Source organism: Neltuma alba, unplaced genomic scaffold (assembly GCF_004799145.2).
Source record: "Neltuma alba isolate B1F8T4 unplaced genomic scaffold, ASM479914v2 tig00010747_pilon, whole genome shotgun sequence".
NCBI lineage: Eukaryota > Viridiplantae > Streptophyta > Magnoliopsida > Fabales > Fabaceae > Neltuma > Neltuma alba.
The window spans coordinates 75,326-141,868 of NW_021635574.1; the positions used below are offsets into that span (position 1 = coordinate 75,326).

General features: G+C 33.8%; 4 protein-coding genes, 1 non-coding gene and 1 pseudogene across 6 annotated transcripts; 4 read left to right on the forward strand and 2 right to left on the reverse strand.

Moving 5' to 3' along the window:
* Positions 1–1,678: 1,678 nt before the first annotated feature.
* LOC114758803 (G-type lectin S-receptor-like serine/threonine-protein kinase LECRK1) lies at positions 1,679–4,012 on the reverse strand. Its single transcript, XM_028947890.1, has one exon. It carries the CDS (start codon positions 4,010–4,012, stop codon positions 1,679–1,681), a length of 2,334 nt encoding a protein of 777 aa, XP_028803723.1.
* A 3,951-nt stretch (positions 4,013–7,963) lies between these two features.
* LOC114758804 (G-type lectin S-receptor-like serine/threonine-protein kinase LECRK3) lies at positions 7,964–10,393 on the forward strand. The gene has a single exon (XM_028947892.1). It carries the CDS (start codon positions 7,964–7,966, stop codon positions 10,379–10,381), a length of 2,418 nt encoding a protein of 805 aa, XP_028803725.1. The 3' UTR covers positions 10,382–10,393.
* Positions 10,394–17,532: 7,139 nt separating this feature from the next.
* LOC114758796 (peroxidase 25-like) lies at positions 17,533–19,630 on the forward strand. The gene is made up of 4 exons (XM_028947884.1): positions 17,533–17,772; positions 17,887–18,066; positions 18,850–19,012; positions 19,102–19,630. Exons 1-4 carry the CDS (start codon positions 17,557–17,559, stop codon positions 19,521–19,523), a joined length of 981 nt encoding a protein of 326 aa, XP_028803717.1. The 5' UTR covers positions 17,533–17,556; the 3' UTR covers positions 19,524–19,630.
* A 217-nt stretch (positions 19,631–19,847) lies between these two features.
* TRNAS-GCU (transfer RNA serine (anticodon GCU)) lies at positions 19,848–19,929 on the reverse strand. Its single transcript has one exon. It is a non-coding gene; the product is annotated as a tRNA-Ser (tRNA).
* Positions 19,930–29,777: 9,848 nt separating this feature from the next.
* LOC114758797 (heme oxygenase 1, chloroplastic-like) lies at positions 29,778–36,020 on the forward strand. 2 transcript variants are annotated; one of them, XM_028947886.1, is made up of 5 exons: positions 29,778–29,923; positions 30,119–30,651; positions 30,894–31,117; positions 31,805–31,912; positions 35,945–36,020. In XM_028947886.1, exons 2-5 carry the CDS (start codon positions 30,207–30,209, stop codon positions 35,993–35,995), a joined length of 828 nt encoding a protein of 275 aa, XP_028803719.1. In that variant the 5' UTR covers positions 29,778–29,923; positions 30,119–30,206; the 3' UTR covers positions 35,996–36,020. The 2 variants fall into 2 exon arrangements, with proteins under 2 accessions (XP_028803719.1, XP_028803718.1); XM_028947885.1 differs by lacking the exon at positions 35,945–36,020 and adding an exon at positions 32,569–32,828 and having other exon boundaries at positions 29,781–29,923.
* A 5,381-nt stretch (positions 36,021–41,401) lies between these two features.
* LOC114758805 (7-deoxyloganetin glucosyltransferase-like) lies at positions 41,402–45,345 on the forward strand (annotated as a pseudogene).
* Positions 45,346–66,543: the final 21,198 nt, after the last annotated feature.

A 66,543-nucleotide genomic window follows, 5' to 3' on the forward strand; every position in this document is an offset into this window, starting at 1 on the left:
TATTAAGGCCGGAGGCGTCTAGGTATTTACATGTGATTTTTGATATGAGTTGTAGATCCACAATAATCTTTGACACTAGATGACTTTTGGTTTTGGAAAGTTATGACAGATGTTATTTAGTAATATTGTGTTATGGGTTTATGGTTGAAGATGACATTTTGGGTTTCATAATGCCTAAAGACCCATTTATTGTGAATCTTTATTTGCATGCAGTTAATTTAAAAAGACTCTTTTAACCATGGTAGACATATTTATGAATTGGTTTAATTCTTTTCTATCATGATAAATTTTCATGTGATTTAGGTTGTTTATATAACCATGGTAGGATTTTTTTTAAAAACATTTTGCAAAGTTCCTTTTTCTATCATGGTTAACTCTTTAATATTAATTAATTTGAAGGTGTAGTAGCCTCGTTGTTACAACAGGAGCTCCGGCAACCACCCAACCGATGAGAGTGCTTGATTTTTTTCCCCTTAAATTAAGTATAATATGATCATTTTAGCAAATTTAAAAATCCCAATTTGGTCAGCTTTATAAGCTGAAATTTTACTTATTTGAGTGATTATTTGAGAATTTTCAAATTCAAGAATTATTTTTCTGTTATTTTCTTCTTCTTTTTTTCCCCTGATTGTAACACATCAAAGACAAGAGGGTGTACTGGAGAGAAACTTATAAGGCGTTGGTTATGATAACTATGTCCTCCTTCGTTGGCCCAAAAGACATTATGTCCTCCTTTTCTCTCTCTCTCACATTATGTTATAATAATTATTATTTATTTAATTTTTTTACTTTTATTATTGAAATTTATTTTGTGCATTTCATGGGTTCCTAAGTAAACAACTACTTTCTCCTCGCTTCCTACACTTGGTGCTGCGGCGCTGCCTCCATCAACAATCGTTGTTCTATTTTTCCTCTTTAATATCATTATGAATTAATTGGTTGAAAATGTACATGTATTCATATTACTATGATAATGAGAAATTTAAATTAGCAAAAGTTATTCAAGCTCTTTAAGCTAGACTTTAGAAAATGTCTAAATATTTAGGATAGAAAGGTGTATAGGCCTAAGTTTATAGGAAAACTTGGTAAAAAAAATTCTTATTTGAAAATTTAATTAGCTAAAAAAACCTGAATTTGAACAAGTGCAACTATGATACATGAATGTAACATATCTTCCGTTGCATGTAACATATCTTTTGCTTTCTGCAAATGATTTTTGTATTGATGATTGTTACGCATAATTGATATATCTTGTACACAATGAAAGATATGTTGTACTTATATATCATAGTTACACTCACTCAAATTCAGGTTCTTTTAGCTAATTAAAATTTCAAACAGAGATTTTTTTTCTATCAATTTTTTCAAGTTTATATTGACCCAGAAAACTCATGTCAGCCTATTTTGTCAACTCTAATTTTGACAGACAACTTAAACTTTTTTTTTTTGCAAAATCAATAACACTATATTTTTCATCATAAAGTACAGCATTATCAAATGAACAAAATTGCATTACAATGCCAGAGACACACCTAATATGACACGCACACAAGTAATCCAATTCTTAACATAGCTTCGAAGATCATATGCAAAATTGAAATTAAAGCCTAAAGTACATACTACATGCTTACAAACATAATAATCAGAATAAACACATCAAAAACACAGAATCAGATTCCTATTCACAAACCATAGGAGGCATTGGAGATGGAGGAATTGGAATATGTTTCAACCCTTCCAACATCAATATCACATTCTTCATGGAAGGACGTAGAGATGAGTCCTCTTGGACGCACCATAAGGCCACCTTCACCATTCTCTCCAATGTAATCCATTCCACATCTTCATCTACTACCAATTTATTCAATTCCCCTCTCACAAAGCAATTATATACCCAACTAGAAAGCATTATTTCCTCTTCTGAAGGAGCATTCACGTCTATATTCCTTCTGCAACATATGATCTCCAACAGCACCACGCCATAGCTGTAGATGTCAACTTTAACAGACGCCAATGCATCTTTTTGTCGTTCAGGTGCCACATAGCCACTTGTTGATTCATTGCTACTTCTGGTTCTTGACTGTTCTGGCATTGATAGCCTTGCAAGTCCAAAATCAGATACCTTTGCTGTCCACATTTCATCCAAGAGAATGTCACGAGGCTTGATATTGCAATGGATGATACAAACTTCACATTCTTCGTGTAGATATAAGATACCTCTTGCGACATCCAATGCAATCTTGACTCTTTGTTTCCAAGATAGATGCATCTGAGCCTTGAACAGAAAATCCGCTAGGGACCCATTGCTCATGTATTCATAAACAAGAAGCTTTCTTGAACCATTAATGCAATAACCAATAAGCTGAACAAGATTTCTGTGATGAGTTTGGGCAATTGCAGTGATTTCAGCTTGAAATTCTCTTTCTCCTTCGTCAACAACATTGTCTAATTTCTTCACAGCTATCCTTTGATGATTTCCTTGAATTGTTCCGTTGTAAACCACTCCAAAAGATCCTCTACCGATCTCTTCTTTGAAGTTTCTAGTTGCATTCACCAACTCATCAAAGGTAAATGTTCGTAAACTACAATCCTCAACAAACCCCAAATTTTCGCTACTAGCAGCGAGCTTTGTGTATGAATAGACTTTATGCATGTAGATGAAGAAAATAGATATTGCAAAGACTAAGCAAAGGAATAAAATCGAGCCTAGAACGATGAGCAGAGTAAAAATTAGATTTTTCTTGTGGTCAACAACAACCTCTGGCTTTTTTGGATGAATGGCATTCATTGAAGGCAACTTGAAGAGGGCTGTGGTTGATACAGTATTATTAATTCTGCCAAAAGCAAGCGGAAGCTTATACTTCTTGCAGCTGCCATCTTCATGTAACACTGCCCCACAATCACAGTCTTCCTGGCAAGACTTCCCACAAGCTTCCATTTCCAATTGCATGTTCCAATAAGGAATAAGGCTCCATTGCATATGTTGCAATGGGCTACTAATATTGTATAGCATCCTCGGATCTCTACTGGTGATACAATCATTTTTCATGGTCTGATCACAAACCAAGAACATGCTGTTGTTTCCACTTATTGGGCTGAATCCGGGATAACACTTGCATTCAGCTTTGCCAGCCACGATGAAACAATAACTATTCAAGCCACAAAAGCCCTTGACTTGACAATGATCAGAAATAGCCTCCCACAAAATCTGGCTGGTGAAGCCAGTATTCTTCTCAAAAGTGTGAACATACAATCTAAATATGCCATCCAAATCCAATGTTGCACAATAGATTAAGCTTGTGTTCCTCCCGCGATTGCTGCGACTGGCCAGAACTTTGATGGTATCCCCATCATCATCGCTGAGGCAAAGAAAGCCTGTAAGATTAAGAGTAAGTTGTGAGACAAGTAGTTGAGAAGTATTTGAGTGCCAGTAAGCATCGTCTTCTCTTTCATTATTCACAGGGTAGGCAACAAGATTTCCATCACTCTGCATGTTGAGAGTAAAATGTCCATTTGCAGAAGTCAAATTTTGTCCCTCAGATAAATTCTGACCTCCTAATATGGTGTCCGTGGGAGAATCAAAGCTTTGCCAGACGACACTATGATTCTTACTATAAAGCACAAAATTCCCAGAATCAAGCATAGATGCTGAAACCGCAGGCTCAGACGCGTTAGCAATGACTACTTCCATCTGTTTCTCGTTTCTGAGCAGAAGCTGACCCTCTTTGGTTAATTCAATTACTGAATCAGAGGAAGCAGATAGATTTTTTAAGTTTGGTGTCCAAACGATGGTTCCTTCTGGTTCACCCATTAGCCATATTCCAACAGCAAAGCCATTATCTTGCGGATAAAAGCCGAAGGAAAAATGACCCGACAGTGAAACCCATGAAGTAGAATTCGTTTTTGGGGAGAGAGAAGAACCCAAATTTATGACGTTGGAATCATTGTTTTGAGCCCTAACTTGGTTTGCAGATAGAACTACAGACAATAAGAACAGAGGAATGGGGGACATGGATGATATGGTGTGGCGGGAGAATGGACGAGGAGGAAGAGAAGATTGGTTAGCAGAACTCCGAAGAAATCAAGAAGGATATGAAATTGGGAAAATGCAGGTGCTATCCAACCTATATAAATTGGCATTTTTGGGACTGATTTTGAGGGAAATATTCAAAAAAAAAAAAAAAAAAAAAGCGGGTTAAGACGTGAACATGAACTATGGGAAAGTTAGAAACGAGCGAAGACTCTTGACTTGTTTCAATCATTTTCGTGTAATTTCCTTGAAGAAGGGCGATGGGCCGACAATCGGTAGCTAGGGAATCTCACGGAGCAGAAAATGTGAAATTTGCACTTTGCAAAGCAAGCACAAAAATATGATGATTAAAATATTTGATTATGCGCTTGATTTTGTTGACCAAAAGGCAAATCAATATAATTGGAACGATTTATTTTAACCCACGTGGGTTAAGGATTAAACAAACTATTTTGGTTTCAACTTTCATAATTAAATGGATTAAAAATGTAAACTTGATTTATCTCTGCTAAGTTAAATTGATTGTATATTTAAAAAAAAATCTAATTATTACATATATAATATTTGACTCTTAACTCTCAAAAAATATTTGCTATCTCTATAAAAAAAAATTATATGACTTACAAAATAGCTAAATTGAGTTATTATTATTCTATCAAAATCTTGTCAAGTGATTTGCAATCTAATTCTGAAATTCAAAATATGTTTGAATTTTCTTCGCACAAAAAAAAAAGGTGAGTTTGGTTCACTTGAACCAAATACACCTCCTGGCTCAAAAAACACATATATAAAAATTTATAAATTACCTAGTAATAAAATTCTCATATTAATAATAGAATTTAAACTCACAAATAAAATTCTCATATTAATAATAGAATTTAAACTCACAATTTTACAGATTATAAGTTATAAGTTAACTCCTTCCTATCAACCTTTTGCCATCCTTATATTTCCCAAACCCAATCGTGATCCATGATGTGCATTCAATCAAAGAAACAGCTATTGATCTTGTGAGCCCAATACAAATTCCAAACCAAACAAAGCTCATCGAAAAGCCAAAATACGCCCATCAATAAACCAACCGCATGTTATATAAAGTGAGAATAAGGGGGTGTTTGGATATAACCAAACTATGGTTTGGAGAATAGCTTTTGGAGAATAGATTTTTTGAAGAATAGATTTTGTGAAAAAGTGATTCTGAGAAGTGAGAGTGTTTGGATAGTTGTTACCAGAAGCACTTTTTACATGTACAAATTACTAAAAAAAGGCATAAATTAATATGATAATTACAGAAAAAATATATTTTATGATATATTTTAATTTGAAGGAATAAAATTGTGAATAATATATTTTTTATTAACATAATTAATAATACATAAAATAATATAATTAATAAATAATTAATATGTATATATATTTATAAGATATAAGATTAAATATATTTATAAAAAAATATGTTTATAAAAAAAACACAAGATACATATCCTATAGGCTTTCACACTCTCCCTTTTTTTTCCAAAAGCAAAAATTTTTTGCTTTTTCCAAAACCATGGTTTTGATTTTTTTAAGGGTGTTTGTGCAATTTTTTCCCAAACCATGGTTTGGGTTGGAACCCAAACACCCCCTAAGAGAGATCTTTGGGAATTTACGAGGAGTTTTTTTTAAGAAAAAGGAAAAGATAATTGATAATTATTTTGCTATTAATTTAAACTACAGACACATCTATTCGTTGAAACTTTATTAAAGGACTTTTGGGAAACAACCTTATCTCTCGGATGAATCATTCTCTTGGATCTTTTTATAAGATTCTAACAACCAAATTACGTTATTTAAAAAAAATTGTTAAATTGGTAAGAGTAATAAATACATAAGAAATGTATTTTTTGTCAAATATAGGTATTTTTTAATTGAAAGCAATCCTATTTAAAACACTATCGGGTACTAAGGTGAGCAGCTATCTTGATGAGGATTCAAATGTTGATTCACCAAATTGTGAAAGGTTAGCTTCTCTTACCAGACTCAACTCCTGTTACCGACTTATACGGCAATTTTAAATAATAAGAAGGGTACTCTATCAGCTTATGAATAAATGGTTCAGGGAGAGGTACAACAACCTTCTTATTAAAGTATAATTTCCTAATAAGTTTCATAAAGAGAGAACTTTTTTTCCCCAAAAAAAATAAAATAATAGCTATTAGAAAACATAATATATACACATATAAGTTAATAGATACTAGCTTCAACCCTTAATATAATTCAATAATAAATTAAATCTTATATCAAAAATCAAAAGTATTATATATATGTGTATATATTTACTTGTCTCCATCTCAAATTTATTACTTTATTATATTAGATTTATTTTTGTCAAAAAATTTTATTAACCTAATTCAACCATGTCAGTTGAGTTTCATACTAACATAACATTTGGCATTGTAGATAGAAATTAACTTTAAAAAAGAAAAAAGGAACTTTAATTATTAAAAAAAAAAGTCATGGTCATCCCATGATTGTTCCGACAATATGATGCATTTTGGATGTCCATATCCATTATGAAAGCAATTTTTTCCCTCTTTAATTCATAAAGAAGCCTTTAGCTGGAAAAGGAAACAAAAGTTAACCCATTGCATTCAGTCAATCATGTTCCAGCATTGACCAAGTCTATTTGTTAAAATATTAAAATTAAATAGCAAAATACAACAACTATCTGTATATGAAGGAAGGAAGAATTGCTATGAAATAGAAAGTAAGGAATATAATTACTAAAAAATTTTAATAAAAATAGAGCAGTTTACAGTGACAACTTGGAGGATAATAAATAATAATTGCTCACTTATATTAAGACTTGTTGATCATAATTTTTTCTCCTTGAGACGTCATTCTAATTCTCCTCTAAAGTAATAAAATCCGCGTTTGTAATGCATTAAATAAAATTTATTTAAAAGGTAATTAAAATATAAATAAGTATTAATTTGGAGGTCAAATACATAAAGTAATTATTTCAAACTTATTTTTAAGTATCAGAAATTTAAGTGGGTTAAGAATTACCATACAAGATTTTAAATTAAAAATTCATCTCTGGTCATTCTATAATTAGGATAAATTTAAAAAATTCGTAAAATAAATATTCTTAATTTGGAATTTCATGTGTAGGTTATTCTCGCAGCCTGTTTGTTACAGAGAAAATTTACGAAAAGGAAAAGGAAGATTGCACATTTTTCATCATCAGGCGCGTTTGTTATGAAGAGATTAATGCCCTTGTATGAGACCCACTTTCTTTTAAAAGATGAAGGGAAAAAAATAGCTTCCTTCCGCCTTAGGTGGCAACATATTTTTCCATGTGAGAGAAGAGTTAATCATTCCAATCCATGCCTATGAAATTAGTTACTAAAATTGTTTCTCTTTAAAATAAATAAATTATGGGTATAAAATTAATATATATAATTGATAAAATTATAAACACTCAGTAAAAAAAATATCTAGAAAGACCTAATTAAAAATGAAATGAATTATGATAAGTCTGATATTTTAAATGGCAAAAAAAAGGCAATTTTATATTTATTTGTGTTTAATGTGACTTATTAATTATGTCATGAGACACGTTTTGGGTTAATTTGTGTGTTTTTTAATTTTTTTAATTCATTATTTTTCTTTTCCTTCCTTCGCATGCCCAATGTTCCGGCGGCCAGAAATTTTGTCCTCCCCTTCCGTTCCCTTACGTCAAAGTCAATTCTTCCTACCAAACGCGCCTTAGCCAATTTCTTCCATTGAAAAAAGCCACGATCAATAAACAAGGAAATTTCTCATCACTTCTGGGGAGGACATGGAAGAGAACTTTGAGATTCTGCAATATAATTTCAGCCGTAGGTCTTTCATCGCACCAATCCCTTTTGTTCATTGGCGATTCCTCAATTCTGTGAGATTTTCTTGGCCATGGCTACCACTCCACTAAACATCTACTTTCTCCTTTTGGTATATTTTCTATGCGAAACAGTGGTATTCGCAGAACCCATACCCCTCCGCTCGTCACTTTCCCCCCTTGGTCCTAACTCTTCATGGTCTTCAAATTCTGGTCGATTTAAATTTGGATTTTACAATCCAAGCGACGGCTTCAAAGTTGGAATCTGGTTACTTGATGGGACTAATAAAACAATCGTCTGGACTGCAAATCGCGATGACCCTCCTGTCTTCTCAAATGCAAAGCTTGTTCTAACCGAGAGAGGTCAGCTTTCTCTACGAACAGATCAAGGGCAACCGAAGGTTATTGCTCATAGTAACAAAGGAAATGTTTCCTCTGCTTCCATGCTTGATTCTGGAAACTTTGTTCTGCAAAACGAAAGTTTACACATCCTTTGGCAGAGTTTCGATTACCCAACTGATACCATGTTAGGGGGTCAAAAACTACATTCTGGGAGTCAATTGGTGTCTAGTTCATCAGACACCAACCAATCTTCTGGAAGGTTTCAACTCTCTATGCAGGCTGATGGAAACCTTGTTCTGTACCCACGATATTCTGGTCGTACAGCTTATGATGCTTACTGGGCCTCTGACACCACTTATCATGGCACAAGTTTCAAATATTATCTTTTCCTCAACAACACAGATCCTCAGCCTCTGTGCATTGTAAATGCTAGTAGTTCCAACTCAGAAATACTTTGGTGGAGGGGTGATAGCAGCTTCAAAGGAAACAAAACTATTTATCGCGCAACTATTCATTCTGATGGAGTTTTACGACTCTATGCTCATTTTGACAACGCAGATGGGAAACACCAAGTTATGAAGTTATGGTCACCACCAGATTTGGACAACCTTTGTAATGTGAATTCTTTTTGCGGGTTCAACAGCTATTGTACCGTCAATGACAACCAACCTTATTGTAATTGTCTTCCCGGAACTGATTTTACAGACCCAAGTGATCATAATCTGGGATGCAAAAGGAACTTCTCAGAAGCAGAATGTAAGGGTGGGAAAGACAATGCAACTTCTTATTTCATGTACCCCATGGAACATATGAGAGTAGGTGATCTCGATCTTCCTTATACAGAGGAAGACATTTTAGAGGGGGAATGCCCGTTTTCTTGTTTGCAAGACTGTTTCTGTGGGGCTGCATTTTATGAAAACAATCGCTGCAAGAAACAAGAACTTCCATTAAGATATATTGGCAGAGAAACACAAGTGTCCTCCTCCTCCTATACAATATACTTCAAGGTGGGAAATCAGAGCCTCAGAAGCAACAATGCTTCATTTTCCATATCTGAGCCTGACCAACCACCTCCCATCAAGACTACCAGTAAGAAAGCAATTAAGGTGATCATTCTCATTGTTTTGAGTTTCGTTATTCTTTTGTGTTCTGCTGTTGCAATCTCTAGCCGATTTATATACAAGATTGGAGTTTTAAGTTACAAGAGGTTGCTGGAGACTGGAGATTTAGGCTTGAGCGAAGGTACTACTCTGAGGGTATTTTCATACAATGAGCTCAAGAAAGCAACACATGGCTTCAAACAAGAGGTGGGTAAGGGTTCTTTCGGATCAGTTTACAGAGGAACTTTACATAAAGGAAGAAAACTGATTGCCGTAAAAAGGCTACACAGGTTTATTGAAGAAGGAGAGAGAGAATTCCAAGCTGAAATGCGAGCCATTGGGAAAACACACCACAAAAACTTAGTTCGCTTACTGGGATATTGTGCTGAGGGATCTAAAAGGCTTCTGGTTTATGAGTACATGAGTAATGGCTCCCTTGAGAAGCTCATCTTTGGTGACAGTACTGTACGTCCAGATTGGGATGAGAGAAGAAGAATAGCACTGGACATTGCAAGAGGCTTGTTGTATCTGCATGAACAATGCAAGGCTCCCATCATTCACTGTGACATAAAGCCTCAAAACATATTGATGGATGAGTTTTTCAGAGCTAAAATATCAGACTTTGGGTTAGCCAAACTTCTAATGCCGGATCAAACAAGAACCTTCACTCAAGTTAGGGGCACGAGAGGCTATTTGGCTCCAGAGTGGAATAAGAACACTCCAATAACAGTGAAAGCAGATGTTTATAGCTATGGAATAATGCTTTTGGAGATTGTATTTTGCAGAAAAAGCTTAGTGGTCAATATGTTGAATCCAGAGCAAATTGTTCTGTCCAATTGGGTGTACAAGTGTTTTGCTCGGAGGGAGCTAAACAAGCTGGTTGCTGGGGAAGAAGTGGATAATAGCTTACTGGAGAATATGGTGAAAGTGGGGTTATGGTGTATTCAAGACGAGCCTTTTCTTCGGCCATCAATGAAGAGTGTGGTATTGATGCTTGAGGGAGTTACGGAAGTGGCTGTTCCTCCTTGTCCGTCTCCTGATTCTACTTGACATTAATTTCTCCGCTGGAAAAAAAGGAGTGAATTTCGTGTTATTAAGATTTTCTTCGTTTTGTTATTGTGTTTGTGCAATTTGATTTTCTAAGCTTTTGGTTTCCTTCTTGTCACCAAAATGATATTTGCACTGTTCTGTAACGCATATGGAGGTCGTATGTAGGGGTGTTCATGGGACGGATCGGGACCGGGACAGGCCCGTCCCGGTTCCGTCCCAATGAACAGTAACGGGACAGATTTTCTGTCCCGTGTCTCGACCCGTCCCGGGGTTGTCCCGGTCCCGGTTGAGACGGGACGGATCCGGGACGAGACCGGGACGTCCTGAAATTAATTTTTTTAATTTTTTTTAAAATTTTTTTTAATTTTTTTAAAAAATCTGATTTTTTTAATTATATTTTTTTGAGCTTAAATCTTATAAAAACATCTTTTTTATTTGTTTGGGCACTCTTAAACAAAAGCTCAAAATATTACATATAATAGTCATTAAAAACTCTAAACAAAAGCTTTTAACACAATAAAACTTGCTAAAAATTCTAATCATCAATAATCTCAAATCATTAACAAATATAAAAACTCTAAATAAATATATCCATAGTTTCATACAATAGTCTCAAATCTTAAAAAAATATGAAAAAAAATGATATTATATAAAAAATAAAAAAATTAAAAAAAAAAAGGAACCGGACGGGACCGGGATGGGACGACCCCGTCCCGTGTCCCGTCCCGTCCCGGTCCCTTTTTTGTCCCGTCCCGGTTTGCCCCGTCCCGAAATTCCATCCCGTCCCAATAAGACCGGGACTGGAACGGGCCGACCGGGACGGGCCGGCCTTGAACACCCCTAGTCGTATGTTTGTTATTGTTATATTTATCGTTTTTTGGAAAAAAAATTCACATGAGTGCAATCTTTTAAGTTACGGAATAAAATAAAAAATCATTTATTAGAGAAATTATGAAATATTCGGTATGAAAGGCCAAGAGCTTGGGAGATGTTATGAATATCTATATAATTTAATATTTATGACAGTTCCTGTAATTAATGAAATAGTTTTCCTGTTACCTAAAAAGTGCATAATTTTATCCTATAAAAATGGATAGAGGGAGTAACTATTTTAGTACTTTTTAATATATGTTAATTTTAATTGTTTCGTCAAAAAATTAGTTACTTTAATAAAATTGTCAAAAAATTAATTAATTAACTTAATTTTTTATCTGTGTCTAGAATAAATATTATGGATTTCGTTGTATTTACAACTATAAACTTCACATTGTGTCATTCAACAGTGATGAATCTCATTTCGACCTGTTGACTCAAGAATAAGGACCCAATGTTCCGAGGATTATTATCAATATTAAGAAAGAATATAAACATCTCTAATTTTAAAATTGAATTTTTTTAAATATTACTTCCAAAAAAATTTTTTTAACTATTTTAATACCATGTTTGGCATTTAACTTTGATATAATTAATTTTCTAAATTTTGTAAATTAAAAATTTCATCTCATTTAATTGGTAATAGGCCTGTTTATGGGACGACATTTCTAGAGACTGTGAGACTGGTACAGGGTATCTCATTCTATTTTTTTTTTCAAAGCTATTACAATTCTGGGTCTAGATTTTTTTGTGTTACAATGTTTGTTTTTCATTGTACTTATGAAGTAAAAAAATAAAAAAATTGTTATGTATAAAGCCTAATTATATAATGTAAAAAGAAACAATACTACAAAGAAATACCATGAAAAATATTGTATAATAGATTTATAAATTATTTTATTGAGAAAGAAGATTTTGTTGAGATACATCGCAACTGAAGAGCTGAAAATCACCGTAAAAACTATTATTGACGAATAAATTGAATAATATAATAATAATTATTAATAAGAAAATTTATTTAAAAGGAAATACTTAAGATGGGACGTCTTCTTGTCCTATCTTTGTCCCATAAAAAAAAATTTTTTTCCCCTTCCCGTTCCTAATTGGTAATACGAGGAGAGGTTAGACAACTTCATATTTTATTCTTTATAATTGGAAAAGAAATTTCCTATTTTGTTAAAGAATGATAATTAAGTACCTCATATAAGAAAGTTAATACCAAATCAAGACGTGGATCAAAACTCAGTTTCTAAACAAAGTACTCATTTTCTTATATCTCCGCACCAAAAATATTTAAGAAATTTTAATTTGGGACTAACCTTATATTTTGAGATTTTCAATAATCATTTTTCCTATTTTTTGGGTTAAAACTTAAAAAAGTTCATATAAAAAACTAAAACAGGTCATGAAGCGACAAGACATTATTCGAGCGCATAGCTTGGGTAATGACAATGATTGAGTACTATAAGGTATAAACAAGAACGTTTACCTTTAAAAAAAAAAAGTATAACCCAGAGATAGCTTTAATTGCCAAAAAAAAAAAAAGTATAAACAAGAACTTTATGGGTGTTTTAATATCAAAATTCCTCGTTTAACTTCTATTGGTTTCAAGGAATGGCTTAAGGTTGTATCACTGAGTCTCCAAAAGAACAGTCTTATGCAATTGGGTTAACATTATTTTTTATCCTTACATTTTATTTTCAGTTTGATATTGGTGTTTAAGGTTTTAAAGTGTGAGCTTTGGTCCTATAAGGAAATAACAAAGAGCTAATGTATTCCACTCCCCACACAGTTCCGTCCACCTCCACTTGTTCTTATATGAGATATATAACCCAGACCCAACGTGCATAAATTCATCAATTCTTGTTGTATTTCCTCAGAACTCACCCATTGTCCGTGCGAGGGAATGACCACGAAAGATTATGGCCTTTTCCCACTTAAGTATGCAAGAGTTGGAGTATTTAGTTATGGCTCTGTTTATCTCTGTTTTTGGAACAAAAAAACAGAGGCAGCTCATGAAGCAGCAGTCGTGCCTATGAACACTGTCGGGGGATTGAAACTGAGTTCACCGACTCAGTAATTAATCCTTACTCATCTTCCCCCGTCCTCCCGTAATTCATTTCATTCAGTTCCCCATACAGATCTTCATTATTGATATATACACACAATCATTCATAATTCAGTTCACCAACTCCCTCCCTCCTCGTATATGTCAGCCTGTCTCCCACCCCTCACCTCTTGTTCTCAACTTTAATATCCTCTCTTCTTCTTCTTCTTTCATGGCGTTGCTTCTAACAGCCAGCTCGATCATCAACCTGTACCCCTGGCTCGTGGTCGACAACCTCTACAACATCAGGCCTCTTAGGATCCGCTGCTTCACCGAGTGGGATCAATCCCGAAAATATGGCTCTTCTCCGATGGTTCTATTTTTATTCCCTCTTTTATTATATAATATATTTAAAAGATATCAGTTTATTATTTTTTTTCACATCAACTTCCACCTTATCGGCACACCTTAGCAAGTTTTATGGGGTTACACCGATCCAAGTCCTTTTCAAAGTTCCAGGACTAACGATACAAACAGACAAAACTTGAACCCAAATCCACTCTTTGAAACTTCAGAGACTAGTGCCAAATATGAGGACCAAGAATAGTACATTAAAAAAAATGATTATGATCCCTTTTCCTCCAAATAATGTGCACAAGACATATCATTTGAGAAATAAAACCAATGCATAGAGTTAATACTTTTACCATGAAATTATTTGTTATAATAGTTCTCCCATGGAGGAATTTTTGTGGGAAAATAAAATAACTTCAAGAACAACTTTTCTTTCCAAATATTTTCGTGCTGTTCTTTTCTGGATTCGTCACACAGGACTCTAACCACTCATCTTAAAAGGTCCTTTAACAACTTAATGTGTCGGAAATTTTTTCTTCAAATTCTTCCCCAGTCATCTTCAACTCTCAATGTTACTTGGCAGGAGATTTTAGTTTTACTTTTTGATTTTCCTGTTATTAACTTTAGGACATTCCAATTTCAGTTTTTTTTTTTAATTTCTTGGGAATTCATTTCACTTAATCGGCTATTTGCATTTGTAAACTCATATTATTTAAATATCATTTTTTTTCCTTCTTATCAAACAAACTATTAAACGTTTTTGAAGTAACTTATGAAATTAACTAACCTTATTTAATACAACTAGAAATTTTAATTTTTCAAGAAGTATAACGCAGTTGCCAAGTCTTCTCAGCATAGTTTGCCAACAATATTCAAGCCAATTTAGTCAAGAAATTTTTGTTATAACGTGGTTGCACTTGCATGTGAATATTGCCAACTTTCAAAGTACCATGGTTGCCAATTTAGTCAGCAATTAACCTCGTTTAATGCAACTAGAAATTTTAATTTTTCAACAAGTATAACATGGTTGCCAACAGTATTCAGAAAACCATACTTAAATTACTAGTTATTTGTAACATGATTGCCAACTCTTATATTCACAACTCTATTAACGTCATTAACCACTTATGATAGGTTTTTGAACTTGAAAAAAATTAGTATGAGTCTAATTCTATGATATTAACAGAGCTGTGAATATTGATTGAGAGTTGTTAATCATACTACAAATGTTGAAAAAATTTAGTTTAAAAACTTAGAAAACACATGGTAAATAGCATTAATGGAATTTTGAATATCATTATAATAGTTGTTAATCAGGTTATAAATGTTAAAAAAAATTCTAATTTAAAAACCTGAAAAACACATGGTAAAACGTTGCAAATGTTGAAAAAATAAAATTTCAATTTAGTCTTTATGACTAGTTTATAATTTTGCAAATTTAGGTCACTTTTAGGATTTTAGAAATTCAACTCTCATTTTTTTTAAAAAAAAATAACCCTTGTATTTTCTTTTATATATATATATATATATATATCTCTCTCTCTCTTTCATATTCCTCAATATTGTTACATTAATTAGCAAGTCAACAAAGAATCATAGCAATAGGGCAAGCCACTCAATTATTGGTTTTTCTCCCAAAAGGATGCTTCTTGGAAATACAATGTGTGTATCCTCTTTTTTCATTATTATTTTTTAATTGTTTTCCCCACAATTTAAATCCTGTTAATATTGGCCCCACACAAATATATATAAATAAAATACACAATACTTTATTTCAATCAAATTGCTCTCTGACTGTACAAGTACCACTAAAGAGATAAAAGTGTATATTGTACCGCTGTGAACGTTCGTGTATACTTGTGGACCCGCATTCAATGAAGAAAGAATCAAAATTCCACTTCCATGGACATGTCTTAGTGCTCTGTCCTCAACCATCACCTGACCGACATTCGACATTAAGGTAAGAAATTTATGTTATTTTTACACTTTTATACTTGTTAAGATTTAAATTTAGTTTTAAATATAAGACTTTAATTTATTTTGTCTCATTTTTTTTAAAAAATATTCCTATTGATTGCAAGGAATTCTCACTAAGAAATAATTTCAATCATTCAATATTTCATTACACATGATTGAAGAGGATGATTTAGAAAGACCAACATACATTTATGACAAATAACTAACTCAACTAATTTTTTTTAATGTCATCAAAATTAGTTATCTAACTCTTATATTAAGGACTGAGATTAATATTTGCTAATATATGCCTCTGGTCCTATTTATAGAGTAGAAAGAAAAAACACTTTTTACTCCTGTTTATAGGGTATTGAAAAAAATTTCTTATGCTGATATATAATTTTACCTTTCATTTATTATTGTGTTGACTTTATCTATATAAGGTATGATATATATTAAATAGGGATAAAGTTAAAAGGTTATTAAGTTTTAAAAGAAACTTAATAAAGGTTTTTTTGTCTATGTGAAACATGTTAGAAGTGACTTATAAATAAGATCAGAAGAATGTATGTATGTATGTACGTACGTACGTATTGATTTTATATAATTAAACACACATCCACAAAAACGTATCAAGACCAAGGCCATGCTTGAGTCTATGGTCTCATTGAAACAAGGCAAGTGGTATTATCACTGGGACAGATATATATATAGATTATATATATATATATTTGTATACTTGAGTTCCAAAATAATTAAGTTTCCTTAATTATATTTATATTGTGCAAGGGTATGAGGTATGTTCAATGTTCATCACATCTAAATGTTGCGCATGTATGACTTCCGTATTTGGATCTTAATTTACAGTAGTGTTTCTTTTTTTTTTTTTTTAATAGAATTTTAGGTGGTCACTTTCTTCTAGTTGATGATGTTAAGGAACTTCACGCAAAGTTTGTACAAAAGTGATTATGGAGAATTTTAATTTGAAAATGTGAGCAAAAGCTAATGTGAACGAAATGAAAACGAATAATAAACAATTAAAGCAAGAGAGAACAAAATTATGAAAGAGAGAAAAAGAAAAACGCGTAGAGGAATAATGTTGAAAGCATCAATGATATGGATGGCAGAATCACCAAGGGATCGTAAACTGGACTCTTTATTAAATTAACCGAAATATTGGTTTAAAGATTATTGGTCGAATACGGGTTAAACCGTTTGTATGTGTGTATTTAACTATTAACTATTTATATAAAATATTGGGAAAATAAAAATTAAAAACAATATAATGGAGGAAATATAAAAGTCATAGATAATAAACAGACAGTGCATTATTGGTATATTAGTTAAAAATTTTAAAATAAAAAATTGAAAATGCGATTTAAAAAATTGCTACAAATTTTTATCATAATTTTTCATGAGTTCTCTTCTATGTTTTTTTTTTTTTTACATCTCTTATTTTCCCTCTGTCCCTCTTATCTTCTTCTTTCTCTCCAAGTCCTCGCATTCCTTTGGGCAATTTGTCCAACTCATCGTATTGTCCAGAGTTACACCGGGTCAATTCCAAGTTCACGTAGATCACTTGTTTTCCACAATTCAATTGATTTATCGGATAGATTAAGTGACTAGATTATTAGTCCGATTACCTAACTCGATCTAAGTATCTATTTATTAGAGTAAACCATTTTAACGTAAACATGACAAACATACAAACCCCGATATGAACACATGATTTTTTTTTTTGAAAAAAATCATAGACGTCTATTTTTTGAGTCAACTTCTCTGCACTTATCTCTAATCTAACACCATTAAAAAAAATAAAGAATAAAATCAAAAGAAAAGAGAGCTCTTCTTTTAGTGGACGTACATCACATAGCCTTATATAAGGTAGGGGAAAGGGTTCAAATGGTGGAAGCAAGGGAAAGAGAAGAAGCAAGCAGTTCAATTAATGGAACGCATCATGTGGTGGGGTTGTGTTATGATGTTTATTACGTTGATGATGATGAGTTTGAGAGCAGAAGGACAACTCAAAGCTGGCTTTTATTCATCTTCATGTCCATCTGCAGAAGCCATAGTAAGATCAACCGTAGAATCTCACTTCAATAGAGATCCCACCGTTGCTCCTTCTCTCCTCAGGCTTCACTTCCATGACTGCTTCGTCCAGGTTTCACCATATCATTCCTATCTCTTCAGTTTATGGAGATTAACTTGTTGATTAAGAGATGATCATTATTGTTAATCATTAATTAATGTGTTTGATAATTATTATGATTAACAGGGATGTGATGGATCCATATTGATATCAGGATCATCAGCAGAGAAGAATGCCTTAGCAAACACTGGTTTAAGAGGCTTTGAAGTCATTGATGATGCCAAGTCTCAGCTTGAAGCTTCTTGCTCTGCTGTTGTATCCTGTGCGGACATTTTGGCTTTGGTTGCCCATGACGCTGTCGTTTTGGTACGCTTATCACCCCTCTGAATAAATTACACTAAATTCCCCAAACTTTTGATATATATAAATAATCTCTTTAACCTTTGAAATTTTATAACAAACCTTCCTGAACTTTTACATTTACACACACAAGTCCCATGCTTTTAGTTTTAGTTGTTATCTTTTTGCAAATGGCTCATATGTACTATGAAATTTATCTACATACAACTCAAATTTTGACAGGTTATATATATATATATAAAAAGGGTTAAGATGCATTTCAAAATATTTTCTTATATGCATCCAATATTTTGAAATATTTTTTCAAATGTGTTCATGAAATATTTTTTGATGCATTTAGTATTCTAAAGTAATTTTTTAAGTGCATTCAGTATCCTAAAATAATTTTTAGTACATCAAATGTCAAAAAGTGGGTTTCTTATTTAGTGCTTGTGCGCTAAGGGAACTCTTACTATTTATTAGCTTAGCTAGCATTCCAGGAGAATCTAGTCATTTAGTCAGTTCATTACAATCTCTGTAAAGCAAGGGGCAAAGCTTCTATACCTAGACAAAAATTACTTCAAAGTACTAGACGCAATTTAAAAATATTTTAAGATATTAAATATATTACAAAATATTTAAAAGTGTTAGATACACCTTAGTCACATATAAAAATTAAAGTTTCAAGGGCGTAAAAATCATGGTTTCGATTAAGGAGATTATTTTGTATATAGCTCTCAAGTTTTTCTCAACAAATATTTCTCTCCTCAAAATTTTATGGGTCTAAAATAACTCTTTGAAATATGGAAGACTGGTGGGCCCAGCTGGTCAGTACCAACGGGAAGAAGAGACGGCACCGTTTCATTGTCATCTCAAGCCTCCAACTTGCCTTCCCCACTCGACCCAGTTTCAGTCCAGAGGCAAAAGTTCTCTGCAAAAGGCCTCGACGATCACGACCTCGTCGCCCTCCTCGGTATTCTCCTCCTCCAAACAATCCCTTAACACCTAATTAATCATCTTCATGAACCAATCTGTTTAATTCTTTTGCTTGTATACATACAGGGGCTCACACTATAGGCCAAACAGACTGCAGATTCTTCAGCTACCGTTTATACAACTTCACCACCGCCGGAAACTCCGATCCGACGATAAACCAAGCTTTCTTGGGGCAGCTTCAAGCTCTGTGTCCCAAGAACGGAGACGGGTTGAGGAAGGTGCCGTTGGACAGAGACAGTGCGGCGAAGTTCGACGTGAGCTTCTTCAAGAACGTGCGTGACGGTAATGTGGTTTTGGAGTCTGATCAGAGGCTGTGGGGGGACTCTGCAACACGAGGTGTGGTGCAGAAATATGCAGGGACTGTGAGAGGCTTGTTTGGGCTGAGGTTTGAGTTTGAGTTCCCCAAAGCCATGATCAAGATGAGCAGTATTGAGGTTAAGACCGGAAGTCAAGGAGAGATTAGGAAAGTGTGCTCTAAGTTTAATTGAAGATGGAAATGCGTAAATGGAAAGTTGGAAACTCACAATTGCGTTGTTGTCGGTATAAAGTACTGTGATTTTCTATTATATGTTTGGTTTGGGGGAAAATATTTGGTGGGGGAAAAGATTTTCGTGTTTTCATGTAAAAGAATAAGAAAAGCTTTGAGCTTTCGTGACTCCAGGAACGCACGAATTAGGCAACTTTTTTGGAAAAGTTCTGAGCTTTCGTGATTCCATCCAGGAACGTGTACGGCAATTTTTCTGTCCAGCTGGCGAAGACAAAACGAGCGTTTTATTACTTTGTATCAGAAAAGAGCCATTAAAAACCGTATTCGTCGCCTGAGAGATTCGAACTCGCGCGGGGAAACCCCATGTACTTAGCAGGCACACGCCTTAACCACTCGGCCAAAGCGACAGAGTTATTGGCGGCTTTCCTTCAAGTTATTAGGTGCTTTATTGACAGAAAATTAGAATCACTAGCATTAACCATAATATTTATTGGGTTTGATTTCAAATTTACCCTAAAAGTTTAATATTGTATTAATATTACCCTCATAGTATTCAAAATGTTAACAATTAAGATTAGTATTTGACCAGTCAATGGTAGGTGGTAATATTATTACGATTTCTTCATAACAAATTTGTACCTAAAAAACTTCTTAATATTAAGTACTTTTGAGTGAAAAATTTTAAAACAAATTTGCATCTTATTTCATGTTTAATCTAGGGAAGTTAAATATTTCTTGATGTTTGATTATTTTACTTCTTGTGAACAAAAGTTAGGAAATTAAGAAGTATAAATGTTTGAAAATCCTTTTCAATGTCTTCTTATCTCTCTAAATTTTCCATATAGAGTTACCGCATTGATATTGATATAGTGCTTTCAGTTTACAGAAACAATTAAAGATAAATAATGTATAGGTCTCAGGTAAGCAAATTAATTACTACTACCTTAGGACTTTATTATAGTTTACAAATATAGTCTTATAATTAGGGTTAAGTAGTATTAAGTTATCTGCTTTTGATTTATTACTAAGACATAACTTGTGCCAAAAGAAAAAGTGTAGAATAAGTTGTAAATTTTTAGATGTGACTCGTGAATTTTTTATTTTTTATTTTTCAAATTCTTTGGTTTGGGCTTAATGGAAAACTTTTCACGAGTCCTCACCTGGTGTTTATGAGTTAAATTGAGAAATTTACAACTGATGATGTGTATTTTTATAATCAAATCAGGTATTGCTTCAAAAATAAACGTAAGACTCATTTCCACTGCAAAATAAATTTTATATTTAAAATTATAGGAGAATATTCCTTCCAATGCCGTAGCTGACTTATTTGGTTGGCCATTTACTAACTCCTGCCAGCACCTCATCAAGTGAACAGTTTTCTTAAACAAAAAAATTAGGTCATTAAAAAATATTTTTCTAATCCTAAATATAAGATTCTTTTTATAATGTAAATTATACTATAAAATAGATCTTATATTTAGAATCGAAAGAATAGATAATACTGTTTTTGATTTGGGATCAACCAAAGCACATGGAGCAAATGGATATACAGCTTTGTTTTACTGATCGGCGTGAAATGAGGTAAAAAAAAGAGGTACATGTCTATATGATATGGTAAAGAAATTTCTTAGAAACATTAATCTTTTAGTCATTATAGTTTTTACTTATTTATCATTCAATTTTTACACTTTAACTTTATGTAACTCAATTCTTATAGTTTTAACTCGGTTGTAACTCAATCTCTTAAGTTTGTATTGCTACAACTTGGTCCCTATACTTTTAATCATTTTATAATCTAGTCCCTTCTTTTATTGGATATATAATTTTATTTTTAAAAACATAATAACTAAATTATAAAATAGATAAAACTATAGGGATCGAGTTATAACGAGTTAGGGTATGTTTGGATTAACATTAAGTAAAATTGACTTCTAGTCCAATTTACTTTTATAACTGAAATTAGAGTGAAAATCAGTTAGTGTAATGTGATTTATGTTTGGATAGGTGCTTATAAAAAGTTAGTTGAAAAAGTTAAAAATTGTTTGCATGATTAATAAAAAAGTTAGTTTAGTTGTAAAATGATTGAAAAGGGTATGAATTTTATTGAATAGTAGTATTTGAAATTTTATGTTTTTAATATGATAATAGTTTAAAAAAATACATAAAACTATTATGATAAAAATATAAATAGTTTATTTGTGAAATTATAAAATAAAAATATTTGTTATAGAGAAAAATTTAAAAACACATTGTAGATAATTAATTAAATATATATAATAGACAAACATGAGTATAAATTAAAATTTATTTGGTCTCTAATTAAAGTAAATGAAATCACATAACTAATTAGATCGTAAGCTTTGCACAATTTTTTCATAAGCCAGTTAGAAAAGTTGATCCAGATTGTATTGGATAAGTCAGTTAGAAAAGTTACTTTTTTTTCCATAAGTTAGTTAAAAAAGAAGCTCCATCTAAACAATCTTCTGAGTCACAATAAGCTACAAACCTTAGTTTCCCGCTTCTCTGTGTGCTTTTACCATCTGCAATGGCAATCTAAACGAGACCTTAAACTTCAAGGACGAAGTTACAATTGAATCAAAATTATAAGGACTAAGTTGCATCAAGTCAAAGTATAAAAATTAAGTTACAAATATGTTAAAACTATAAGAACTATTTTAATGTTCTCAAAATTTTTTTAAAAGAATTCTGCCATCAACAGAATATATTCAATTCACATTGCCTTAGTACCTAGACTTGACAAACCTGGAACAGTGACTCAACTTCGTCTTATTAGTCTATGTAATGTTTCTTGTAAAATTATTTCAAAGATTATGACTGCTAGGATGAGAAATTTGATGAGTAAATATATCTCATAACAATCGCTAGCTTTTGTGGCAGGATTACGCTGAAGACTAAAAACATTTCCACAACAAAAATTAAATAAGAGAAAAATAAAAAAATAATACTCCTCCGGTCCTAATTATAAGACCCAATTGACTTATTTGAGGAGATTAAGGAAGTAAGTTAAGTTGGTTATTTATAATAAATAAGTGTTGTCATTCCTAAAATATCCTTGCTAATTAAGTATATTGGCTAAAACTATCATTATTAGAAGGATTATCTTGAAAAAAAATGCATAAATATAAGAGAGAAAATGGATTAGGGTCTTATAATTAGGACCAAATAAAAAGTCAAATTGGGTCTTATAATAAGGACCGGAGGAGTAATAATTAAATATCCTACACGTAACTCGGACTAAAGACTAAAAATTTCTCCAAGAAGTGGCTCACATCTTTGTTTTAGATGAATTATGATGATTGAGAAAAGAGTAGGATACTGTCATGTCAATTTCTTCAATTTTGGTTTCTTTTTCACCGCATTAGTTTATCATGTATCAGGAATTTAGAAAATATACTTATATGATCACATATATAGTTTTTTCTTTATATATTTTCTCATATAATTTATTTTCATACGTGGGTAAGAAGCAAGAGAAAAATCAAATTTAATTTATTATGATAATCATTTAAAAGGCGATCAGCACATTTATTTTGTGAAAACCATTAATATTTTGAAACTTTTTAGAAAATCATAAACGTGAAAAGAAAATTGAATCATAAACCCAAAAAAAAAAAACAGCAGCAAACTGAATCATAAACAAATATGAAAAGTGCAACCTCCTAAATTTAATTGGGTTTCACAGTGTTAAGGGTTATTTTAAAGAGGAATGAAGAGAAGTAAATTACTATACCTGATTTTTAATATAAGACGTAATTTGGCTTATCAGTAGAGATTAAAAAATAAAATAAATTGCCTTAAAGTATTTTATTTATCATTTTTTTACAAATTAATTTACTCATAAGTATTTTAGAAAGATCATGTAATACATGTTATAATACTTAAGTTATTTTTAAACTTTCTTGGTTTTATCAAATTAGTCAATTATATCTTATGATACCTCTTATCTTAATTATAAGACCTTATTTGTAGATATAAATTAGATTTTATAATTATGATTGGAAGTAGTATCAAGTGCCGAAAGAAATATCAACTATTCAAGTTTATCATAAAAGATTAAAGAAATCAGAGATTTAAAAGTGAATCAAATCAAAAGAAATAATCATGAATAGTTATTTTCTGTGTGTATATATTAAGTAAAAATTGCAATGAAAGATAAAACAAAATTATATACATGTGTATTCGTAGTAGTAATAATATTAGCACTGTAGGAAATAGAATAATATGGAAAATAATTCTCTTGTGTTTCATTGATCAGAATATACACATATATATACAAGTGAGAGGAGCCTCTGCATTAATGGCCCATTATGATAATATCATATCCTATCAAATCCTAATCATAATTACATAATATTTACATATCAAATCATATCATATCTCTACACTCCCCCTCAAGTTGGAGCATAAATGTTAAGCATGCCCAACTTGTCACATAGATAGTCAACACGAGTCCCATTTAGAGCTTTAGTGAGAAGGTCGCCTAATTGATCACTAGAACGCACATATCCAGTGGAGATGAAGTTCTCCTTAAGCTTGTCTCTGATAAAATGACAATCAATCTCAATATGTTTGGTACGTTCATGGAACACAGAATTGGAGGCTATATGTAGGGCAGCCTTATTGTCACACCACAACTTTGCTGGCAAAGTGGTTTTGAGGCCAACTTCCTTTAATAGCTGATATATCCAGATTATCTCACATACAGACTGTGCCATAGCTCGGTATTCTGCCTCTGCGCTCGATCTGGACACCACATTTTGTTTCTTGCTTTTCCAGGACACCAGATTCCCGCCCACAAAGACACAGTATCCTGTAGTAGACCGTCTCGTGGCCTTTGATCCACCATGATCTGCATCACAGAAGCACTCAATGTCTGTATGGCCATGATTTTTGTATAATATCCCACGACCTGGACATCCCTTCAAATAATGTAACACGTGCTCCAAGGCTTCCCACTGTCTGACAGTCGGGGATGCCATGAACTGGCTTAGTACACTGACTGGATAAGTAATATCCGGACGAGTTACAGTGAGATAGTTTAACTTGCCAATCATTCTCCTGTACCTCTCAGGATTCTCAAATGGTTTGCTCTTCTGAGCCTCAAGCATCCGTTTCTCATCATCAAGAGAATCATCGAGTGGTATGCTCCCATCAGCGTCAAGGAGTGGGTTGTGAACCATAGGAAACTTGGTCGGTGCTGCTCCCAACTTTCCAGTTTCCTTCAGGAGGTCAAGAACATATTTGCGCTGTGTCAGTAATATGCCCTTCTTGCTTCGCATAACTTCAATACCTAGAAAGTATGTCAGAGAGCCCAGATCCTTCGTCTGAAAGTGGGAATTAAGAAAGGACTTGAGGGACGAGATGCCCGAACCATTACTGCCTGTGATCACAATGTCATCTACATATACCACCAAGAGAATCATGCCAGCCGCTGTTCTTTGATAAAATACAGAATGATCGCACTTGCTTTGGCTCATGCCAAATTTCTGTACGACAGTACTGAACCGGTCAAACCATGCACGAGGGCTTTGCTTCAAACCATACAAGGACCTCTTAAGGCGACATACTTTCCCATGCTCCCCCTGAGCAACGAACCCAGGTGGTTGCTCCATATAGACCTCTTCATGAAGATCACCATGTAAGAATGCATTTTTAATGTCTAATTGATGTAGATCCCAATCATAAGTAGCAGCCAGAGAGATGAACAGACGGACAGATGAGAGCTTAGCAACAGGAGAAAAGGTTTCGGAATAGTCAATGCCATAGGTTTGTGCATAACCTTTAGCCACAAGGCGAGCCTTAAGGCGGTCAAGTGTGCCGTCAGCCTTAGTTTTCGGAGTTAACACCCATTTACATCCAATGGCCTTTTTACCCGCCGGTAAATCGACCAGGGTCCATGTACCAGCTCGATCAAGGGCCGCCATCTCCTCTTCCATTGCAGCACGCCAACCTGAGTGGGCCAAGGCTTCACGAATAGTTCTGGGCACAGAGATAGTATCTAGGGAGGCAACAAAGGAACTGGACACAGGAGACAAGCGGTCATATGAAACAAAGGACGAAATAGGATGGGCACAAGTACGTTTACCTTTGCGAAGGGCAATGGGTAGATCAAGAGAGGCATCCGGGTCTGGAACAGGAGGTGTCTCAGGATTAGGGTCAGAACGAGGTTCAGTGTTGCTCAACTCAGGATCTGAGGGCGAGGCGGACCAGGGAGGAATAGAAGCTGGCGTGGCGGTAGTAATCTCCGTTGACCGTTGTGTATACACACGATCAAAGGGTTGAACGAGTGCGGGAGCGGGTGCTTGCGACGACAGTGATGGTGAGGTGACAGAGTATATTAGAAGGTCATCCTCCTCCGCAGGTGGAGCAGGTGGGGAAGAATGCGAGAAATATGGTGTGGACTCCTGAAAGGTGACATCTGCAGATACTAAATAACGATTGAGAGTAGGTGAGAAACAACGATAACCTTTTTGGACCCGAGAGTATCCAAGGAAGACACATTTAAGAGACTTTGGGTCTAACTTTGAAATAGATGGCCGTACATCCCGCACAAAACAGACACACCCAAATATCTTAGGAGCAATAGGGAACAAAGGCTTAGAAGGAAAGAGGGTAGAAAAAGGAGAGTTACCATCAAGAACAGAGGAAGGCATTCGGTTAATAAGGAAGCAGGCAGTGGAGACCGCGTCAGCCCAAAATGGTTTAGGAACCTGCATTTGAAACAAAAGTGCACGGGCCACCTCAAGTAGGTGGCGATTTTTTCTTTCTGCAACACCATTTTGAGCTGGTGTATCGACACAAGATGACTGATGAAGTATACCATTTTGAAGCATGTAAGATTGGAACGAAGCAGAGAGATATTCTTTAGCATTATCACTTCGTAAGGTGCGAATAGAAACATTAAATTGAGTTTTAATCTCAGCACAAAAGGCACAAAAATGGGAAAACAATTCAGAACGATGTTTCATTAAATATAACCAAGTTGTCCGGGAATAATCATCAACAAATGTAACAAAGTATTTAAACCCTGCTTTGGACTCTACAGGACAAGGACCCCAAACATCAGAATGGACTAACTCAAAAGGGGATGAAACCCGTTTATTGACACGAGACACTAAAGGAAGACGATGATGCTTGGCAAACTGACATGACTCACAATCTAAAGACGACAAATGCTGAAATTGAGGATAAACTTTCTTAAGAGAAGATAAAGACAAATGACCCAATCGACAATGAACTTCAAAGGGAGAATGACTGCTAGCGCAAGCTACCGCATGAGACACCCGATCATCCAGTATATAGTGCCCGCCAGATTCATAACCTCTACCAATAATCCGCCTCGTCAAAAGATCCTGTATCAAGCAATGAGAAGGAAAAAGTGAGACCCAACAGTTTAGTTGACGGGTGAGTTTACTGGGAGATAGGAGATTAAAAGCAAGTTTAGGAACATTTAGCACAGATGACAAACGGATAGAGGGTGTGGGATTAACAGTGCCAGAACCGAGAACTTGAGACTGGGAACCATCAGCGATGGAAACACTTGACGGATTGGCAAAAGCATTATAAGAGGAGAAGAGATGGCTGTTACCTGTCATATGATCAGTAGCCCCGGAATCTATGATCCACTTTGAGGAAGAAGAAGCAAGGGCAGTAGCATTATTACCTGTTGTAGCTGCGGCACTCACAGACGGTGTAGTAGATTTTAACTGGGCATACTCAGCAGCAGAAATCGTGACTGTGTCACTGGCTTGTGTAGCCACGTGGGCAGAGTTATTCCGTTGCTGTTTATTCTGAAGTTTTCGACATGTGCGTTTTGTATGCCCCGGTTCTTTGCAGTAATAACACACTACCCCACTGGAGTCAGAAGGGGCTCCCCCTTGCTTCGAACCACCACGGGTAGGCCCCCCGCGGTTATCAATAGGACTACGAGTCTCATAGGTGCCCTTACTGAGCAAGGCACTTGTAGGAATACTAGCAGCTGGTGGCAAGAGATTCTCAGCTCTCATTACTCTGGAAAACACATCTTGAAGGTCAGAAATTTCAGATCCGGATAAGATTTGAGACCGAACTGTGTCGTACTCAGGTGGGAGACCAGTAAGAAAGCTCATAATAGCCATTTGCTCCCGTTGCTTATGCTGAACCTTCAAATCAGCAGTAAGAGGCATTAACACATTCAGTTCTTCATACATCCTTTTAAAGTCCATAAAGTAGGCTTTGAGAGGACGATCCTGTTTTTCAGAACGATAGAAAGCTTTGCAGACCTCGTAAACACGAGAGATATTTCCTTTTCCTGAATACAAAAAATCTAAATAATCCATTAGTTCCTTAACCAATTCACAGTGATTAATAGAGGGAATAATCTCACTGTCAATGGAATTACGGATCTGGAAAAATAGCCGTGCATCATCCCGCAACCAGGTCTTTTTGGAATCAGTTGTTGGAGGATCATCAGTCAGATGGTCTTCCTTCTCAATGCTCCGCAGATAGAGGCGAATGGTTTTACTCCAATCCAAATAATTTACCCAAGTCAACTTGTGATCAGTAATTTTAGTAATAGTTGGGACAAGCTCCGAGACAGATTTAATTTCCGCCATAGATGAAGTGCACTAACAAAAGGGAATGCGAAAGAGTGTTACACAGGAACACAAAGCACGATACCTGGATTACCTAATGAATACCAAGGCAGTGAAAAGGCCAACAGCTACACAGGGAGCTGCAAACAGAACTGAATTGCACAAACAGCGTGTCGGAGATGCGCTAGAAACGAAACAGAACGCCAGAAAGTAATAAACCGTACGGACTGTACGGACTCCGAGTAAACAGTGCAGAGCGCACGGACTGTACGGACGCCGCCGGAAAGTCGATGAACAGTGCGACGTACGGACTGTACGGACACTGTACGGACGCCGAGTGAACAGTGCGGCGGCGGTACTGTAGCAACTGAAAATTAACACCAAGAGAGAAAATTCCCACGCTCTGATACCATGTAGGAAATAGAATAATATGGAAAATAATTCTCTTGTGTTTCATTGATCAGAATATACACATATATATACAAGTGAGAGGAGCCTCTGCATTAATGGCCCATTATGATAATATCATATCCTATCAAATCCTAATCATAATTACATAATATTTACATATCAAATCATATCATATCTCTACAAGCACTAATAATAATAATAATAAGACTAAACAGATTAAAATTTAAAATGTTTCAAATATCTTTCTTATATTGAAGTTAGTTTTAATAGGAATTTTTTTGGGGTAAATTTTTAATAGAAATTTAAAAGGCAAATATATACACACAAACCAATGTTAACCGTTGTATCAAAACAATATTGATGGTAATAGTGTGACAAGACAAGGCAAGTTAAATACGCTCATTTCTACTATCACTCGCTTACGCTACCACAGCACCAACCCAAGCAGCCGGCTCTCTGCATTTTGTAGGTGCCTTTCTCTTCTTCTCCTTTCTTTTCTTTTATATTCCTCTCTTATTTCACTGGTACTTTCTTGAGGTATATAGTATATAACTATATACTGTATCTATATATTTGTATATTATTTTCTCTCTCACCCATGTGTATACATCTTTTTGGCGGTTTAGCCTCGTGTTTCAATCGTTATCCGTTGGCCAAAAACAAAAGAAAAACAAAAAAGATTTCAATCGTTTTCCGTAGTTCAAGCAAAAGGTAATAATGCAGTCAAACAGCCCCACACGAAGCCCAAGAGGTCATCCCTGTTGCCGACATTCATTTTGTCATCCAATAGTTGGAGACGCCAATCTGGTGCTTCGTGCGGCGTTTGATTTTCTGGTTTCTTGTTGGCTGAAATGCCTCATCCTACGTGGCACGTCGTCGACAAGAAATTGCCATCAATCAATACTCCCTCCGTTCCTTATTATAAGAGACGAATAACCGAATTACGTTGTTCAAAAAAATAGTTAAAATTAGTTAAGAACAATCAATGTGTAAGAAGTATAATTTTTTTTTCAAAAATGCCCTCATTAATAGAGAGAGAGAGCATGAGAGAGAATAATAGTAAATTATTAAAGGAAAGAGAAGTGGGAAGAAGAGAAAGTGTGAGTTGGAGACAATAAATATGGGTAAAATAAGAAATCAATACAAAAAAGTAGAGACAACTTTTAAGTGTCTCTTATATATAGGAATATGCCATAAGCATCAAATGTCTCTTATAATAAGGAACGGAGGGAGTAACACTTATTTCTCGTTTGGCCCACTGGGAACACAAATCCATATGCGAAGAGGCACGAGCCGCTCTCCTCGTTGTGTCTGTAGAGTTATTCAGAGCAGAGGAACTATCTTCTTTTGACAAAAAAACCATGGCAATCGTAGATTCATGAATTATGCCGTCATGGTATGGGCAAACATTCATTCCCATACTCTGTTCAGTCTCATCCGCCTATCTAATATAATATATATGTGTGTGTGCGCGTGTGTGTAATCTTTCTTGTTTTAAATTCACGATTTGGATGACATTCTAATTTAATATTGATTTTCTGTCGCTGTTTCTTCAAGATTACTATATCACACTTTCAATTGCCTGTTACAGTGTCGAGTGAGACTGGTAGATTAATTTACTTCAAAGGTTTCGTGCACGATTCGTTCATCTTGTGGGTATTTCGCTACGTTGTGCTGCCATGACTCCTCCAACCCCAGTTTCTCAATTTAAATCCCTCTTTGGTGAACCCAATATTGTAACACCTCTTCAAAATCCCATCAGTGCCTATTCAAAACTTGGCTCGCTTTTCTTGCCCAGAAGGTTATCTGTGCAATTTCAGGCTCCTCGTGGGGATTCAAGGATGCCGTTGAGGGCTATTACTGTGTCAGCAACCACGGCCGAGAAAGCCAAGAAACCGTATCCTGGTGAATCCAACGGGTTTGTGGAGGAGATGAGGTTTGTGGCGATGAAATTGCATACCAAGGAGCAGGCTAAAGAGGGAGAGAAGGAGATCAGTCAACCTGAGGAGCGATCAGTGGTCAAGTGGGAACCCACAACTGATGGGTATTTGAGGTTTCTTGTGGATAGCAAATTGGTTTTTGACACACTGGAAAAGATCGTCTCTGATGCTGTTTTTCCTTATTGTGAGTTCAATTTATAAGTTGCTTTTAAAGGGTTCCTTATCTATCTGTCAATCTATCTACCTATATAGTCTGATTATTACTATATTGTTGATCATGGTTTCCTCTTTTTGAGGAACCATTGCTGTCATTTATATTAATCATGTCTGTCCTTTGTTGTTTACATGGACCATAAGTTGGTATTCCTTGAATTATCTTATAATTTCTAATGGCTAAATGCTGAAGTTCTTAGTATCTTTCTGTAGATGCTGAGTTCAGAAATACAGGATTGGAAAGGTCTGCAAGCCTGGCAAAAGATCTGGAATGGTTCAGAGAGCAAGGTCATACCATTCCTGAACCTTCTTCTCCGGGTCTTACCTATGCACAGTATCTTAAAGAGTCATCTGTGAAGCATCCCCAGGCCTTTATCTGCCATTTCTACAACATATACTTCGCCCATTTCGCTGGTGGTAGGATGGTTGGGAAGAAGGTAACTGATCATATGCATAATAATCGCTACTCAAAATTCTTGGTTTAACAGAAACTAACTGGTTTAGAAAAGTCTCACTTGTGGACTAGCATGTCAATTGTATGACTCACTTGTTGCTTTGCTTCATCTCCCATATCGTAATGGCTTCATGATCGTTACTATGATTGTTACATGTTAGATATTGTTCTATAGATGAGAGAAGAAGGTATATCCGAAAATGAAGCAAGAACGTACCTGCTTTCTCTGTTGCATAGGTTGATGCACAAAATTCTACATCTGAGGCCCATAAGGGTATTGTCTATTTGCAAATACAGTCCTCTCTAGAGTTTTGTTGTAAATTTACTCTTTATGATTTGTTTTTACCTTACTCTGTATGCATCTAGTCCAACATAATGTGAAGATCTTGAACAATGAAATCTTCAACTTTTCTCGAGTTACTGAGAAAGCTGCATGTGAATGATTTACCACCACTTCTGGGAGGATATATGTTGGTTACCAGCAATAAATGGAACTCACAATATTGTTGATCCTTCTCATAATCTTAAGACGCAGGCTCTATGGTGTTTTAAAACTTCATTTTCAGTGATTTTCTGGAGCTGAGGGAAAGATTAGTAGTAAATGTTACTTTAGTCCTATGCTCAAGGGTTAAGACATTATTTCACTTAAGTTTTCAAGGTTAACTTACAGGTGGCAGAAAAGATACTTGACAAGAAGGTGTTGGAGTTCTATAAATGGGATGGTCAGCTTGCGCAGATGTTACAGAATGTGAGGGACAAGCTGGATAAAGTTGCTGAAGTAAGCTTCTTATAACATAAATCTTTAGCTGTTTTTTCCTTCAGATTTTATGGCTATTGCAATAAGTTGGTTCTATTGCGAGTAGCTGTATATGTCGTGCGGAGAAAACTAACAGAGGGTCAACAATAAAGAAATTATGACAGATAAAATGGAGCCTATCTTATAAAATTCTGTGCGGAAAAAGTTGATTTGTTTCCGTTTTTGTTATAAATTCTGTTTATTGGTAGTTGCCTTGACGATCGACCATCTGAAGACCATCCAAGGAGCCAATCAGTAGGGTCGAATGTTTGAATACTAGTCGAGTCAATCAGAATTGATTTATTTTCTTAATATTGTTAAAAACATTTCGAAATTCAACAGGCTCATATTTTCATCACCACTTGATATCAGTAATTCTTTTTTTCTCATATTGTAACACAGTCCTTGAAAATTTTGTTCCGCACGCACTTCATTGATTCATTGATGCTAAGATTAATACTCAGCCAGAATCAATTATCAGCCTAAAACCATTGTTATTTAATAAGTTGCCAGAGGCAATAGTAGCTTATAAGATAACCATAGTTGAGTTCGTAATCGATTTCGAGTTAACTTATGAGATAATCATGGATTTCGGTTCAGAGTTGATTTTGACATAGGGTCTCAATGGATTTTATTAGGAATGGACTCGAGAAGAAAAGAATCATTGTTTGGAAGAAACTAAGAAATCATTCAAGCTTTCAGGCGAAGTTCTGCGTCTGATATTAGTGTCATGATAACAGTTGTACTGCTTGCTATTTGCGTAATTATTGTGTAAATAATGGCAAAGCTTAGAACATTGTGTGACCTGCATATTATGTTATTTTCAATTCATAAGGTTGCCTATATTTGTAATTATGCATGTTGACAGCTCTGTTTAACGAGTAAGCATTGTTTTCAACTTACTGAATTACAAAAGTTATCGCACTTCAATGGTAGCTTAAAGAGTTTAATTATGGTAGAAAAAGAATTAGGTTACAATATTAAAATGCTACTATAGTTACTAAGAGTTTAACTTAATTCAAGAACAACACAAAGAACTTAGGGCACACAAACAAACCTACAAACCCACCAAGAATCATCACTACAAGACTCATGGTACAAGAAAAATAAAAGACCAAGCCCAGCCCACAAGTCATAATTACTTAAATAATCATTTAACCACAACGTGATACAAATAAACAACATCAATAAGTTTTCCAAGAAGTTAAGCGTGAATCCACAATTGGTCACGTGCAATAGAATCCTATGGTCTTTAGCTATTCTACCAGCACTAATACTCCATCAAAATATAGTAATAAAATTTTTTAGTGAAAGTAAGTGTATAAGTGAATACAAAGACATGAACCCTAAGATGACAATATAAATACATTATAAGCCTAAGCCAGAAGAGGTCTATTAGGCTGTGTACACTTATGCCTTAAGGTGCTTTCCCTTACATCGAGTTGAATTAGAATGCTCTCATGAAAACAGTGAAGAACAGTGGTTTGAGGTATTTAAGTTCTAGTAAGTGGTTTCAAAAAATTATAAATATGAGAAATAAAATAGATTGAAGTCTTATATTTAGGACCAAATCTGATTTCCTAATTAACTATTATATGAAGTACCAAATGTAGTATTATGTTAATTATGATTTCAATTGATCTTGATTCAACTATGATTAGTCCACTGATCCTTGAATTATTGTCATAGTCAATTTAGTTATTAGTCCACTGGTCCTTGAATTATTATCACATTCAATTCAGTTATTGGTCTAGTTTTCAGTAACTTGGAAATAATATTCACCTTTTCTTTTGTGCTAAAAGTGTTAATTAAATAGATTATGCAAAAGTACACTTTAAGTTTTAACTTCAGGCAAGGTTTCTTTTAATGGAAAATTTTAATTAAGGACCGTAGTAGCTAGTTTATTTTAAACAGCCTCCAAAACATTATGAAATTTCAATGGAGGACTTAGGGACAAAGGGAAATTAATTATAGAAAATAAAAGACAATAAAGCCCTTGTTAATTGTTGCTTGAAATTTGAAAAGAAGAGGGCTGAAAATATGAGAAAATTTCATCCCACTTTTCCCTCTCACTAAAAAATATCACTCACATTCCTTACTCTTTCCTTTCACAACTCTTGCATCTCTCCCTTTCTGAAAACTCTCAAACATGCTTCAACGGTTGAGAGAGATTCTCGTCATCGCCGTTGTTCTAGTGTAGCCATTGTCGTGGACAAAAGAGGAAACTTGAAAGGTCGTCGCTTTGGTGTTTGATAGTTGGTACAACAAAAAGAAGAGGAAGGAAAAACAGACATCGATTGAAAGGCCATCGACAAAAGAGGAAGGAAAAGTAGAAGAAACAAAAGCCAAATACAAGAGTGAAGTTTGGTGAAGGTAAGCCTCCTTATAAATCTTGAATATTCTATTTGTCTAATTGGATTTATTTGGAAGTGAGATAGGCTAATGGACTCCTTTTTGTGAGACTGAATCTTCCAATATTCTATTAGTATATTAAGAAAAAATCATTGATTTTTTGGGTCTATTTTAATGATGGATGGTCTGTTTTTTTACTTTTGACAATGTTGGATTATTTGTTTATCTTTATTTTGGTTTTTGTGATGAGTGGTCTGTGAATAAAAGTGTTAGTGGGAACATTATGTTTAGGATAAGGTTTGGGCTTGAGAGAAGAACTCAATTTTTGTCATTGTTTGTTGTTTAGTGGCCTAACAATTGAAGTTAGACAATTTACCAGAAGAACTAGTGCATTTACAAGTTGATTGTGGTAATTTGATATTTAGTGGCCTAACAATTGAAGTTAGGCAATTTACGAGAAGAAGTAGTGCATTTATGAGTTGATTGTGGCAACTTGACATTTAGTGGCCTAACAATTGAAATTAGGCAATTTATTAGAAGAATTAGTATATTTACAACTTGATTGTAACAACTTCATGCATCATCCTATAACAAGTAAAGTAGAGAAATTTTCAATGATAATTAGTGTACTTACAAGTTTGGAGTTTATTTAACAAATGGAGTTGCATGTAATGGATTTTACTATACTATGTAGTGTACTTATTAATGAAATAGTAATTATTATGTGAAGGCTTAAAAAGATGACAAAGAAGAATCCAGAAGTTATTGGGTGGAAGATATTTAAGGCTGAATTTTAGGGAAATAACAAAGAGGAGATATATAGGATGAAAGCAATATCAAATGCTACATCAGAAGTGTGGAAGAAAATGACAAATGTTGAGAAGGAGCTATGTAGGAAAAAAGAGGAGAATTTGACAAAAGAAAAGAAGAAGAAATATGTGACACTATTTTTGACCTGATTTTTTCCATCTATATTCAAGGAAGTGGCTAATTTTGTCCAAGGGAAAACAAATTTAAAGAATATGGTAGAAAATTTAGGGTTTGGGAAGCTATTATATATCATGTTGAAGAAGATTCCAAGAGATTTATCTATGGGGGTTATATGTTCCTATGATCCTCCCACAAAAAAACTAACCATAAGGGGGAAGACATTAACTATAAAACTTAAAGTGGTAAAAGTATTAATGGGCTTATAGAATAAAGGTTTAAAAGTGAAGTTAGATGACTTAAAGGATGAAGTGAAAGAGCTGAAGTGAAAATATACGTCATTGACACATATTGAAGTTGGGGAAAAGCTAATGAGTAAGAAAGATGATGCAATGTTGGAGTCCTATTTTGTTCTCTTTACACCGGAAACTTTTTATCCTATTGAAAGTGCAAATGTTAGTGAGAAAGTGTTAAAAGTAATGGCTTGCACAGAGAATACATGGGCATAATTTCATTGGGCAACATTTGTGCTTGATAAAGTCAGTAATGAAATACAATGGTACAATATAGGCAGTAAAGAAGTAAAGCTTGAGGGCTTAAAAGTCATTAAAGGCTGCATCTAATTGTTACTGGTACTTATATATTTGCTTACATAATTAAATGGAAGATTTTACTAATTACATTATTCATGTATTGCTTAATTTGATTGATAACTTATTATGTTTTTTTTTTCAGCTTTACTTTGCAAAGCTTCCCATTGGCAAAAGTTGTACACAAAACATGTGATGTAATTAAGTATTGGGATGATAAGGCTGTAAAGAAGAGAACTCAAGTAGAAAAGAAAAGTCCATGTGGCCTCTTGTTCAGTCACACTATTGGTGAAGTAAAGTCATCAACACAGCCAGAAGGGACAAGCTTCCAAGATCCGGTAAGTAGTATTAATGTAGTATTCTCATTCGGTGAGAGTATCAAGATGACAGACTCACTCTCTGTACTATCAATAGGATTAATTATAACAAGTTAGACACTCATATGTATGTTTTCTGACATACTTTTAAATGCATAGGACATTAAAGAATTTTGGTTGAAATTCAATAAAAAATTAAATAGCAAGATGGAAAAGCTTCGAAGTTATGTTTTTAAAGAATTGATGAAGTTAGAAAGTAAAGGACCTAATAGTGTAAGAGATAAAGGAATAAATGCTACAGAGGTAGGAGAACATGAAAATAAAGATAAAGAAAAAGAAGAAGATCATGATGAAGATGGAGAAAAAGAAAAAAGGATGATGAAGATGAAGAAGAAGAAGAAGATGGTAATGAAGAAAAAGAAGAAGAAGAACAACCAGAAGAAGATGAAGATGAAAATGAAGGAAAAGAAAATGATGTTGAACCTAAAAACGAAAAATAAATTGAATCAGGCAAGAGAAAACAAAAATTAGTGCAAGGTCTAACAGACATATTGTACCGGCAATAAAGTCACCATATCAAGCTATGTATGTGAGAAAAGTTAAATTCAGTGAGAAGGAAGCATTTTATAAAATTTATACTGATTAGTGTTTGCAAAACAAGGGAGAAGAGTAAGTGTAAAGAGTGCTTTAGGTTACGATCGCATGTTAATAATAACATCATAATATTTTAATTTGCATGTTTGTTGTGTAGGGTTTTGGTAGATATGTTTGGCCATTTTGCAACATGAAAAGACTTATAGGTCCTTGGTCCAAGGCGGTGGATAAGCAACTAAGTATGTGCAATGTTGGATTGAAATTGCACTGGCATATATTGTGAATGATTTTAAATTTTGACATTGCACTAATGTGCAAATTATGTTATTGATTGCTCATGCTCTGAATAGTGAACATAAGAAAAATGCTTTTATGGTTAAAAGGCATATATTTGATACTGATTTCATGGTTAATGCTATCTCTTTTTGAATACTTTTATATGTGTTGCTGATAATGCACTGATTTTACTAATTACATTATTATTTGTTGCTGATAATGGGGGTAAGGATGTAACCAACAAAAAGAAAAAGCAAAGGAAGAGGAAAAATGATCTAGTAGACAAAGGGCAGCAGATGATGGTTCAATTCTATGTTAGTTCAATCGTCCTTCTTGTAATTTTCTCACCGATGATGATATCCCTTGTTTAATAGTTATTTTTTGTTGTTTAGAGGATACACTTCATTGACATACTAAAAATAGTGAAGCCTAACTTAGAGTTATTGAGCAACCCATATGCAAACAATGTCATATTATACCCTACAGTTTATGTCTAAGAAAACATGTGAGTTTTTATTAAGGTTTTTGTGTTGCATTTTCAATTATTAATATAATCTAATAGTATGGTATGTTAATTTTATAGTGACAATTGTGGGATTTATGTCATCATATATTTAGAAGAGTGGCCCCATGTATAAGAGAAAGATGGAATTGAATGTATCATTCCTTATTATATAACAATATGAGTTGGATTATATGTTTATTTGTCAATGTATTATTTTTAGATTTTATTCTTACACTTGTGTTAATGTTATAATGGTATGTTATGCAATAGAAAGAACTCACTTCTTAAGGTCAGTCTTGTTATAGTGGCTCGTTACTTATGCAATAAATACAAAGTTGGCTGTTGTTTTGCAGCTACTTGCAAGGATACAAACACAACCAAAAAGAAAGTGATAATGGATCAATTGTTTTATGTTAACTCAAGATGTCATTTATACTAGTTTAGAATGTGTCAAAATTTGTATATAAGGATTATCCAAAATTTTAATTTTAGTGCAACGAATTATTTATTATGAGTATATTACATTTCCAGTAATTGCAATATATTTTCCCCCATAAATTTTGTACTTTAAGTACAAATATTGACAACTAGAGTTAGAAAATTTGAAACAAGAATAGTGGGGGTTAACAACAAGAATTCGTCATTTCACAAGTAGTCTTTTTGGAATAAAACTATCAAACATGATTATGCCTTAGTCTATAGAGAGTATTGACAACTGAAATTAGAGAATTTGCAACAAGAATACATGCGCTAACAAGAAGAACTCATCCATTCGCATGTGGTCTTTTTGGAATAAAACTGTTAAACATGATGTCAAAGTTTGTAGAGTGTATTCACAATTAGAATTAGAAAATTTGCAACAAGAATACATGCATTGATAATAGGAACTTCTCCATTCGTTAGTGGACTTTTTAAAACAAAACTGTTAAAAATGATGCCAAAGTTTGTAGAGTATATTCACAACTAGAATCAGAAAATTTGCAATAAAAATATGGGTGTTAACCACAACAAGTGAGGTACTTGAATTGACAAATTAATCAAATTAAAAAGTTCATGCGCAAGTTTGGATGTTTCATTCACAACTAGAATTAGGCAAATTGCAATATGGATACATGAAGTAACAACAAAAAATACATCTATTAACAAATGGACCAAGTATTTTATAATGTTACTAGCCAATTTTAGTGCAATACTTAGGCAGCTTATCATCAAGTACTATTATGAAATTTTTCAACTATCAATTCACTATGCAAAATAGATTCCAACTTATGACCAAAATTACTAAATAGGTTGTCACAGCTACTTCCCTAATCAATCCAAAAATACATATTAGGGTTCATTCATGTACAAAATTAGCTGTATACTAAACTAAAAAAAATACTATTGTCAGCAATAAAGTCACACAGGGTTCAAGTTACTAAAGTCTTTCTACAATGACCAGCTTCACTATATCTTGAGCAATGATGCACTTTCTAGTCTTGAAATTGTGATCCAATCCTCGTCACTCTAGGCCTTTCAGGATGACGAGTAATCAATAGTGGTTGTAGGAAGATAATTGACAAGTAATCTTCATATCTAAGGGAATCTGGCCTAGAATGTCATGTGTCTCAACTAGGATCATGAGTCTACCATAAATTTTTTCTTGAGCAAAGAGTAAAAGTCAATCCTCTATGTGTGTGTGTGTGTGTGTGTGTGTGTGTGTGTGTTACCATATATCTTCTTCATTACACCACATGTATGTGGGCACAATGGTCTTAATATCTGCCAACCTTTACAAGTACATTCACGTCATTTAAGATTTACTCACATATCTAGGTTTTTCCTTCTAACCCTAAAAGTGTCCATTTTATGGTTTTTAAAGCTAGACCGGGCCGGATTGGACAGTCTAACGGGTTAGACCATTGACCGGTCTAGGCAATGGCTTGTATAGAGGCATTAGGCCACTTGAGTGGTCTAGCCATTTTAGGCTATCATTTATCTGTTTTTAGACCATCAATTCTGGCTGGAAACCATTCCAAATTTGTGAAAACTGAACGGGCTAAAGGACATCAATAAAAAATTAAAAAAAGGCCTAAAACCTGTAATCTTGTATTATTAATTTATTATATTTCAAAAAATATATTAAAAAAAAAAAGACCCTTTTCATGTTTTGTTGCGAGTGCCTTAAGTCCCTACTATTTGAACCCAAACTTCTCCTTCTCTCTGTCTTCTTCCTTTGTTCACCATGCTCCACCATGCTCTGTTGTGCTCTGTCTGTATACGCTGTTGTCTACCATAATCTATAGACTGGTTTTATTTTCTGATTTTGTCTCTCATCTTTATTTATTATGTTGCTATTGTGAAGCCTTCAAGGTGTTGGAAAAAGCCAAGTTAGAGAAGTAGAGACTTGAAGACAAAAGTGATCATAAATTTAAAATTATCAAAGTCCAAATCTATTGCATTTTAAATAGGTAAATGATTCTCTTCTCATTGGTATTTATGAAGTTTTTGCTTAAATATTCTTTGAAGCTTTGTTCTGGGTTGTTTCTTTTGTGAATCTCTATGCTCTATTTTTTTTGGTACTCAAATATCTCTAAATATGCAATTTATAAGTTAAAAATTGAAGCTTTTTTCCTTTAGTTGTATAGTATCGATATATTGGACCTAAAAGATGCATAATATTATGGTATTGGATGTTTGTGATACTTGGCATTTGAAATAATTCTGCCAAAACCAGAGTCAATTACCAGAGATGATGGAAAAGATAACATTTAAGTAGAGGCTAACATATAAGCTTCTATATATATATATATTGAGTGAGTTGTAACTATCTGATGTACAAGCTTATATACATCGAGTGAGCTGTAACTATCATATCTATATAGATATATATATATATATATATATGTATATCTGTTTCCGTTTGTAACCAAGAGGATTCCATTGAAGTACTTTAGAATGAAATTAGAGAGAAATATAAAAATAAATAGTAGAACCTAGCTATATGTACAGAGTCAGAGACTTAATATTTAGCTATCTTCTTGGCTTGTTATTTTTTATTTGTTAGACTATACTTGTATATTTATTACCACTTTGATAGTGCTCGTTTAGTGTATATCACTATATCTAATAATTTGCAAGTTTATGCCTTATGGAATAATGATAATTGATTCATTATTCTTTAACTTAAAGAAGCTTTATGGGTTAAAGAAGGCTATTAGGGGCTCTAATTTGACCAAAAACTAAATCTACATGATCTATAAATTATAACTAATTTTTACTATTTCCATAAATTATAACTAATTTTTACTATTTCCATAAATTATAATTAATTGTTTAAATAATTGACTGCTTAAATTCAAAATCCTTTTCTCAAGTAACATGTTCTCTAAATATGTTTGCTAGTTATTATTAATTTATGCTATTGTATTGTAGAAATTAGAAGATGTCATCCCAATCCCAATAAGTATCCGCTAATGCTCGCTCTACACAATCTGTGAGATCGAAGGCTGATCTTGCATGGGAGCATTTTGTTTAAGTGGCTAATAAAAATCCAGGTGGCAAACCTCGCTTAAGATATACATGTTGTGCAAAGGAATTTTATTCATATTGAAACTCAATTGACAAGTTAGAGTACTCTAAATGATATCTCATTATGATCCCATTAAGAAATAAAAATACATCACAGAGTGTCAATCTATATAGGCACAATTGATAAATGAAAAAGTTGGAATTAACAATAGAGGATTGTGAGGCAAAGATAATTGATTCACTTTTACAATATCTCAATCATAAGCCCCTTAAGATTTAAGATTAGCTCGAATATTTTTAGAGACCTTGAAATAATAAAATCTCTGAATCGGGACTTGAGTGTAATTTTCCTGAAAAGCAAACACTGCCTCTCGTGTTTAACCGCTATAAATATACTAGCATGGGCAAAGCCATCCTCACATTTATCTTCTTCTTCCTTGAGGATCTGAGGAAAAAACAAATTGGGAAAGTGGGTCCATTGGCTACTTCAAAGAAGCCTCACGCTGTGTGTATCCCCTTCCTAACATAACGCAATGTCAATCCCATGCTCAAACTTGCAAAGCCTCTTCACTTTCATTAACATCGAGTTCAACCATAAACACCTCCTCAAATCTCAAGGTACAGATTGTTTCAATGGCCTCTCTTCCTTTCGTTTCAAAACCATCCCTAAAGGAATTCCCAACTCCAACTCTGACGATGTCATTGACACCACACAAGACATCCCTTCTCTCTATGAATCCACATGTAGAGCCTGCCCAGTTCCCTTTAGAAACCTCTTTAACAAACTCAGCAATTCCCCTTATATCCCTCCCATCGCTTGCATAGTTTCTGATGGTATCATGAGCTTTGCCGTCAACGCCACCAAAGAACTCAGAATCCCAAATGTCCTTTTCTGGACTACCAATGCCTATGACTTTCTCTACTATGTTCATTTTCACCGACTCATTGAGAAAGGCTTGATATCTCTCAAAGTTCTATATAAATATGTAGGCTAACTTCCATGGTACATGCTAGCTAGCTTCATGCATTTATTACAAGTTGTTTGGTATACACTTAGATGCATTATGTTAAGTCAGAAGTGTTTGGCATATAGATTCGAGCGATTTAACAAATGGGTATTTGGAGAATATTGTAATAGATTGGATTCCAGTAATTAAGGAATTGTGTTTAAGAGACATGCCAAAGTTTTGGAGAACAACAAACCCAAAAGAATTTGTGTTAGATTTTTGGCTGGGCGAGTATGAGAGAGCCAAGAAAGCTAGCGCAATAATTTTGAACACATTTGATGATCTAGAATATGATGCTTTATAAGGACTATCCTCTAATTTTCCTCCTGTTTACGCCATCGGTCCCATAAATCTGCTAACAAATGTTCGGAATGGCTAGATGAAAAAAAACCAAACTCTGTGGTTTATGTAAACTTTGAGAGCATCACAGTGATGATGAAAGAGCAAATGATAGAGTTTGCTTGGGGACTGGCTAATAGTTAAAAAACCTTCTTATGGGTAATCCGACCCGATCTTGTTAACATAAAAAAACACAGTTCTTCCTGCCAAGTTTATTAAAGAGATGAGAAATAGAGGGCCGTTATCAAGTTGGTGTCCACAAAAACAAGTTTCGACTCATTGTTCAATAGGAGGATTCTTAAAACCTTGTGGGTAGAACTCAACAATTGAAAATATTTGTGGCGGAGTAGCTATGATCTATTGGTCGTTCTTCGTAGAGCAGCAAATGAATTGCAAATTTGCATATGAAGAATGGGAAATTGGGTTAGAGATAGAGAGTGATGTGAAGTGTAAAAACCCTTATCCTCAAAACATTATAAACTCGTTATCAAATCACTACTATGGTAGAAAAGGAAAGCTGTTACAACAAACTACCATAGTAGAAAGAAATTGCATAATTTTTGAAATTAACACTTAAACTCGGTTCAAACTCAAACTCCGTTGCATGCAACTGAAATCATCCAATAACATTCACTGGGCCTCCGAGCCTCCGGCCCGGGTAATAAAAGACATCAATCAGCCCATCCAATTGGTTTCCAATAATGTATATCAAGTTTCACAAAGCACTAGAAATGGCCTCCGGCCAACCAAAATAAGGAGATAACATTTTCTCCAGTTTACAATAAGATCAACAATCAAAATATTTCAAAAGGACCCTAAATGTGGCAATATATATACTAGCCATACATATACAAAGGCTGGAGGCCTAACGCTAATCAAGCTCAAGCCTCTGCGTCTCTTCCCAACGGCACTCGCCTAGAACCTTCACCTGAAAACATTGTAAACCACGGGGTGAGACAAACGTCCCAGTAACCAACCTTTCCAATTCAAGGTACAAACTAAATAGGTGCTCGTGAGGTGTCAGGTGGGGCAGTTCACAAGTAATATTATACATGATAGCCATACCAAGTAATGCAAGTGCATTGATACAATTCCCATCAACTATATCCCTCACTTTGGGGGATTTTCAAGAGCCGAAGCCGGCCTATCCCTCACTATGGGGGACGTAAGGAGCCATAAAAGGCCTATCCCTCACTCTGGGGGACGTAGGGAGCCAAAAGGCCTATCCCTCACTATGGGAGACGTAAAGAGCCAACCATCATGCATTAATAGAGGCCTTACCACGTGGTAGTAACAATCAAAACTCTCACCAATTCCCAATTTATGCATCATGCTCAAACCGTAATCAAGAGTAAATGATCATTTCACAAATCACTTCTTTCAGTGGCATATCTTTCACAAATTCAAGATTCATTCATCATCAATCAAGACCCCACAAGACGGTTTTCCTTTTTAATATACAACATACCATCTAAACACAATTGTTACTCGGAGCACAAAACATAAATTCACTCACAGTACCACAAAAGCATGTACAAAGGATTGGAAAGTGGTTACCTCTCACCTGAGCAAGGAATAACAAACCAATAAGACGGCCTCGTGCACCAACAAGGCTCACAACCGGTCTACACAAGCACACAAGCACACAACCATCATGTATTAGCTTTCAAACTAATAATGTGGCCAAAATAACATTTGGGGACACAAAATTCCTAGCTCCAACCATAACTCTACCCAACTAAAAAGGGTATAACCATCAAGGCACTACTCCAAGGTCAAGAAAATCCATTAAAACCTTAAATCCCCTTCCAAGCATCAATTAGGGTTCAAACCTCAAGGATCCACTATAGGAATTCAACCTCCAAACATCCCATTTGAACAATTGAAGTTCTAACAACAATCTAAACCGATTAAACATCTAATTTAACCCCCTTGACATAACCCAATTCACAAAACTCAAAATTAACCTCTACATTATCATCCTCAATCACAAACCTCCCATTTCCATAAACCCTAACTTTAAAAACTCAAAGTTTTTCAAATCCAAGAAAACTACACCGATTAAATACTTAAACTAACCTAAAGCAATCAATTAAACTCAAAACAATCGGTCAAAAACCTCAATTCTATCACAACCTAGAAAATTCTAGGGTTTCACCACAAATCCTTAGAAATTCCAAGTAAGAAAGTAGATTAGAGGTTAAAATCACTCGCTTGAGGTAATGGATCCTTAGAAATGCCCCCTCCAAGCCAAAACATCGAAACCCTAGTAGAGCTTCTCTCTACCTCAAATTTTTCAAATTTTCGCTCAATTGAACCCCTCCCGTGACTATATAGATTCGGACTCCTTCGCTGCGGCGAACCCATAACTTTGCTGCGCCAAACTAATCTCGAGAGGGATTACTTGCCTGAAAACTCGACTTCGCCGTGACGAAAGCTTCCCGAGAGGAAACTCTCGCTCGCCCAGAAAACCTTCGCCGCGGCGAAACCTTCCCGAGAGGGAAGCCTCGCTCACCTGACCAACTTCGCCGTGGCGTCCCTAAGAGTTTGCCGTGGCCAAACCTTCCCAAAAGACAAACACCCCTGGAACTCCTGGTTCGCCGCGGCGAACATACCCTGAGAGGGATATGTTCACCTATTCCTCCAACATACCTCAAATCTAACCCAAACTCTAAAATCAACATTAAATCACTAATCTATCCTCAAAATCAACCAAAAAGAAGCTATTAAAACCCGATAAAACTCAGGATGTTACATGAAGAGGAAAGGAGTTGAGAAGCTAGTGAGAGAGTTAATGGAGGGAGAAAAAGGAGTAGAGATGAAGAAGGCACTTGAATGGAAGAAAATGGTGGAGGAAGCTACTGGTAGACCAAATGGATCTTCATTTCAGAATTTTGAGAGCATGGTTCGACAAGTTCTTCTGCCAAAAACTGTTACCAACTAGCCAGATATAGTTTACCATAGTGGTTGGATTTCCATAATTTCCATTAGTATTTAATGTCAGTTTCATTGTTTTTGTATTGTGTATGTTATCAGCCTGGTATATACATCATTATCATAGTAGTCACCTCTATGATCACTTTGATTAGAAATAATTTCATATAATGATGGAAATGAGTTTTAGTGTTAAGGAGAGGTATGATTTACAACTTCCCATACTTAATATGAAGACTCAATTGAATAACTTAAAGATATTAGTAAATTTAAAAAATTACTTAATTATGGTATATGTTACCTGATCTTTCTAAAATACTCTCTCTAGTTCCTAATATAAAAGCTAGGTGGGGTTTAAATTTGATCTTAAATATAAGATCTTAATCCATCCCCAAGAAGTTCCTACCACGGGATAATTCGAATCATTCAACACATATGATTAAAGAGGATAGTTTAGGTAAACCAACACATATTTGTGACAAATAATCAACTTGACTAATTTTTTTAACATTCCTAAATTAGTTATCTAGTTTTTATATTAAGGACTAGATGTAGTACTTATGTGCGTTATTATGTTATATCATATTTATATATTAATTTATAAGCTAGGAAAATTAATTTAGAGAAAAATAATAAGTATACCTACTTTAAAGTAATTTTATTTTTGGTTTTCTTAATTTTTATAAATTAGTCAACCAAATTTTATATTAAGAACTAGAAATTGTGTGTGTGTGTATATATATATATATATATATGTATATGTGATATTTTTCTTTTTTTTTCCCAAAAAAAAGTCATTATTTTTCTATTTCATTTTATTCTATACCATAGATTAAATTAACCTCATGATATCATTATTTTAAATTTTTTATGTTAATGTCACTATATTTTTTATTTAATATTTGGTACTTAATAGTGTCTTAAGCAAAATTTTTTTCACAGAAAGATATTTGTACGTGGTAAATAATATTACTTACCATTCATTGAACTGTTTATTTTGCTAAAAACATAATTTTAAATTTTTGGTACATATTTTAAATTGATTAATTATAATCATATGATAAAGTGAGTCTAATTTCTCTTATAAGATTATTAAGAGCCCATTTGGCAAGCTGAAAATTTGGAGAAGGAAAAGGAAAAATCTTATTTTCCCACTAGTGGAACACATTTGGCAGCACCATTTTCTTGAAAACCAATTTCTGATGGTGCTAGATTTTTCCTTATACATGAAAAGTACCCTTTTTGGTGGGAATCGATTTGTAGTCCTAGGCAGGAAAATCCAAAACGCAGATATGCCCATAAAAATAACTCAAATTATTGTTCCGATTATGATTTTCTTCTCATAGTAGTCTATCTTGTTTAAGGAAATGAAGAGATAAACTATCTTATTTGCATGAAAAGCTACAAACTTCTCATCCAAGAGACTAAAGGAACAGTTTGACATCTTCATGAATAACCTACACCAATGACAATGAAGTAAAGGAAACAAAGAGTCATGGACCTAGCATGTGATGCAAAAAAGATCCCATAGTAGTTCTCTATAAAAGTCGACCCCAATATGTTGATATTTGCGCAATAAATAGTTCTTGAACACATCTCCCATTCATCTCGAGGCTAGGAAATATAACATTATGAATCCAAGATAGGAGGAGCACTGTTAGCTCATACCGGTCTATCATATTTTCATACTAAGCAAAAGAATTTATTTTAACACGCATGCTAATCTTCTTTTAGTTTTCATTTTGGGCCACACTTCATGTCTTTTCTTCATCTTAATTATTAATATAACATCAATAAATCCTTTTTATGATTTAAACACAATTGGACAGCATATCATCCTAGTGTTTCATGCTTCTAAAACTCAACAAAACCACAGCTAAGCTCAACAAAACAAAGAGCAATATAAACTACATCAAAATCCATAACCATGCCTTGCCTTGAAGCTTAGTTTAGCTTGGGACTTCTTGCTCTTCCTCCTTAAAATTTCATGCTGCCCCTATCTTGACATGCTTGGCCAAAAATCTCTCAGAAAATGGGAAAGGAGGGGTATTTATAACACTTGCCTTGAGATTTACTCTATGGTAAAAATCAAGTTACCATGCTTAATTACTCACTGATATGAGGTAGGGTATAGACTAGCTAGAAACAAGTATAGGATGGAATGAGATCCCAAGAAGACCTACCTCTTGTAACCCCAAATACAAGAAACTAAACGAATGATTGCGGTAGGACCTTAAGAGAACTTGTCTTTTACAACCTTAGCTGTAAAAACACCTCAAGGTTGATCACTCTATTAATACTATTGAGTATTCTCACGAGAATATGAAGATCTAAGCAACACTCACATAAAGAGAGAAATAAAATTCTCATGTTATTAATCATTCAAATCATCTCTTAGTCTAAGAAGAGTACATATTGAATTAGTTATATACTAAGACTCTTGAAAACCCTAAATAAAAATCTTAGTTGATAACCTAAGCCCTAAAAGCCCATTATAAGCTATTAGAGTTTAAAACACTAACTAAATAAAATGCATCAAAAATAGATGCGAAAATACAATAAAAATAGGAAAATCAGAAGACCGTTTAGAATACTCTAACTTGCAAGTCAAGATGGAATAATCTAGATCACTTACTACCTAAGAGGATCCCATCATTATTTAGAAGGATCTTATTTGACTCTACTATTAATGAAATACATATTAAGTAAGTCTTTGCCTTCAAGAAGTGATCAATGCAAAATAGAAAAGTGTAAAACAAGAAACTAATTAAAACAAATAGAATCCTATTTAATGTAATATAAGATTGCTCTTGATGCTTCTTAAAGCTTCTTGAGCAATCTTTCTAAATGTGTCTTCATAAATGCTATTCATGTTCATAAGCATGTATGGGCTTTTTAGATATCTATTTGGGCTTGAATCTGGGTGAATCATGTTTTGAAACTCCTATGGTCCATAACACAATGCATTCGCATAACATCTCAAAATTTTATGCTTTGAAGCACAGAAAGTAGTCTAAGACAGAAAGACTATTAGACCCTTTATGGTAAGAGTCCTAGAGGTTCTCTGGAGGGATAAAGGGATTCCTAAGGATTAAATTACAAAATGAAAGTTTTCTGGGATTGACAAAAGAGGAAGTTAAAGACTCTAGTGAAGTTTCATGGGGTTGATTATATGGAATTGATGCGATAAAAGGGCTAGAGGTTATGTTAGAAACCTCAGTAAAAGGGTTTCGTGAGTTAAACCTGAGTAGGGACCTAATCATAAATTTGAAAAGTTTTAAGCTGGAAAGGGCAATGATGGAAAATATACCCAAAAATTTTTAAAAATTCCAATAAAAAAGGGGGAATGAGGTTTTAAGGCCTGTATAAGACTAAAAATGATGAAAATGCCTCTGAGGCAAATTGATGAAATTCCTAGGGTTTTGACTAATTTTGAATATTAGTAGAAATTGAATTATCTAAAATATGAGGAGGCCTTAGATAATTGAAAAAAAGAGAAATAATACTTGAAAAATTATCACAGGTTTTAAAAATAATTCTAACCCCAGAAAGTGAGGAGGTTAGCTTTAATAGAATTAAAAGCCTATTTATACACTATCCAGGGAAAATCAAAGTAAATAGTTTATGGGTTGACTTTTGACTTGAGAAAATTGAAGAAATTCTCCATGATGAATAAACAGTATTGGTACCCAGAGACAGATTCTCAGAGTTATGGACTAGTGGAAAGAAATCAATCAATTTTACTCCAAAATAAATATTATTAATTATTTTAATGGAAGAACAAGGGAAGAGCATCATTTCCTCTTTAGGCATATTATATAATGCCGTGAGGTTAATTGTGATGAAAAATAGGATGCTAGAACATGTCCTAGGGTTACCAAGTAAGTCAGGACCTAAAAAAGTACCCCATACTATGCATAATGGCTAAATCAGGGGAGGAATACTTAGGGGTTGCATTTTGCACGAATTTTCTATTAATTTTCTCCCTACTTCGGTGCCAAAATAATGAAGGGACATGAATAGAATAATACACTTTGTTAAGGGTTAAGTTTGGAAGAATAAAATTATATAATAAAATATTATACTTTCTTTACATATGGGATTATGTGTCCCTTGAGGTGGCATTTATATTAAATGAAGATGACACCTAAAAAGGCTAGGTGTCAAGAATCAATATGACAAAGGAACAAATGGCAAATAGACTAAATGAATAGCCAAGATCAAGCCACACACAAAAGATTAAGGGTTAAGATTTGAGCAAAATTTCTATAAATACCTCTCCCTTCCCATTTGCATAACTTTTTGGCCAAGCTAAGAAAAAAAAGGGAGGAGAGACTAAAACTAAAGATCAAGAAGGAGAGGAGAAAGAACAAGGAAAACCAAGCAAGATCAAGCTCCAAAACAAAGTATGTTCATGGTTTTTGATGTAGTTTCCATTATTCTTCTTATTATTGAACTTGGTTGAGTTTTGTTGGATTTTGACAGCTTGAAACCCTAGGGTATGCTCCCAAAATTGATTGAGTAAGAATAAGAACAAGATGAAATTGATGTTAGAACAGTGCAAGGTTTGAAAGAAATAAGAATCAAGTGGTTTTGTGATGAGTTTATGAGAAATCCAACTTCCCCTAACTTAGGTGAATTTATGCCAGACCTAGGGTTCTTTCTAGGGTTGGATTTTGATGCTTCCAATGAGTTTAAAATGAAAAATTATGTATGATAAAGGTGAGAAAGTAAGTTTGGAAGTATTAGAATTGAAAATGAAATTTTGGCCCTAAAACCTATAGTGTTTAGCCAAGTTGAGTTGAAGGGGAAGGGGTTAGATTTTGTTTAATTTGAGCTTGGAAATAAATTCTACGTATAAAATTATTGGGAAATAGCATGTGGGATTAAATTTAAAAAGATTGGAAACCAAACTCAAAAATTAGAAGTTAATGTGAAAAAGAGAATTAAGTATGAATGTGTTGATTTAAATTGTGATTAATAACGCCTTACTAAATGTTTGATAGGCATTTGATAGTGTCAAGCGGAGAGCATCAAAGAGCAAGAAAGGAAAGCAAAAGGTAAAGCTTGAAAGAGGTAGCAAGAACATAAAACTTAATGTTAACTTGCTTTGTGTGTTGTTTGCTATTTATGTTATGCCATGAGTAGTTGAGCTAGATGTGTTATGATGTGTCAAACTCCTTGCATTTGATACCTTAATAATATGCATAGTTGAGTCATGAAATGGAATAGTATGATGGCATGCTCCCTTTTCATGCTATGATGATGAAATAATATGCATGAAATGTGTATAGTGATTATAATGATACATGGGATGTGCAATGATACATAGCATGACACGCATTAGATTGTTGACATTTTGTCATGGTTTATTGCTATTAAGATTTCTCCTGAAATCTTACCCCTTGCGTATTTAAATTACACCATTTAGGGATTGACTTGTTAATAAGCAAAGGAAAGAAAATGGACTTGGTATGAGGACTCCCTTGATGATAAATTATGCTCTTGAGACTTACTTTGAATAATTTGTAAAAGTTATATATGAATGATATAATGGCTACGTAGTGATGCATGACGTAGCTAAGTGGTGTTTATATGCCATTATGTTTGAGTTATGATTGTGTGATTTGAGAAAGGTAAGAAATCTCAAGAAATGACATAGTAAAGGATAAAAACAACATAATAAGAGTTTAAATTGGTCAACATGTGAATATGGGCAAATGGTGAAGTTTGGTCACAAAATTTGGTAGACTGTTAGATGTGGTAATCTGTTAAAATTGGATTTTTATACAAAAAGTTACGCATATCCAAAATTAGGCATAAATTATGAAAAATTGGAAAATGACCAAGTAAACAGTACCACTTTGGCCTAAATCTGGACACGAATGGTGAGGTACTGAGACCAATGAGTATTTTTTCCATGTAGATAGTTAATCAAGCTTCAAATAGAACTTAGAACCGCTATATTTTGATTTTTCTATAATTAGTTATGATTTTTCAAAGTTGACCAAAATTTTTAGGGTTGCTATGAATAGTAACCTGAAAATAAAATTTTTGAAGATTTGATTTTCAAATATGGTTCCAAATGCTTCTATTTGATGTACTATTGGGTATAAAAGAGAGGTGTCATAATTTGAGCCCTAATTTAAAAGATTATAGCTTTGATGGACTCCTCTATGCATATATAATTGAGTTGAGCCTTTAATAACATGGGAATTAGCTTCAAATGCTCTTTTTAGGCTCTTAAAATGTACTCTTGTCTTTCTCAATATCCAAGTAATTATACTCTAATGACTCACATGCCATAGTAGCTTTAGGGGTGGCATCACATGTCACATCATGCTCTACATATGTCCATGTCATCATCCATGTAATGATCCATGTCATCCTCCATGTAAGCATTCTTGAACTATAAATCCCTTAAACACTTTAGAGGGCTTGTTAGGCCTTTAACTAAATGAGCGCAATTTGAGCTTTATGACCTCTATATTAAATGTCTCCGATATGTTATCACTCACCATGACATATTGCTCTTGATTAAGCTTTATTTCTTCATGATTTAGCCAAGTGTCTTGGCTTGCATTATCTTACTTACATCATTTTGCATTACATCATCTCCCTTGCATTATTAAGCTAGGTAGCACATTCTCTTCTTGCAAGTTTCTTTGCATATTTAACATGTGATTAGGAAATATTATTTTAATCTTTTTCCAAGCTTTGCCCATGACAAATAGCATAATTTCAACATTGTCCTCTCATTAAATTAACAAAATAGGGAGGATATAGGGAGAAATTCGTGCTCCCTTTCATCCTTAACTATTCCTTCACTTATTTTATACTTTTTCATAGTATCGGGTATTTTTTGAGGTCTCGATTTATCTAGTAATACTAGGACATACTCTAGTACCCCTTTTCTGATCATAAATAATTTCACAAGGCATTATATATGCATATACATAGAGAGAGATGCTTTTCCCCTTATCTCTCTATTAAACATTTAATAACATTAATTTCAAAGTGAATTCGACCAAATTCTTTCTATCAGTCTATGATTATGAAAATCTGTCTTTGGGTACCAATAACTTTACTTTATCATAAGAAATTTCTCTAATTTTCCTCAAGTCAAACTTTGACCTATAAACTATCTATTTTTGACTTTCTCCAGATAAGGTATTAATAGGCTTTAAATTCTATTCAAGCCAACCTTTACGCATTATGTAAAAAACGTTGGATTATACATGCAAAATTATGGGAGAATAGCATTGAAATTAATTTCAAAAAGGTTGGAATTCAAGTTCAAAAGTTAGAATTTAATATGATTTAAAGAGAACAAAGTGTTGATGTTGTTTATTACTATAGCTTTAATAGATAAATGGCAATGATGTGTTGATAGATTTAGGGTCATGAGACATCAAGAAAGAGAAATGTTAAGGTTGATCAAGCAACCTAAATGGTTGGAGGCAAGGGGAACAAAGAAATTTTAAAGACACAAAGTAGTAAACTTGCCCTTATTGTGTGCCTGATATGTAAGCTTAAGTGTTGATGTTACTTGATGAGGATTTAGAATATAAAAGATTGAATGTTGCCTTGTTTTTTGTATGTTCCATGGCCATATGTGAATGAAACATTGAGCATTAAAGTATGTCATTTTAGAAGCATGAAAGCATGAGACCAAGTATCTCATTCACTTAGCATTTGTCTCGCATACATATTGGATAATATTTGCTACTAAGGTTCTCCTGAATCTCCCCCTCCCTTAACCGACCCTAATAGGTGATAATAAGCAAGCAAAATGATGCATGAAGTGGAAGGAAGGAAAAAAGGAAAAGAATTGAGGAAATATATTATATTACATTATGTTGCTTATATGCCAATATATGACATGATTTTGCCCTTCAATGTTATGTGATGATAAATGATGATGATAGCATGTAATATTAAATATATGATGAATGAGAATTAATTATGCAATATTGGAATGATTATATGTATGCAAGAAATAATTATGCATGGGAGATAAGTTATCCCTAAATGAGCCATGAGTCTGTGACAGAGTAAAAATGAGGCATATGATAGAATCTACTCATAAAACTTGGTATGATTAAAGTACACATGCTGAGCATTAAAATGGATATGTGTGCTAAAAGTTATGACTACCTAAATTTAGGACAGAGAAACTGAAAAGCACAGTTTTTATTAAATAAATAGTAAACTTCCAAGAATTAAATGGATGAATTGAGAAAGTTTAAGGCTAGATTTATATCTTTTCCTTATAGAGAATTAAAAGATCTTTAAATAGAGACTTAAACCATTTTAATACAATTTTTCTATAATCAGTTATAAATTTTTAAATTTGGACCAGAAATTTGAAATTTAATAGTGAATAGTGACCCAAGAAATTAAATGCATGTTTTCAATCTTCAGTCTTGTTTCATTATCTGCTTGAACTATAACACTTCTAGTCATTTACTGAAAGGTGTAAATAAAGGGATGTTTCATTTTGGTTTCAGGATAAAGGTTCTAGTGGAGGTCCTAGCAATGATTTAAACGAAGCACTAGTTTAAGCAAAGCCCAATATGAGAGAAACCCCGGCTAAGCAAGTAACGAGTTACCAGAATGTAGTTCAACTAAGGTTAAGAGTTTGAGATGATATCTTTGGGGGAATTATGTATTGAGGAGTATTCAAAAGTTATAGTAAGTTCTCAGTGAGCTATAAATAGAAAAAGATGACAATAAAGAGTAACCTAAGAAATAAGTAGCCACTACTAAGAGATTCCCTATCAGGAGAGTGATTGAGCTGAGAAAGCTTGATTGGGATATAAATCAAGTCAAAAGACTCTCCCAGAGAGTAATGACTGAGAGTACAGTAAGCCTGGCAAGGGTATGAGTCTCTACCCTAGTAGGAAAAAAGAGTGGCAGCCTAAGCCTCGGGTAATCGATGTTAGGTGCCCCATTAGAATGTCACACAACAGAGGTATTGAAATGACTTATGCCTGCTGTGTAATGTGGTCAGTTTATGATGACCAACGTATAACCATAGGAATGAATGGTCAAGAGATAAGTTAAAAAGAGTAAGAGTCAAGCAGTACTACTTAAGGATAAAAGATGAAGAGGAATAGATGAGATGTTAAATATGATAGTTGTATTGGGAACTAGTATAGATAGACGAGTATGTTTCCAATGACACCTAGATGTATAGTAATGATTGACACTTGAGTATCCCTTTATGTGCCTAAAGCATCTCTAACAAGTATAACCATATCACTCTAGCCATTGAGGAATCAAAGAAATGGGAAAACAATTTATTTTTTCCTTTTTGCAAATAAAAAGTTTTCTTTGTTTCTATCTTTATTTTTTTAGGGTAATTAAAACATAATAAAAGAGTCATATTAATTTTAAGTAGTTAACATTGGGTAACCATCCTCTTGAATGGGTGTTGTGAGGTACCTAACACTTTTCCCACATATGATTAACTCCTGAACCCTATCCAGTTTCCATAGAACACATTTTTTTAGGTTTTCAAAATTAACCTTTTAAAATTTTGGTAGCGACTCCTCTTTCTTGCCTTTTTACAGGATGACCAGGATTTGGGCGTGACACCTCTTATGCCCTTGATTCACATGGCCTCCTTTCTTGATTTTTGAGCCTCTACTTGCTCAACAATATTGCCTATCAAACAACAAATATAAATGTATTCCAAATCAATAACACCATTCTATTACACAATTCATTCTAAAACCCTACCCTTTTAACCTTTAATTTAGGGTTTTAGCATTATCATTCTTTACATAATTTTCATATGTTTTTTCTACACAATTTTCTATGTAGAATCCATATTTGAACTTAGATTCTTCAAAATCTAACTCATTCCCTTTTTAGTTTGGCCAAATGATCTCTTAAGGTTCCAAAAATTTCATTCTCAATTTCAATACTTCTAAATACATGTTCTTCACATATCCCTATACAAGTTCACCTTCTAAATCCATTGGAAGCATATAAAAAACAAAAATCAAACCCTAGGATAGCATATTCCTCTTGGCGGAACACTATCCCAAATGTGCACAACTTGATATCTTTCAAACAACGATGTTTAATCATCATCAAACAACCATTTTCTATCCTTTAATCCATATAACAACTTAATATTAATCATAAATTATCAAGAGAAAATTCATGTAACATCAACCTTTAGGATTTTGAACCATTAAAATCCACTAAAACCAAGTTTAAAACTATCAATCCATAGGAAATCAAACACTAGAGAGTTTAACTATGCTTTTACTTTGATTAGTGGCTCAGAATCACTTGAATTCACCTTGTTCTTTCTCTCCTCCTTTGTAACATCCCAAATTTTAGGCCTACAAGTAACAGAATTAGCCTGAAATAGGTAGGCTACCAGACCTTTTTTTGACAGAGATCCCAAAGGTTCCCTAAAGATCACAAGGATTTCTAGAGACTAAATCGCAAAGTGAAAGTCTTCTAGGACTGAGAAAAGAGAAAGTTAGAAACTCTAGTAAAGTTTCAGGGCCCAAAAATAAGAAATAGAGATGAATATAGACCAAAAGTTATGTTAAAGGCCTTAATGCGGTGAATTATGTGTTAAGAACTAGGGGCAAAATCGTATTTTTGTAAAGTTTCAAGCCTGTAAAGGCAAAAATGAAAATTATGCTAAAAAATTCCAAAAAATCTTAGAAAATAGGAAATGACATGTTAAGGCCTATATTGAAGTCCCGGGGTCCAGTATAAGGAGTTAAGTAATTAAGGGCCAAAAATTGTGCTAGGAACCTGAGTAAGAGGATTCCTGAAACTAAACCCGAGTACAGACCTAAAATGTAAATTTAGAAAATTTCATGTTGAAAAGGGATAGTGATGGAAAGTAGACTTGAATATTTCAAAAAAATTTTAGAAAAATTAGAATGAGGTCTAGAGGCCTGTATGAGGCTAAAAATGACAAAAATATCCCTGGAAGGAATTTGTGGAATTTCGAGGGTTTCAGGTAATTTTGAATATTAGTGAAAAATGGAATTATTTAAAATATAGGATGACCTCAGATAATTGGACAAAAATGAGAAAAAATACTTGATAAATTATCACATGTTTTAAAAATAGTTTTGCCCCAGAAAGCAAAGATGTTAGCTTTAATAAAATTTAAAGCTTATATATATACTATCTGGGAAAAGTCAAAGTAAACTGTTTAGAGGTTAATTTTTGACTTAAGAAAAATTTAAAAAGTTTCCCATAATAAATAAATAGTATTGATACCTAATGACATATTCTCAGAATCGTGGACTAATAGAAAGAATTCAATCAAGTTTATTCTGAAATAAATATTATTAATTGTTTTAATGGAAGAACAAGGAAGAGCATCACTTTCTCTTTATACATGTTATATAATGCCATGTGGACCTATTTGAGATGAGAAAAGGGTGCCAGAATATGTTCTAGTGGTACTGGGTAAGTTAGGACCTAAAAAAGTACCCGATATGGTGCAAAATAACAAGATGGGTGGAGGAATACCTAAGGGCTGCATTTTAAGTGAATTTCTTACCAATTTCCTCCCTATTTTACTGCCAAAATGATAAAGGGACATGCAAGAGACAAGTGTACAGTCAAATGTAAGATGCGTGTACGGTCAGATGCAAGATGCGCGTACGGTTAGATTAAAGACATGGGGCTTCATGATGTAAACAAGATGAGGTAAGCATGATCTCATAAGGACATTTGTCGCTACAAGACAAAGATGTAAGATTGATGGTTAAGATTAAGCCACCTATTTACAAGATCAAGGGCTAAGATTCAATCTTGTTTTCTATAAATATCCCTCCTCTCCCCTCATTTTCATTCTAAGCCTATGAAAACTATGGGAAAACTCTTGCAAAACAAATTCTAGAGAGAAAAGGAAAAATGGAAGAGAAAGACTAAGTGATCCCATACAAGATCAAGTTCTAAAACAAGATATGTTTATAGTTGTTGATGTAGTTTTCACTACCCTTATTGTTGTTGAGCTTGGTTATCGATTTTAATAGTTTTTGGGAGCTTGAAACCCTTGAGAGGTATGGTGCACAAAATTTCTAAGTATAAGGGAAGATGAAACTGATCTTAGAATAATACTTAAAGGCTTGAAAGGAACACAAATCAAGTAGTTTTATATTGAAATTGGTTGAATTTCATGATTATGTAACTTAAGTAAGATTTCGACTAGAGCTGGTTTTTGGAGCAAGGGTTGGATTTTGATAATTTTGATGCTTCCAATGTATTTAAAATGAAAAATTATGTAGGGTATAAGTGAGAAAATAAGTTTGGAAACATTGGAATTGAAAAATAGAATTTTGGGCGCTAAGACCCTATGTTCAGCCAAATCAGTTTGAGTAAGAAAGAGTTTGATTTTGATAATTTTGAGGTTTCAAATGGATTCTAATGCAAAATTGTGGGGGGAATAGCATGTGAAATTAATTTTAGAAAGGTTGGAAATCAAGCTCAAAAAGTTAGAAGTTAATATAGCTCAAAGAAAATAAAGTATTGATGTTGTTGATTACTATCACTCTAATGAATGAATGGCAATGATGTGTTAATGCATTTAGGGCCATGAGACATCAAGGAAAAGGAATGGTAAAGGTTAGGCAAGCAACCTTAATGGTTGGAAGCAAAAAGGAGAAAGAAGAAAGTTTAAGGATAAAAGGTAGTGAACTTACCTTTTTTGTGTGCTTGATATGCATGCTTACGTGTTGATGTATATCATGTTATTTAAAATGATATAAGATGCAAATGCTAGTAAGATACTGTCACACCTTACTTATATAATACCTTAGCATTCCTTTAGAGCCATTTCAGACCACTTTGGATGGTCTAAAAGTTAAAAATTTCAATTTAAACGTTAATTTTCGGAAAATTACTGTTCACTATCCAGTTTTCAGATTACAGGTCCAATTTTGAAAAATCATAACTAATTCTAAAAAAATCGTATGGAGGTGTTTCAAAATTCTACGGAAAGATCTTTCAATTATCTTTGAGGGAAAAATATTCAACTGAACTCATCCTCACAGAAAACGTACAGTTTATTGGATTAAAATTACTATTCATTTGGTAAAATCTGGACTTTCCAGATTCTGCGCCTTAACTTTGAAAATTCATATCTCTTCATATACACATCCAAATGAGGTGATTCATAACTTATTTTAAAGCTTGGGATGTGCACTATAAGTATGACAAATATTGTGACTTAAACCATTCATTTGATAGGTCAAACTGAAGCTCAAAGCTAACTACTTCAGGACCTACGTTTTATCGCTTAACATCTCCTTACTTTAATTCTTTTTATTACTTTGACATACATAACATGGGCTTAATCTTTCTCATTCATACTCATATAATTTCATTCATGCCATAAACATTCTAAGCATATACATTGAATTGATGGCATTCATAACTTAATTTACAGCATAGGAGAATTATACATTGAATATTCATATCAATCATTTGCATTAATAATTCTCCACTTCTTCTCCTTGCTTCTCATGCCATTAGTGCCCATCATTGATTGACCTAAATGGTTGGTTAGGGAGGGGGTGAGATTCAGGGGAATCTCAATAGCAAACAATACCGTATTAATCATGCTAGATGGATGCTCATGCACTACACGCAACTTGTTTATTTTCTTGTTAATTAGTGACATACTAGCATGCTCAAAGCTAACTTCTTGATGCATGGCCATGGAGACATAATCTACTCATCATAAATAGCAATTACAGCAGCTAAAACATGTCACAACAACATGCAAATAACATGTACACGGCAACACACAAGCATACCATATCAAGCAATGACAATAGGTAAGTTCACTACCTTGCACCTCAAGCTTTCCTCTTACTTTTCCTTTGACTCCCTTGACTTTCCAACCATGTGGGCATTCGGTCAACATTATCAAATATCCTCTTGGATGTTTCAAAGGTCCTAAACATAGTCATAATGATCATACAATCTATTAGGACCACTTGATTACATAAAGTTTAAGACTAGCTCTCTTGAACCTCAACCCCTTTCTCTTACTCTTAGAGTTTTCTTTCTAGCTTTTCTAATATAAATCTCATTATTTTCCATCCTTAAGATCCATTTCCTATCAATTAGGACCACTTTAGATGGCTTTAAATTCAAGAACATCAAATCTAGAAATTTTGGTTCACGGGTACTGTTCACGCAGAATCTCCAGAATTTTTTTCTCAACTTTGAAAATTCATAATTAAATCTATAAAACTCCAAATTGAGTGCTTCCAAGTCTCACTGAAATATAATTAAGTTAAGTTTAAAGGAAAAATAGTTTCAGGAACCACTTCTACGCCGAATAGTACCAGAATTGTACGGAACTCGACAATCTCCTAAAAGTTCAACACTGTTTCCAGATTTCAAACCCTAATTTTGAAAAATCACCATAAATCGTACACATATCCAAATGGAGTGTTCTACCCATGGATTTAAAGCTCATAGAGTGTACTACAAGCATACAAAATTTTAGAATCAGATATGAACAGTAACTAATTTGAAATAGGCATCAAATCAGCACGTAATTCTTCCAATTTCCACATAGATCCACTTGGATCTACCATACTTTGAGGTGTTCTAGCAAGATCTAACAACCAAACTCCCTTTCCCACTCATCAACCATTTCGACCAGCCATCAAAAGGGAGAGAAGACAGATTTTTCAACCTTAAAAGAGAAGGAAAACAAGACAAGAACACATCTAGAACCAAGATCTCACCTTGAATCCTTGATTGATGACCAAAGTTGATAGCTTTCCTTGGTTATCCTTCCAAAACCCTCTCTTTTCCTCTCCTCTTTGTCTTGGACGAAATTCTCATCTGATTTAGGGGAGAGATGAGCTCCTTAGTGCTCTCAAAATATTGCATCTACCACATTTAATGAAAGTCCAAGTGTCAAATGCCTAAGCCTTCTTGAAACTTTTCTCTTAATTAACTTAAATCATAATGTAATTAAATTCCAAAGTCAAGATCCTCTCCATTAGTAGCTTAACACTTGGAAAGCTTTAATTGCCATCCATTAAAGGCTTGACAAGTGGTGACTTGTGGGCCAAGTAAAGTGCAAGACTCTGATTAACACTTCATCGGTGCACTTTTACTCCGGGTTTAACTTCTTTTCTATAATTACAGTGCTCTGGCCTCTGTAATTATTTTCTGTTAGATCCATAAATTCCCTTTAATTCTAGAGAGTATCTATGAATTTTCTTAGGCCATAACACTTCCTTTAAGCCTTGCATAAAATTCATTTACTAAAATACCCTTTTATCGGCAAAACCGGCTCTTTAATTTATTAAAGCCACTCCATTGGCCTTTTGGTTGTGGGACTAATTTTATAAATTAGTACAGCCTTTCAACCATTTAACCTCATTTTTGTATACATTTTTGAGGTCTCTTGCTATTTTAAATAATTACCTCAAATGGTACACTTTTTACCGGTCACAACCTCATAAATTCCATTTAAGCTGCCTCAGGGGTATTTTCACCTTTTCTATTCACAGAAGAGCCTTAGAATATTATTTCCCATTTTCTGGGATTTTTCTTAGAAATTTCTGTATACTCTTTGATTTTTTATCCCTGTTGGTCATAACTTTCGGAATTTACAGTTTAGTCCTTAGTTGGACTTAACTTCATATAATCCTCTCTTTGAGGCTTCTAGCTTAACCCTTGGCCTGTTTCTACTCTCTTTTCTCTTTCTAGGCCCTCGAGACTTTACTGGAGTCTCTGACCTTGATTATACTGAAGCCCCTGAAAAACTTTTACTTTGCAGTTTAGTCCCTGAAACTGCTTGACTTCCTTTATCATCTTTGGGACTTCTGTTCACAGGGGTCTGGTAGCCTATTTAATTTAGGCCATCTCTGGAACTTCTAGTCCCAAAAGTTTGGATGTTACAGATACTCTATTTCTTTAATGTTTTTCATGGCCATGCATGTTAATGTAAAACATTGAGCATGAGAACATATTATAAGTAAGCATGAGCTAGATCAAGTAAATATGGTATACACTTGCATCCATCTTGCATGTATAATGTCAGGAATTGGAAGACACGCAGCAGAAAAATAACTTTAAAATTTTCCAATCCCTTGCCTGGATCTACTGATTGTGTTTAAGTCAAGTAGTAAGAGGTGTTACCTGCGATATTCGAATCGTTGGTGGCTCGGGGATTCCGACATTCGGGATGCCTATGCTCTCTTTTCGATCGTGAGAAGTCAACAACTCAGATCGGCTTCCTCTACCGGTATCCACACGAGCAGCGTTCCAATCACGAACAACGTGCTAGCGCCTCTTGTCCTTCTAGGTTTTGAGAATCCGTCCTCACCGTCTCTATTTTGGCTATTTCTTATCTGTAAACCCTTTGTACTCCCACACACACAAAACCCTAGCTCCTATTATCAAATATATATAAGACGCTAAGGATATTGGATTTCGGAATTAATCCTAAATTAATTCCGAAATTAATACAATATCACATATTGTGTAATCTGATAAGAAATCAATTAAATAAATACAGTTTATATTAAATCCGTCTCACAGATTTAATTCACCTATTCATTTAATTCAAAATAAAGATATGACGGAATTATATTTGATTTATTCTAATAAATCAAATTTGAGATATTATATTATACCATATCAATCTAAAACTGATATAGATTTAATTTATCCTTATAAATCAAATCTTATAAATATCTCTTATATCATATAATATATATACACGCGAATTTATATATATATACACGTCCACCCTAGATTATTCATTAAATCTGGACATATCTTAGATTCAATGAATCTGGACATCATAGCTCGTGTTGGGCTATTTTGTGTGTGACCCTGTAGGCCCATATGAAGTTGGCAATGGGCCATTTACTATAATGACTCACAAGTTGTAAGCGGTCTCTAGCAAGACATCACGACTACCCAAATCATATGAGGATCGAGGAGCGATGTAACCTTTCATACAACCATATCACATCCCTTTTGTCACACGACATTTTAGTCATGGATGAGGCATGGAGAATGTCATCCTCTTATTCCTGACCGTTACTCTCTCGATCCCTGAGTAGTCTGAGTATAGAAATGGAACTACCTTTCCATTATAGTATGGCCATACATTTCTCAGACTCACTCATCGAGGGGCCCAGTAGTGTTTCTCTACGAATGTGAGGGACAAATTCCATCTTGACCATTCACGTTCCTCCATATGAAAAACCAGTAAGCCTGAACATAGTCTTTATGATCACTCAGTCAAAAGTGACTTTTGGCTAGGTCAAAGCTGAGCATTTCTCATGTAGGAATATATGATGATCTCAGGTCAAAGGGCATAGTGACATGGTTTGTATATGAGAGAAGCTTATGACTTAACCCATGCAGCTCTCTCATAGCGGGTCGGTCCAACATCTAGCACTCTTACATGTGCCTATGACTTTGATTTATATCTCTATACATTTTCAAAGTCATACTGGTCTTATTTCATCTCTGCTCCCACATAGATGACCGACCAAGGTCATTTAGGATAAGATCATGAGTTATCCAATGATAGTCATCACAGTAAACATGCAAATAATATGATAACATAATTAAGAAATTCATAAATCAACAATGTTCATAACACAATGATTGGCCCCTAGGGCACAATTTCCAACATATAAATGGTAATGTTTACTACTAAGATTCTTCCGAATCTCATTCTTCCTTAATCAACCATAATAGGTGATAATGATCAAGCAAAAGATACATGAAGTGGAAGCATAGAAAGAGGAAAAGAATTGAAGCAATTCACTATATTAAATTGTATAACTTGTATGTTAATGTATGATATAAACATGCCATTAATGTTATGTGATGATAAATAATGATGATGGCATGTATAATTGACCATGATAAAGCATTCCTAAAGGAGCCATGAAATAGTAACAGAGTGGAAGTGAGGCAAATGATTGATTCTACCTGTGAAATTTGACATGATTAAAATACACATCTTGAGCTTTAAAATAAATAGTAGACTGCTTAAAATAGATGTGTATGCTAAGAGTTATGCATGATCAAACTTGGGCAGGGAAACTGAAAAGTATAGTTTTGACCAAATGAACAGTAAAATTTAACGAATAAACTGTATAAATTGGTAAGGGTTAAGTTCATTTTTATATTTTTTCTTTGTAGAGAACTGAAATATCTTCAAATAGAATTTTGAACAACCTCAATACAATTTTTCTATAATTAGTTATAATTTTTTAAAGTTGGACCAAAAATCTAGAATTTAACCAATGAATAGTACCTGACAACTAATTGTAAATTTTCAATCTATGGTCTTGTTTCATGAATTTTTTGAATAGTAACACTTCCGAATATGTATTCTAAGGGGCTAAAGGAAGGATGTTTCATCCTTCTCTTCTCCCTTTGGCCGAAACCACTCTGCCTCTCAAGCTCTCAAACTAGCCGAAAAGAGTGGCTTGTGAGGGAAGGAGATGATGTTTATAAAACTACCCTAAGTCTTGATTATGTGGTAACTTAATTTACCATTGATTTTTTATCATAGGACACTTGGCTCCATCTCTTCTCTTCTTCCTCTTCAAGCACGCTACATGCACCCCTTAAGTGGCCTCCCAATTGAATGAAGGTGCTATCTCATGAGACAAATAAGCTCCCATGTATAAAAATCCACATATTTTATTCAAAATTTCAATCTTCTAATTTTATCCTTCAACAAATTGTATTATTCCATCTAAATCCTCCCCCTCCTCAAATGGCGTCATATAGGTTAGAAGAATGGGGGGAAATTTGGCCCCACTAAGCTCATGGTATTGCACTATATAATTTCATGTTATTGATTAACTTTTTCTCGGATCCTATTGAATTCACTGCCTCCAAAAACTCATTGTCTTATGCCAATAACTTCCTTTTGATGAGGAGACGTTCTCCTAATTTTTTTTCAATTTTATTTTGCCCTACAACTCCTTCAATTGAATTTTTTTCCCTGAAATCAGCCCTTTATCGATATAATTCCAACTTTAAATAATTTAAAACTAACATCTATATGTGTAGAGGTTGGGAATAATTTTAAAATTCATAATAACCTTTCAAATAATTTTTTAAATTTTTTCATGAATTATTGAGGCCCCTATAGATTTTAAATAATTCAATTTACTTAATTTTTTCTTAATTTGCCAAAATTCTAAGAAAATACAAAAAATTTCAAAATAAATTATTTTTTTATCTTATTTTCATCTTTCAGGTCTCAAATACTATTATATACCTTTTATTCTATTTCCCATGATTTTTTTGGAAATTTTCTAGAATTTTGATTATGTATTCCCACTCTATTCAATATTGACAAGATATTTTAAAAATGATAGTTTGGTCCCGCTCTAGTTTCAGTTCAAAAGTTATACTGTCTATCTGTTGGTTACCCTACTTAACCCATGATTTATTTTATATTTCTTATTTCTAAGGTTAAAATTAACGGGATGTGATATTCAATCCCTTTAGTGGTATGATCTATACGGTTCACCTTACAGTTTTTGGCTTCTTAATTTTCATATTAACAAATCTACTCGTGGTTGTCTTTAGATTCTCATGCAAGCTTGTCTAAATTTTGACATTCTCTATGCTTGGTGGATTTCTCCTCCAATGAGCCTTGGACCTTAGCAACTTCAATTGTTGGCTCTACGATCTGCACTTACTTTCTTATTCATTTAGAATGTTTTCTTACACCCTATGTCATTTCCTTTGATTTATAATTTAACTAAATTTTTGCATATTCAAATTTTACTAAAACATTTAATTAAAAACTAACAACCAAACAAATTTATTTTGAAAAAAAAAATACATAAAGAATCTCAAAATTGCTAAATCTCATAATGAATATATGAATTTTCCTAATTCTTATGAGGGAAACCAATCACACAAAGGAATTTTAAAATTCTAGTAAAGGCAAAAAAATACCCCCACTTATAAAAAAGAAAAGTTAAGACCCCTTGCTGAAGAACTCGTTGGCAACTTACCCCTGTGGGCACCATAACGACCTCGAGCCAGAGGAATATTTTGACTGCTAGAGGGAAGAGTGTTTTTGGGAAGTGGTTACTAAGTAATAAATTGTAGTTAATATCTACAAAAGAGTTGTAAATGACTTGCTAAATAAAAATTGTTAATATTTGATGAATTAAAGTTAAAAGGAAAAATGACAAATAAAGACCCTTAAATATATGAAATGATGAAATAGGTTCCTGAATTAACATAATTATTGTCAGAGACCAGGTCTTAAATTGCAACTATGAAATGAAGTCCAAATGACTAAAATGCCCTTCTTTTTCTTTTCTCCCATCTCTCTTTCTCTTTCCTTATTTTCTTCCTCTCTCTCTTTGTCCTTCTCTCCCTCTCCCTCTCCCTTCTATAAAAAATTTCCATCACTTCCTTTCTCTTTCGCTCTCTCTCTTCTCTTCTTCCTTCTCTTTCCTTCTTCTACTCTCCTTCGACTTCATTCTTCTTCTCCAGAACTGTGACTTTCTTTTATGTTTTTCCTAACCCATTGATTTATAATAGGAGAAATGAAAACATGTTAACCGTGGAGCTTCCATATTTATTTTTCTACAAAACATGTAATGGAAATATAGTAGTCTTCATATAAAAGCTCTCATTATCCACAATCTCTCTTTATTTCACAATCTCATCTCATGCTAATAATATATCTATGACTTATAGAACAAAAGCTCCACTCAGGCTGGAAGACCAACTTCATGCTTATCAAAAACTACAATTCATGACAAGTTTAGTAAAGCGAATGATAACTTCTGATAAGCAATTCATAGGAATTTAATATTCTGTGTTAAAATGACAATCTGCACAATTCCTTGATGAATGACAAGTTTAGTAAGGTGAATGACAACTTCTGATAAGAAATTAATAAGAATTTAAGTTTTTATGTTAAAATGATAGAATTTTCAGATTATTTTAGTAGATGACAAGTTCTGATAAGTAATTTATGACAAGTTTAGTAAGGTAATGATAAGTTTACTAAGACAAATGACAACTTCTTATAAGCAACTCATAGAAATTAAGTTTCCGTGTTAAAATGATAGAATTTCCACAATTTCCTAGCGAATGACAGTTTAGCAAGGCGAATGATAACTTCTAATGAGCAATTCATAGGAATTTAAGTTTTTGTGTAAAAAATGACAGAATTTCTAGAGTTCTTTAGCAGATATCAAGTTCTGATAAGCAATTCATGACAAGTTCA

Coding starts and splice junctions, on each gene's coding strand:
- LOC114758803 (XM_028947890.1), bottom strand. CDS start 4,012: ATGTCCCCCATTCCTCTGTTCTTATTGTCTGTAGTTCTATCTGCAAAC.
- LOC114758796 (XM_028947884.1), top strand. CDS start 17,557: ATGGAACGCATCATGTGGTGGGGTTGTGTTATGATGTTTATTACGTTG. Junction 17,773..17,886: donor TCCATGACTGCTTCGTCCAG/GTTTCACCATAT, acceptor TATGATTAACAG/GGATGTGATGGATCCATATT. Junction 19,013..19,101: donor CGACCTCGTCGCCCTCCTCG/GTATTCTCCTCC, acceptor GTATACATACAG/GGGCTCACACTATAGGCCAA.
- LOC114758804 (XM_028947892.1), top strand. CDS start 7,964: ATGGCTACCACTCCACTAAACATCTACTTTCTCCTTTTGGTATATTTT.
- LOC114758797 (XM_028947885.1), top strand. CDS start 30,207: ATGACTCCTCCAACCCCAGTTTCTCAATTTAAATCCCTCTTTGGTGAA. Junction 30,652..30,893: donor TGATGCTGTTTTTCCTTATT/GTGAGTTCAATT, acceptor ATCTTTCTGTAG/ATGCTGAGTTCAGAAATACA. Junction 31,118..31,804: donor GTAGGATGGTTGGGAAGAAG/GTAACTGATCAT, acceptor GTTAACTTACAG/GTGGCAGAAAAGATACTTGA.